A 71,582-nucleotide genomic window follows, 5' to 3' on the forward strand; every position below is an offset into this window, starting at 1 on the left:
GGCAGACAGCCCTGACCTCCCACCTAGCGAAGAAAGAAGAACAGAAGAAGATGAGGAACCTGTCCCCTATCTTTATCCTGGGGACTATCTCGATAGCCCTACTGGCCCTCATTCACCTCACAATATGTGAAGTCGACATCACACAAACAGATGGGGTCCCCACCTTGTGGTACAATTCCTCCAATACACACGTAGCCACATACATCCTTGATTATTTCATGTTCCCTAAACTTGCTGACAACAAACATTTCATACAGCAGAAAAGGAAATCAGGAATGTCTGAGACAGTATATATTTGTGTTACTGACGAATGGTACTATAGTGCAAGACAAATGTTTTATTTGTGGGACATGTACAAAAACCCAAAATACCAGCCTAAAATTGCTCCCCAAAACAAACCTTTAAAGCCCCATATTGCCACTTTTAAAGATATGGTGGCTATTACTAACCCTACCTTTGAAGACACCCTAGCTATTGAAACTGGTTTCTCTGACATTAATTTTGGTTGGAATGGATGAAGTATAGTGCTAACAAACACAATAAAAGCAACTGTTATGTCTGTGGCAAATCTAGGCCCCACCTAGGTACAGTGCCCCTTAATATACCCCTAGAACAAGAAAATTGTTTTTTTTTCAGCCTTTTTAATGACACCAAAACAAATGACAGTCAGTGCGAAATGTGGAAAAGGGAATATACCATATTGTCAAAAAATCCCAACCCAGGAAGCACCATAACTATATATCCTGGAAACTACACTTGTTATACATCTAACACCACCACAGGGAGAAATTTAAAAACCTTCCCACCAGGGTATTGTGCAAATAAGCATATTCATACTTGTAACTTTAATTCTTGTAGGCATTATAGTTTATTGTATAATTCCCTGTGGAAAGAAACTTACCTCCAAAGGCATTGATAAGGCCCTGATGTACTATGATATAACCACCAGTCCTGTCACCTCCTCTGATAGTAAGGGACCCGACGATTATGTCCAATAGCTCAAGAACTGGAGGAACAAGAAAGGAGCCTCACTCAAGAATCATGTCATATATTAATCATGATTCTAAGAGGGGATTGAAGGGTTAGCTCCTCTGTGCTTTGTAGATATTACTTTTTATATGATCAATTTCCTTATAATAGTTACAGTGTAAAAGTGAATATTTCTATTTCCCTAGTGAAGGGTTAAAACATGCTTTATGAACTCTTATGTGTTTGCATTGGATGCATGCTGCCCTGTGTTAGATGCCTTTGTCTCTCATACAGATACCAGGCTTGTGTGGGTCTGGCATCCAAGGTCAGCTCTATACTAGATGAAACCTGCTTTTTCTACTTCTGTGTGTTACTAAAAGATCCTTTGTTAAGTTCCGTCTGATGCAACGTATATAACATCTGCCTAGCAACTGCTATATCCAATTATGTTATGTCAAGTATTAACCACCCCTACGTACCCCACTAGGGCACCACCCCTAAGCCAATGAGCCCTGTTACACTTATCAGTTACACCCTTATGTGTTCTCTTTTTATACCAATGTTAAACATTCAATAAAACAGTGTGAACTTTTACTGCTTGTGTTTGTGCATGTAACTGATAGCGTAAGGGTTTACACTCCAGACGTCTGTTAGGCCATCACATCGAGGGTTAAAGAAAATAAGGTAAAATCCTTTCAGGCAGCAAGATGTATCCTCATTTCAATGTCTACTGAAATAATACAGGTTGACACCAGGAAACATTAACGCCACTGCATCCTTGCTGCTTTCTCATGTGGAAGTCTGTTTAATGTGAAAACAAGGTGATATCTAATTAGCACACAGGTAAGGAATTAAGAAAATCTTTATTTAAGGGTGAAGATGTTTCTCACAAAATTGTTGACCCAATGCATCATTGAAATTCAAGCTGGAAAGATGATTTTAATATATCACTTGTACATTTTGTATTGCTCTTCTGGTGACAATGTAGTTTGTTTTTGTCAATTACCATTTTAATAATAGGGTAAAGAAAATGAAGTGGATTTTTGAAAGAAAACAATACTGTCAATATACTATTAAAACAAATTAAAATGGTAAAAGTTATTGTACTTTAAGTAAAAATAAAAGAGACAAAATATCAATCCCAGTTTTGGATTACTTTAATTAACAAAAAAAAATGCATATAGCAGAGGATAGTTTCAATCTGCCTACCTCTGGGTTATGGGCCCAGCATGCTTCCATTGCAGTACTCTGCTGCACATGTAAGTTCAAGAGATCCTGAAGCACTCACTCATCATGGGAAAGTACCAATGTGTTTCTTCGTTGGTTGATGGAAGAAACATCTTACAAAAACTCTCCAGATTATTGACTTTTTAAAGTTTTTCTAGGAAACGTTTTAGATGAATGCTTATTAGCCTTTGTCAGTATGGACTTTTGCAAAGTGTCTCTGTGGTGCAATCAGTTAGTAAGTACAGCTATTAACCAAAAGGTTGGTGGTTCAATCCCACCCAGGGACTTAATTGACCTTGTTATCAGACTTTGGTGATCTTTAAGTAGACAAGTCAAAATTTCAAACCCCCTGTTATGGTGTAGGGTACCTGGCCTTCTCTGATGTAATCAGAGTTAGATTTGATTCAGTGATTTTATAAAAACAGCTAGGAAGCACAATTTAGCAGTGGGTTGCAGAGAAAAAAAATATGCTGGCAGAAAAATCCAATTGAGTGATTAAATAGCTCTTTATTTTCTGGCTTTATTTTTATGCTAACACATTTGTTCTCTGAAAAGTGTCCACAAAGCCAAGTCTCTGATTAACACCTTTGTAAGGATGGTTTTTCACCTATTACTAAATTAAACTTGCTTCATTGGAAAGGCAGCAAGATGCATCCTCATTTCAATGTCTACTGAAATAATACAGGTTGACACCAGGAAACATTAACGCCACTGCATCCTTGCTGCTTTCTCATGTGGAAGTCTGTTTAATGTGAAAACAAGGTGATATCTAATTAGCACACAGGTAAGGAATTAAGAAAATCTTTATTTAAGGGTGAAGATGTTTCTCACAAAATCGTTGCCCCAATGCATCATTGAAATTCAAGCTGGAAAGATGATTTTAATATATCACTTGTACATTTTGTATTGCTCTTCTGGTGACAATGTAGTTTGTTTTTGTCAATTACCATTTTAATAATAGGGTAAAGAAAATGAAGTGGATTTTTGAAAGAAAACAATACTGTCAATATACTATTAAAACAAATTAAAATGGTAAAAGTTATTGTACTTTAAGTAAAAATAAAAGAGCCAAAATATCAATCCCAGTTTTGGATTACTTTAATTAACAAACAAAAAAATGCATATAGCAGAGGATAGTTTCAATCTGCCTACCTCTGGGTTATGGGCCCAGCATGCTTCCATTGCTGTACTCTGCTGCACATGTAAGTGCAAGAGATCCTGAAGCACTCACTCATCATGGGAAAGTACCAATGTGTTTCTTCGTTGGTTGATAGAAGAAACATCTTACAAAAACTCTCCAGATTATTGACTTTTTAAAGTTTTTCTAGGAAACGTTTTAGATGAATGCTTATTAGCATTTGTCAGTATGTACGTTTGCAAAGTGTCTCTGTGGCGCAATCAGTTAGTGTGTACGGCTATTAACCAAAAGGTTGGTGGTTCAATCCCACCCAGGGACGTAATTGACCTTGTTATCAGATTTTGGTGATCTTTAAGAAGACAAGTCAAATTTCATACCCCCTGTTATGGTGTAGGGTACCTGGCCTTCTCTGATGTAATCAGAGTTAGATTTGATTCAGTGATTTTATAAAAACATCTAGGAAGCACAATTTAGCAGTGGGTTGCAGAGAAAAAGAAATATGCTGGCAAAAAAATCAAATTGCGTGATTAAACAGCTCTTCATTTTCTGGCTTTATTTTTATGCTAACAAATTTGTTCTCTGAAAAGTGTCCACAAAGCCAAGTCTCTGATTAACACCTTTGTAGGGATGGTTTTTCACCTATTACTAAATTAAACTTGCTTCATTGGAAAGGCAGCAAGATGTATCCTCATTTCAATGTCTACTGAAATAATACAGGTTGACACCAGGAAACATTAACGCCACTGCATCCTTGCTGCTTTCTCATGTGGAAGTCTGTTTAATGTGAAAACAAGGTGATATCTAATTAGCACACAGGTAAGGAATTAAGAAAATCTTTATTTAAGGGTGAAGATGTTTCTCACAAAATTGTTGACCCAATGCATCATTGAAATTGAAGCTGGAAAGATGATTTTAATATATCACTTGTACATTTTGTATTGCTCTTCTGGTGACAATGTAGTTTGTTTTTGTCAATTACCATTTTAATAATAGGGTAAAGAAAATGAAGTTGATTTTTGAAAGAAAACAATACTGTCAATATACTATTAAAACAAATTAAAATGGTAAAAGTTATTGTACTTTAAGTAAAAATAAAAGAGACAAAATATCAATCCCAGTTTTGGATTACTTTAATTAACAAAAAAAAATGCATATAGCAGAGGATAGTTTCAATCTGCCTACCTCTGGGTTATGGGCCCAGCATGCTTCCATTGCAGTACTCTGCTGCACATGTAAGTTCAAGAGATCCTGAAGCACTCACTCATCATGGGAAAGTACCAATGTGTTTCTTTGTTGGTTGATGGAAGAAACATCTTACAAAAACTCTCCAGATTATTGACTTTTTAAAGTTTTTCTAGGAAACGTTTTAGATGAATGCTTATTAGCCTTTGTCAGTATGGACTTTTGCAAAGTGTCTCTGTGGTGCAATCAGTTAGTAAGTACGGCTATTAACCAAAAGGTTGGTGGTTCAATCCCACCCAGGGACTTAATTGACCTTGTTATCAGATTTTGGTGATCTTTAAGTAGACAAGTCAAAATTTCAAACCCCCTGTTATGGTGTAGGGTACCTGGCCTTCTCTGATGTAATCAGAGTTAGATTTGATTCAGTGATTTTATAAAAACAGCTAGGAAGCACAATTTAGCAGTGGGTTGCAGAGAAAAAAAATATGCTGGCAGAAAAATCCAATTGAGTGATTAAACAGCTCTTTATTTTCTGGCTTTATTTTTATGCTAACAAATTTGTTCTCTGAAAAGTGTCCACAAAGCCAAGTCTCTGATTAACACCTTTGTAAGGATGGTTTTTCACCTATTACTAAATTAAACTTGCTTCATTGGAAAGGCAGCAAGATGCATCCTCATTTCAATGTCTACTGAAATAATACAGGTTGACACCAGGAAACATTAACGCCACTGCATCCTTGCTGCTTTCTCATGTGGAAGTCTGTTTAATGTGAAAACAAGGTGATATCTAATTAGCACACAGGTAAGGAATTAAGAAAATCTTTATTTAAGGGTGAAGATGTTTCTCACAAAATCGTTGCCCCAATGCATCATTGAAATTCAAGCTGGAAAGATGATTTTAATATATCACTTGTACATTTTGTATTGCTCTTCTGGTGACAATGTAGTTTGTTTTTGTCAATTACCATTTTAATAATAGGGTAAAGAAAATGAAGTGGATTTTTGAAAGAAAACAATACTGTCAATATACTATTAAAACAAATTAAAATGGTAAAAGTTATTGTACTTTAAGTAAAAATAAAAGAGCCAAAATATCAATCCCAGTTTTGGATTACTTTAATTAACAAACAAAAAAATGCATATAGCAGAGGATAGTTTCAATCTGCCTACCTCTGGGTTATGGGCCCAGCATGCTTCCATTGCTGTACTCTGCTGCACATGTAAGTGCAAGAGATCCTGAAGCACTCACTCATCATGGGAAAGTACCAATGTGTTTCTTCGTTGGTTGATAGAAGAAACATCTTACAAAAACTCTCCAGATTATTGACTTTTTAAAGTTTTTCTAGGAAACGTTTTAGATGAATGCTTATTAGCATTTGTCAGTATGTACTTTTGCAAAGTGTCTCTGTGGCGCAATCAGTTAGTGTGTACGGCTATTAACCAAAAGGTTGGTGGTTCAATCCCACCCAGGGACGTAATTGACCTTGTTATCAGATTTTGGTGATCTTTAAGTAGACAAGTCAAATTTCATACCCCCTGTTATGGTGTAGGGTACCTGGCCTTCTCTGATGTAATCAGAGTTAGATTTGATTCAGTGATTTTATAAAAACATCTAGGAAGCACAATTTAGCAGTGGGTTGCAGAGAAAAAGAAATATGCTGGCAAAAAAATCAAATTGCGTGATGAAACAGCTCTTCATTTTCTGGCTTTATTTTTATGCTAACAAATTTGTTCTCTGAAAAGTGTCCACAAAGCCAAGTCTCTGATTAACACCTTTGTAAGGATGGTTTTTCACCTATTACTAAATTAAACTTGCTTCATTGGAAAGGCAGCAAGATGCATCCTCATTTCAATGTCTACTGAAATAATACAAGTTGACACCAGGAAACATTAACGCCACTGCATCATTGCTGCTTTCTCATGTGGAAGTCTGTTTAATATGAAAACAAGGTGATATCTAATTAGCACACAGGTAAGGAATTAAGAAAATCTTTATTTAAGGGTGAAGATGTTTCTCACAAAATCGTAGCCCCAATGCATCATTGAAATTCAAGCTGGAAAGATGATTTTAATATATCACTTGTACATTTTGTATTGCTCTTCTGGTGACAATGTAGTTTGTTTTTGTCAATTACCATTTTAATAATACGGTAAAGAAAATGAAGTGGATTTTTGAAAGAAAACAATACTGTCAATATACTATTAAAACAAATTAAAATGGTAAAAGTTATTGTACTTTAAGTAAAAATAAAAGAGACAAAATATCAATCCCAGTTTTGGATTACTTTAATTAACAAAAAAAAATGCATATAGCAGAGGATAGTTTCAATCTGCCTACCTCTGGGTTATGGGCCCAGCATGCTTCCATTGCAGTACTCTGCTGCACATGTAAGTGCAAGAGATCCTGAAGCACTCACTCATCATGGGAAAGTACCAATGTGTTTCTTCGTTGGTTGATGGAAGAAACATCTTACAAAAACTCTCCAGATTATTGACTTTTTAAAGTTTTTCTAGGAAACGTTTTAGATGAATGCTTATTAGCCTTTGTCAGTAAAGACTTTTGCAAAGTGTCTCTGTGGCGCAATCAGTTAGTATGTACGGCTATTAACCATAAGGTTGGTGGTTCAATCCCACCCAGGGACCTAATTGACCTTGTTATCAGATTTTGGTGATCTTTAAGTAGACAAGTCAAAATTTCAAACCCCCTGTTATGGTGTAGGGTACCTGGCCTTCTCTGATGCAATCAGAGTTAGATTTGATTCAGTGATTTTATAAAAACAGCTAGGAAGCACAATTTAGCAGTGGGTTGCAGAGAAAAAAAATATGCTGGCAGAAAAATCCAATTGAGTGATTAAACAGCTCGTCATTTTCTGGCTTTATTTTTATGCTAACAAATTTGTTCTCTGAAAAGTGTCCACAAAGCCAAGTCTCTGATTAACACCTTTGTAAGGATGGTTTTTCACCTATTACTAAATTAAACTTGCTTCATTGGAAAGGCAGCAAGATGCATCCTCATTTCAATGTCTACTAAAATAATACAAGTTGACACCAGGAAACATTAACGCCACTGCATCCTTGCTGCTTTCTCATGTGGAAGTCTGTTTAATATGAAAACAAGGTGATATCTAATTAGCACACAGGTAAGGAATTAAGAAAATCTTTATTTAAGGGTGAAGATGTTTCTCACAAAATCGTTGCCCCAATGCATCATTGAAATTCAAGCTGGAAATATGATTTTAATATATCACTTGTACATTTTGTATTGCTCTTCTGGTGACAATGTAGTTTGTTTTTGTCAATTACCATTTTAATAATAGGGTAAAGAAAATGAAGTGGATTTTTGAAAGAAAACAATACTGTCAATATACTATTAAAACAAATTAAAATGGTAAAAGTTATGTACTTTAAGTAAAAATAAAAGAGACAAAATATCAATCCCAGTTTTGGATTACTTTAATTAACAAACAAAAAAATGCATATAGCAGAGGATAGTTTCAATCTGCCTACCTCTGGGTTATGGGCCCAGCATGCTTCCATTGCTGTACTCTGCTGCACATGTAAGTGCAAGAGATCCTGAAGCACTCACTCATCATGGGAAAGTACCAATGTGTTTCTTCGTTGGTTGATAGAAGAAACATCTTACAAAAACTCTCCAGATTATTGACTTTTTTAAGTTTTTCTAAGAAACGTTTTAGATGAATGCTTATTAGCATTTGTCAGTATGTACTTTTGCAAAGTGTCTCTGTGGCGCAATCAGTTAGTGTGTATGGCTATTAACCAAAAGGTTGGTGGTTCAATCCCACCCAGGGATGTAATTGACCTTGTTATCAGATTTTGGTGATCTTTAAGTAGACAAGTCAAATTTCATACCCCCTGTTATGGTGTAGGGTACCTGGCCTTCTCTGATGTAATCAGAGTTAGATTTGATTCAGTGATTTTATAAAAACATCTAGGAAGCACAATTTAGCAGTGGGTTGTAGAGAAAAAGAAATATGCTGGCAAAAAAATCAAATTGCGTGATTAAACAGCTCTTCATTTTCTGGCTTTATTTTTATGCTAACAAATTTGTTCTCTGAAAAGTGTCCACAAAGCCAAGTCTCTGATTAACACCTTTGTAAGGATGGTTATTCACCTATTACTAAATTAAACTTGCTTCATTGGAAAGGCAGCAAGATGCATCCTCATTTCAATGTCTACTGAAATAATACAGGTTGACACCAGGAAACATTAACGCCACTGCATCCTTGCTGCTTTCTCATGTGGAAGTCTGTTTAATGTGAAAACAAGGTGATATCTAATTAGCACACAGGTAAGGAATTAAGAAAATCTTTATTTAAGGGTGAAGATGTTTCTCACAAAATCGTTGCCCCAATGCATCATTGAAATTCAAGCTGGAAAGATGATTTTAATATATCACTTGTACATTTTGTATTGCTCTTCTGGTGACAATGTAGTTTGTTTTTGTCAATTACCATTTTAATAATAGGGTAAAGAAAATTAAGTGGATTTTTGAAAGAAAACAATACTGTCAATATACTATTAAAACAAATTAAAATGGTAAAAGTTATTGTACTTTAAGTAAAAATAAAAGAGACAAAATATCAATCCCAGTTTTGGATTACTTTAATTAACAAACAAAAAAATGCATATAGCAGAGGATAGTTTCAATCTGCCTACCTCTGGGTTATGGGCCCAGCATGCTTCCATTGCTGTACTCTGCTGCACATGTAAGTGCAAGAGATCCTGAAGCACTCACTCATCATGGGAAAGTACCAATGTGTTTCTTCGTTGGTTGATAGAAGAAACATCTTACAAAAACTCTCCAGATTATTGACTTTTTTAAGTTTTTCTAAGAAACGTTTTAGATGAATGCTTATTAGCATTTGTCAGTATGTACTTTTGCAAAGTGTCTCTGTGGCGCAATCAGTTAGTGTGTATGGCTATTAACCAAAAGGTTGGTGGTTCAATTCCACCCAGGGACGTAATTGACCTTGTTATCAGATTTTGGTGATCTTTAAGTAGACAAGTCAAATTTCATACCCCCTGTTATGGTGTAGGGTACCTGGCCTTCTCTGATGTAATCAGAGTTAGATTTGATTCAGTGATTTTATAAAAACATCTAGGAAGCACAATTTAGCAGTGGGTTGCAGAGAAAAAGAAATATGCTGGCAAAAAAATCAAATTGCGTGATTAAACAGCTCTTCATTTTCTCGCTTTATTTTTATGCTAACAAATTTGTTCTCTGAAAAGTGTCCACAAAGCCAAGTCTCTGATTAACACCTTTGTAGGGATGGTTTTTTACCTATTACTAAATTAAACTTGCTTCATTGGAAAGGCAGCAAGATGTATCCTCATTTCAATGTCTACTGAAATAATACAGGTTGACACCAGGAAACATTAACGCCACTGCATCCTTGCTGCTTTCTCATGTGGAAGTCTGTTTAATGTGAAAACAATGTGATATCTAATTAGCACACAGGTAAGGAATTAAGAAAATCTTTATTTAAGGGTGAAGATGTTTCTCACAAAATTGTTGACCCAATGCATCATTGAAATTCAAGCTGGAAAGATGATTTTAATATATCACTTGTACATTTTGTATTGCTCTTCTGGTGACAATGTAGTTTGTTTTTGTCAATTACCATTTTAATAATAGGGTAAAGAAAATGAAGTGGATTTTTGAAAGAAAACAATACTGTCAATATACTATTAAAACAAATTAAAATGGTAAAAGTTATTGTACTTTAAGTAAAAATAAAAGAGACAAAATATCAATCCCAGTTTTGGATTACTTTAATTAACAAAAAAAAATGCATATAGCAGAGGATAGTTTCAATCTGCCTACCTCTGGGTTATGGGCCCAGCATGCTTCCATTGCAGTACTCTGCTGCACATGTAAGTTCAAGAGATCCTGAAGCACTCACTCATCATGGGAAAGTACCAATGTGTTTCTTCGTTGGTTGATGGAAGAAACATCTTACAAAAACTCTCCAGATTATTGACTTTTTAAAGTTTTTCTAGGAAACGTTTTAGATGAATGCTTATTAGCCTTTGTCAGTATGGACTTTTGCAAAGTGTCTCTGTGGCGCAATCAGTTAGTATGTACGGCTATTAACCAAAAGGTTGGTGGTTCAATCCCACCCAGGGACATAATTGACCTTGTTATCAGATTTTGGTGATCTTTAAGTAAACAAGTCAAAATTTCAAACCCCCTGTTATGGTGTAGGGTACCTGGCCTTCTCTGATGTAATCAGAGTTAGATTTGATTCAGTGATTTTATAAAAACAGCTAGGAAGCACAATTTAGCAGTGGGTTGCAGAGAAAAAAAATATGCTGGCAGAAAAATCCAATTGAGTGATTAAACAGCTCTTTATTTTCTGGCTTTATTTTTATGCTAACAAATTTGTCCTCTGAAAAGTGTCCACAAAGCCAAGTCTCTGATTAACACCTTTGTAGGGATGGTTTTTCACATATTACTAAATTAAACTTGCTTCATTGGAAAGGCAGCAAGATGTATCCTCATTTCAATGTCTCATCTTCACCCTTAAACCCTTAAATAAAGATTTTCTTAATTCCTTACCTGTGTGCTAATTAGATATCACCTTGTTTTCATATTAAACAGACTTCCACATGAGAAAGCAGCAAGGATGCAGTGGCGTTAATGTTTCCTGGTGTCAACTTGTATTATTTTAGTAGACATTGAAATGAGGATGCATCTTGCTGCCTTTCCAATGAAGCAAGTTTAATTTAGTAATAGGTGAAAAACCATCCTTACAAAGGTGTTAATCAGAGACTTGGCTTTGTGGACACTTTTCAGAGAACAAATTTGTTAGCATAAAAATAAAGCCAGAAAATGACGAGCTGTTTAATCACTCAATTGGATTTTTCTGCCAGCATATTTTTTTTCTCTGCAACCCACTGCTAAATTGTGCTTCCTAGCTGTTTTTATAAAATCACTGAATCAAATCTAACTCTGATTACATCAGAGAAGGCCAGGTACCCTACACCATTACAGGGGGTTTGAAATTTTGACTTGTCTACTTAAAGATCACCAAAATCTGATAACAAGGTCAATTAGGTCCCTGGGTGGGATTGAACCACCAACCTTATGGTTAATAGCCGTACATTCTAACTGATTGCGCCACAGAGACACTTTGCAAAAGTCCATACTGACAAAGGCTAATAAGCATTCATCTAAAACGTTTCCTAGAAAAACTTTAAAAAGTCAATAATCTGGAGAGTTTTTGTAAGATGTTTCTTCCATCAACCAACGAAGAAACACATTGGTACTTTCCCAGGATGAGTGAGTGCTTCAGGATCTCTTGCACTTACATGTGCAGCAGAGTACTGCAATGGAAGCATGCTGGGCCCATAACCCAGAGGTAGGCAGATTGAAACTATCCTCTGCTATATGCATTTTTTTTGTTAAAGTAATCCAAAACTGGGATTGATATTTTGTCTCTTTTATTTTTACTTAAAGTACAATAACTTTTACCATTTTAATTTGTTTTAATAGTATATTGACAGTATTGTTTTCTTTCAAAAATCCACTTCATTTTCTTTACCCTATTATTAAAATGGTAATTGACAAAAACAAACTACATTGTCACCAGAAGAGCAATACAAAATGTACAAGTGATATATTAAAATCATCTTTCCAGCTTCAATTTCAATGATGCATTGGGTCAACAATTTTGTGAGAAACATCTTCACCCTTAAATAAAGATTTTCTTAATTCCTTACCTGTGTGCTAATTAGATATCACCTTGTTTTCACATTAAACAGACTTCCACATGAGAAAGCAGCAAGGATGCAGTGGCGTTAATGTTTCCTGGTGTCAACCTGTATTATTTCAGTAGACATTGAAATGAGGATACATCTTGCTGCCTTTCCAATGAAGCAAGTTTAATTTAGTAATAGGTGAAAAACCATCCTTACAAAGGTGTTAATCAGAGACTTGGCTTTGTGGACACTTTTCAGAGAACAAATTTGTTAGCATAAAAATAAAGCCAGAAAATGAAGAGCTGTTTAATCACTCAATTGGATTTTTCTGCCAGCATATTTTTTTTCTCTGCAACCCACTGCTAAATTGTGCTTCCTAGCTGTTTTTATAAAATCACTGAATCAAATCTAACTCTGATTACATCAGAGAAGGCCAGGTACCCTACACCATAACAGGGGGTTTGAAATTTTGACTTGTCTACTTAAAGATCACCAAAATCTGATAACAAGGTCAATTAGGTCCCTGGGTGGGATTGAACCACCAACCTTATGGTTAATAGCCATACATACTAACTGATTGCGCCACAGAGACACTTTGCAAAAGTCCATACTGACAAAGGCTAATAAGCATTCATCTAAAACGTTTCCTAGAAAAACTTTAAAAAGTCAATAATCTGGAGAGTTTTTGTAAGATGTTTCTTCCATCAACCAACGAAGAAACACATTGGTACTTTCCCATGATGAGTGAGTGCTTCAGGATCTCTTGCACTTACATGTGCAGCAGAGTACTGCAATGGAAGCATGCTGGGCCCATAACCCAGAGGTAGGCAGATTGAAACTATCCTCTGCTATATGCATTTTTTTTGTTAATTAAAGTAATCCAAAACTGGGATTGATATTTTGTCTCTTTTATTTTTACTTAAAGTACAATAACTTTTACCATTTTAATTTGTTTTAATAGTATATTGACAGTATTGTTTTCTTTCAAAAATCCACTTCATTTTCTTTACCCTATTATTAAAATGGTAATTGACAAATACAAACTACATTGTCACCAGAAGAGCAATACAAAATGTACAAGTGATATATTAAAATCATCTTTCCAGCTTGAATTTCAATGATGCATTGGGCAACGATTTTGTGAGAAACATCTTCACCCTTAAATAAAGATTTTCTTAATTCCTTACCTGTGTGCTAATTAGATATCACCTTGTTTTCACATTAAACAGACTTCCACATGAGAAAGCAGCAAGGATGCATTGGCGTTAATGTTTCCTGGTGTCAACCCGTATTATTTCAGTAGACATTGAAATGAGGATGCATCTTGCTGCCTTTCCAATGAAGCAAGTTTAATTTAGTAATAGGTGAAAAACCATCCCTACAAAGGTGTTAATCAGAGACTTGGCTTTGTGGACACTTTTCAGAGAACAAATTTGTTAGCATAAAAATAAAGCCAGAAAATGAAGGGCTGTTTAATCACTCAATTGGATTTTTCTGCCAGCATATTTTTTTTTCTCTGCAACCCACTGCTAAATTGTGCTTCCTAGCTGTTTTTTTTATAAAATCACTTAATCAAATCTAACTCTGATTACATCACAGAAGGCCAGGTAACCTACATCATAAGAGAGAGGTTGAAATTTTGACTTGTCTACTTAAAGATCACCAAAACCTGATCACAAGGTCAATTACGTCCCTGGGTGGGATTAAACCACCAACCTTTTGGTCAGTAGCCAAACACACTAACTGATTGCGCCACAGAGACACTTTGCAAAAGTGCATACTGACAAAGGCTAATAAGCATTCATCTAGAACGTTTCCTAGAAAAACTTTAAAAAGTCAATAATCTGGAGAGTTTTTGTAAGATGTTTCTTAGATCAACCAACGAAGAAACACCTTGGTACTTTCCCATGATGAGTGAGTGCTTCAGGATCTCTTGCACTTACATGTGCAGCAGAGTACTGCAATGGAAGCATGCTGGGCCCATAACCCAGAGGTAGGCAGATTGCAACTATCCTCTGCTATATGCATTTTTTTTAATTAAAGTAATCCAAAACTGGGATTGATATTTTAGCTCTTTTATTTTTACTTAAAGTACAATAACTTTTACCATTTTAATTTGTTTTAATAGTATATTGACAGTATTGTTTTCTTTCAAAAATCCACTTCATTTTCTTTACCCTATTATTAAAATGGTAATTGACAAAAACAAACTACATTGTCACCAGAAGAGCAATACAAAATGTACAAGTGATATATTAAAATCATCTTTCCAGCTTGAATTTCAATGATGCATTGGGGCAACGATTTTGTGAGAAACATCTTCACCCTTAAATATTTTCTTAATTCCTTACCTGTGTGCTAATTAGATATCACCTTGTTTTCACATTAAACAGACTTCCACTTGAGAAAGCAGCAAGGATGCAGTGGCGTTAATGTTTCCTGGTGTCAACCTGTATTATTTCAGTAGACATTGAAATGAGGATGCATCTTGCTGCCTTTCCAATGAAGCAAGTTTAATTTAGTAATAGGTGAAAACCATCCCTACAAAGGTGTTAATCAGAGACTTGGCTTTGTGGACCCTTTTCAGAGAACAAATTTGTTAGCATAAAAATAAAGCCAGAAAATGAAGAGCTGTTTAATCACTCAATTGGATTTTTCTGCCAGCATTTTTCTTTTTCTCTGCAACCCACTGCTAAATTGTACTTCCTATCTGTTTTTTTATAAAATCACTTAATCAAATCTAACTCTGATTACATCAGAGAAGGCCAGGTACCCTACACCATAAGAGGGGGTTTGAAATTTTGACTTGTCTACTTAAAGATCACCAAAATTTGATAACAAGGTCAATTACGTCCCTGCTTGGGATTGAACCACCAACCTTTTGGCTAAGAGCCGAACACACTAACCGATTGCGCCACAGAGACACTTTGCAAAATGTACATACTGACAAAGCCTAATAAGCATTCATCTAGAACGTTTCCTAGAAAAACTTTAAAAAATCAATAATCTGGAGAGTTTTTGTAAGAATTTTCTTAAATCAACCAATGAAGAAACACATTGGTACTTTCCCATGATGAGTGAGTGCTTCAGGATCTCTTGCACTTACATGTGCAGCAGAGTACTGCAATGGAAGCATGCTGGGCCTATAACCCAGAGGTAGGCAGATTGAAACTATCCTCTGCTATATGCATTTTTTTTGTTAATTAAAGTAATCCAAAACAGGGATTGATATTTTAGCTCTTTTATTTTTACTTAAAGTACAATAACTTTTACCAATTTAATTTGTTTTAATAGTATATTGACAGTATTGTTTTCTTTCAAAAATCCACTTAATAGTATCTCACCTGGCAGGTAAGTAGGAGTTGGGCTAGAGCTGGGGAGGGTCGCTGCTCGGGCACCCCCCTGTCAAGTGAAGGAGATCCAACTGAGGCAGCACAAAGGAACTCTTGAAAGAAGAACAAGGCTAGAGGAAGATCTGAGACAAAGAAATCTGACTTTTACCAGAGCTGACCAGAGGAAAGCACAAACACAGTCCCCCACTACCACAAATAATGCAGTCGAGTTTCCCACATTTGGGGAAATCACAGGGGTCAGCATACCCAGAATGCAATGAATGAACCTCACCCTGGGAGAACAATCTTCATGACCATGGTATCTCCTGTGCAAAATAAGTATGATTTGGGATAGGGCTGGGGAGGGCCGCTGCTCAGGCACATCTCTGTCAAGTAAAGGAGATTCAACTGAGGCAGCACAAGGGAACTCTCATCTGGGGACAACAACTGCAGGGAGAACACATATTTTCAGATGAACATGGGAGGGCAGAAGGCTGCCTAATACTGAAGCACCCCCAAACAACAAACCAAATGCAACAACTAGTGCAAGCATTCCTGGGGGAAGGCCTGCAGCAGATGGATTTGCATACGGTGATGTCATCCAAGCAGTGGGTCAAAGTTGGCTTCAACCCTCGTCTGCATATGAAAAGAGAAAAGGGGCGTGCAGGGCATGGCGGCCTTTTGCGGCGCGTGGATGACCCCTAGTTCGCATTAAACACCTCCACCCTCCTTCGGTGTGGGGCTCATGTTGGCTATGCCCCAGCCCCTGAAGCATTCAAGCTGATTTCTTGCAGCAGTTGGGCACTGTAACAGCTCCAGAGCTGCTCTGAAAGGCAAGTAAAAAGGTGTGGGCCCTGCAGCACTACCTGTAGTTTGCATTGTGCATTGGAAGGCACAAAGTAAGCAGACGGGAGAAGTCAGGATAGTGCGCAAGGGCATAGAAGGGAGCGGCTCAAGAAAAGAGAAGTGGAAACAGACAGCAAACTAGGCTGGAGATAGACCTGAGACAAAGAGATCTGAATTATACGAGAGCCGACCAGGGGAAACACAAATTATGCAGTCAAGTTTCCCACATTTGGGGAAATCGCAGGATCAGCACACCCAGAGTGCAATGGTTGAGCCTTGCCCTGGGAGAAGCACCTTCCTGATCATAGTATATCACCTGGCAGGTAAGCAGGAGTTGGGCTAGAGCTGGGGAGGGTCGCTGCTCGGGCACCCGCCTGTCAAGTGAAGGAGATCCAACTGAGGCAGCACAAGGGAACTCTCGAAAGAAGAACAAGGCTAGAGGAAGATCTGAGACAAAGAAATCTGACTTTTACCAGAGCTGACCAGAGGAAAGCACAAACACAGTCCCCCACTACCACAAATAATGCAGTCGAGTTTACTACATTTGGGGAAATCACAGGGGTCAGCATACCCAGAATGCAATGAATGAACCTCACCCTGGGAGAACAATCTTCATGACCATTGTATCTCCTATGCAAAATAAGTATGATTTGGGATAGGGCTGGGGAGGGCCGCTGCTCAGGCACATCTCTGTCAAGTAAAGGAGATTCAACTGAGGCAGCACAAGGGAACTCTCATCTGGGGACAACAACTGCAGGGAGAACACATATTTTCAGATGAACATGGGAGGGCAGAAGGCTGCCTAATACTGAAGCACCCCCAAACAACAAACCAAATGCAACAACTAGTGCAAGCATTCCTGGGGGAAGGTCTGCAGAAGACGGATTTGCATACGGTGATGTCATCCAAGCAGTGGGTCAAAGTTGGCTTCAACCCTCGTCTGCATATGAAAAGAGAAAAGGGGCGTGCAGGGCATGGTGGCCTTTTGCGGCGCTTGGATGACCCCTAGTTCGCATTAAACACCTCCACCCTCCTTCGGTGTGGGGCTCATGTTGGCTATGCCCCAGCCCCTGAAGCATTCAAGCTGATTTCTTGCAGCAGCTGGGCACTGTAACAGCTCCAGAGCTGCTCTGTAAGGCGAGTAAAAGGGTGTGGGCCCTGCAGCACTACCTGTAGTTCGCATTGTGCGTTGGAAGGCACAAATTAAGCAGACGGGAGAAGTCAGGATAGTGCGCAAGGGCATAGAAGGGAGCGGCTCAAGAAAAGAGAAGTGGAAACAGACAGCAAACTAGTCTGGAGAGAGACCTGAGACAAAGAGATCTGAATTATACGAGAGCCGACCAGGGCAAACACAAATTATGCAGTCAAGTTTCCCACATTTGGGGAAATCGCAGGAGCAGCACACCCAGAGTGAAATTGGTGAGCCTTGCCCTGGGAGAAGCACCTTCATGATCATAGTATCTCACCTAGCAGGTAAGTAGGAGTTGGGCTAGAGCTGGGGAGGGTCGCTGCTCGGGCACCCCCCTGTCAAGTGAAGGAGATACAACTGAGGCAGCACAAGGAAACTCTCGAAAGAAGAACAAGGCTAGAGGAAGATCTGAGACAAATAAATCTGACTTTTACCAGAGCTGACCAGAGGAAAGAACAAACACAGTCCCCCACTACCACAAATAATGCAGTCGAGTTTCCCACATTTGGGGAAATCATAGGGGTCAGCATACCCAGAATGCAATGAATGAACCTCACCCTGGGAGAACAATCTTCATGACCATGGTATCTCCTATGCAAAATAAGTATGATTTGGGATAGGGCTGGGGAGGGCCGCTGCTCAGGCACATCTCTGTCAAGTAAAGGAGATTCAACTGAGGCAGCACAAGGGAACTCTCATCTGGGGACAACAACTGCAGGGAGAACACATATTTTCAGATGAACATGGGAGGGCAGAAGGCTGCCTAATACTGAAGCACCCCCAAACAACAAACCAAATGCAACAACTAGTGCAAGCATTCCTGGGGGAAGGCCTGCAGCAGATGGATTTGCATATGGTGATGTCATCCAAGCAGTGGGTCAAAGTTGGCTTAAACCCTCGTCTGCATATGAAAAGAGAAAAGGGGCGTGCAGGGCATGGCGGCCTTTTGCGGCGCTTGGATGACCCCTAGTTCACATTAAACACCTCCACCCTCCTTCGGTGTGGGGCTCATGTTGGCTATGCCCCAGCCCCTGAAGCATTCAAGCTGATTTCTTGCAGAAGCTGGGCTCTGTAACAGCTCCAGAGCTGCTCTGTAAGGCAAATAAAAGGTTGTGGGACCTGCAGCACTACCTGTAGTTAGCATTGTGCGTTGGAAGGCACAAAGTAAGCAGACGGGAGAAGTCAGGATAGTGCGCAAGGGCATAAAAGGGAACGGCTCAAGAAAAGAGAAGTGGAAACAGACAGCAAACTAGGCTGGAGAGAGACCTGATGCAAAGAGATCTGAATTATACGAGAGCCGACCAGAGGAAACACAAATTATGCAGTCAAGTGTCTCACATTTTGGGAAATCACAGGAGCAGCACACCCAGAGAGCAATGGGTGAGCCTTGCCCTGGGAGAAGCACCTTCCTGATCATAGTATCTCACCTGGCAGGTAAGTAGGAGTTGGGCTAGAGCTGGGGAGGGTCGCTGCTCGGGCACCCCCCTGTCAAGTGAAGGAGATCCAACTGAGGCAGCACAAGGGAACTCTCGAAAGAAGAACAAGGCTAGAGGAAGATCTGAGACAAAGAAATCTGACTTTTACCAGAGCTGACCAGAGGAAAGCACAAACACAGTCCCCCACTACCACAAATAATGCAGTCGAGTTTCCCACAATTGGGGAAATCACAGGGGTCAGCATACCCAGAATGCAATGAATGAAACTCACCCAGGGAGAACAATCTTCATGACCATGGCATTCCTATGCAAAATAAGTATGATTTGGGATAGGGCTGGGGAGGGCCGCTGCTCAGGCACATCTCTGTCAAGTAAAGGAGATTCAACTGAGGCAGCACAAGGGAACTCTCATCTGGGGACAACAACTGCAGGGAGAACACATATTTTCAGATGAACATGGGAGGGCAGAAGGCTGCCTAATACTGAAGCACCCCCAAACAACAAACCAAATGCAACAACTAGTGCAAGCATTCCTGGGGGAAGGTCTGCAGAAGACGGATTTGCATACGGTGATGTCATCCAAGCAGTGGGCCAAAGTTGTCTGGAACCCTCATCTGCATATGAAAAGAGAAAAGGGGTATGCAGGGCATGGCGGCCTTTTGCGGCGCTTGGATGACCCCTAGTTCGCATTAAACACCCCCACCCTCCTTCGGTGTGGGGCTCATGTTGGCTATGCCCCAGCCCCTGAAGCATTCAAGCTGATTTCTTGCAGCAGCTGGGCACTGTAACAGCTCCAGAGCTGCTCTGTAAGGCAAGTAAAAGGGTGTGGGCCCTGCAGCACTACCTGTAGTTCGCATTGTGCATTGTAAGGCACAAAGTAAGCAGACGGGAGGAGAAGTCAGGATAGTTCACAAGGGTATAGAAGGGAGGGGCTCAAGAAAAAAGAAGTGGAAACAGACAGCAAACTAGGCTGGAGATAGACCTGAGACAAAGAGATCTGAATTATACGAGAGCTGACCAGAGGAAACACAAATTATGCAGTCAAGTGTCCCACATTTGGGGAAATCACAGGAGCAGCACACCCAGAGTGCAATGGGTGACCTTGCCCTGGGAGAAGCACCTTCCTGATCATAGTATCTCACCTGGCAGGTAAGTATGAGATGGGCTAGAGCTGGGGAGGGTCGCTGCTCGGGCACCCCCCTGTCAAGTGAAGGAGATCCAACTGAGGCAGCACAAGGGAACTCTCGAAAGAAGAACAAGGCTAGAGGAAGATCTGAGACAAAGAAATCTGACTTTTACCAGAGCTGACCAGAGGAAAGCACAAACACAGTCCTCCACTGCCACAAATAATGCAGTCGAGTTTCCCACATTTGGGGAAATCATAGGGGTCAGCATACCCAGAATGCAATGAATGAACCTCACCCTGGGAGATCAATCTTCATGACCATGGTATCTCCTATGCAAAATAAGTATGATTTGGGATCAGTGGCGTAACTAGAAATTTTTCTCCCCCAAGCCAAAAAATTCTTTGACGCTCCCCACAATTGGCACTATTAAAGGGATAAATGTGCGCGCGCCGCAAAATAGGGTGTGTGGCTTCGTTGGGATGGGCGTGGCTTTACTGTTCCAGTGGGACCTGTTGGACAAGTGGTCCGGATCCCACATACACACGCACCGGAGGATAATCCTGTCTTCCAAGACCAGAATCTCACTCCATTGGTGGCTGCACAGTTCTCACCTCCTAGAGGGGCGAAGGTTCGGGATCCAGGACTGGATCCTAGGGACCATGGATGCAACCCTCCGAGGCTGGGGAGCAGTCACACAGGGGGAAAACGTCCAAGGAAGATGGTCAAGTCGGGAAAGTTGTCTCCACATAAATGTTCTGGAGTTAAGGGCCATTTAATAACTGCAGACACAGTACGCACTGGGACGGGTGCCCAGCATCCTCTACGGACTAAGAGAAAAGGATTTACCGGTAGGTATTAAAATCCTATTTTCTCTAACGTCCTAGAGGATGCTGGGGACTCCGTAAGGACCATGGGGATAGACGGGCTCCGCAGGAGACATGGGCACTTTAAGAAAGACTTTAGTTCTGGGTGTGCACTGGCTCCTCCCTCTATGCCCCTCCTCCATACCTCAGTTTGATACTGTGCCCAGTGGAGACTGGGTGCTTTTCAGGAGCTCTCCTGAGCTTTCTGACAGAAAGTATTTTGTTAGGTTTTTAATTTTCAGGGAGCACTGCTGGCAACAGACTCCCTGCATCGAGGGACTGAGGGGGGAGAAGCAGCCCTACTCTCCGAGTTGCAAGGTCCTGCTTCTTAAGCTACTGGACACCATTAGCTCCAAAGGGATTAGCTCCAAAGGGATTGGTACGCAGGATCTCACCCTCGCCGTCCGTCCCCCTCGCAGAGCCGGAAGATAGAAGCCGGGTGAGTATGAGAAGAAAAGAAGACTTCAGAGGCGGCAGAGGACTTCATGATCTTCATTGAGGTAACGCACAGCACTGCAGCTGTGCGCCATTGCTCCCATACACCTCACATACTCCGGTCACTGTAAGGGTGCAGGGTGCAGGGGGGGCGCCCTGGGCTGCAATATAAACCTCTTTTTGGCAAAAATATAACATATATACAGCTGGGCACTGTATATATGTGTGATCCCCCGCCAATTGTACAGTTTAAACGGGACAGAAGCCCGCCGCCGAGGGGGCGGGGCTTCTCCCTCAGCACTCACCAGCGCCATTTTTACTCCAAAGCACCGCTGAGAGGAAGCTCCCCGGACTCTCCCCTGCTTATACCACGGTAGACAAGAGGGTTGAAAAGAGAGGGGGGGGCACATAATTCGGCGCAAATTACATACAGCAGCGCTACTGTGCAAACATTAAGTTACTGTGCTATTCCTGGGTTATATAGCGCTGGGGTATGTGCTGGCATACTCTCTCTCTGTCTCTCCAAAGGGCCTTGTGGGGGAAATGTCTTCAGTAAAAGTATTCCCTGTGTGTGTGGTGTGTCGGTACGCGTGTGTCGACATGTCTGAGGAAGAAGGCTATATTAGAGAGGAGCGGGAGCAAATGAACGTGGTGTCTCCGCCGACACCTGATTGGATGGATATGTGGAATGTTTTAAATGCTAGTGTAAACTCATTGCACAAAAGATTAGACAAGGCTGAAGCTTTGCGACAGTCAGGGTCTCAACCCATGCCTGATCCTATGTCGCAGGGACTGTCAGGGTCTCATAAGCGCCCACTATCCAGATTGTTGACACAGATACCGACACGGATTCTGACTCCAGTGTCGATTACGATGATGCAAAGTTACAGCCAAAATTGGCAAAATACATTTGATATATGATTATGACAATAAAAAATGTTTTGCACTTCACAGAGGAGCCCCCTATCCCTGACAAGAGGGTACATATGTACAAGGTAAAGAAGCCTGAGGTAACCTTTCCCCCCTCACACGAGCTGAACGAGTTATGTGAAAAAGCTTGGGAATCCCCTGCAGATTTCCAAAAGGATTCTTATGGCGTATCCTTTCCCATCAACGGATAGGTTACGATGGGAATCCTCCCCTTGGGTGGACAAAGCATTAACACGCTTATCCAAGAAGGTAGCCCTCCCGTCCCAGGATACGGCTTCCCTCAAAGAGTCTGCTGACCGCAAACAGGAGATTACCCTGAAGTCCATTTATACACATTCAGGTACCTTACTCAGACCGGCAATTGCGTCGGCATGGGTGTGTAGTGCTGTAGCGGCATGGACGGATACCCTAGATAAGGCTACTATTTTATTGCCCCTGGGGCATATAAGAGATGCTGTCCTATATATGTGTGTATGCAAACTACAGGTGGAGCTGCAGGGCTCACACCCTTTTACTGGTCTTGTAGAGCAACTCTGGAGCTGTTACTGGGTCCAGCTGCTGCAAGAAATCAGCTTGAATGCTTCAGGGGCTTGGGCATGGCCAACATGAGCCCCACACTGATGGGGGTGTATAAAGCGATCTAGGGGTCATCCAAGCGCAACCCCACAAAGGCCGCCATGCCCTGCGTGACCATTTTCTCTTTTCATATGCAGACGAGGGTTGCAGCCAACTATGCCCATTGCTTGGATGACATCACCATATGCGAATCCATCTGCTGCAGGCCTTCCCCCAGGAATGCTTGCACTAGTTGTTGCATTTGGTTTGTTGTTTGGGGGGTGCTTCAGTATTAGGCAGCCTTCTGCCCTCCCACATTTGTCTGAAAATGTGTTCTCCCTGCAGTTGTTGTCCCCAGATGAGAGTTCCCTTGTGCTGCCTCAGTTGAATCTCCTTTACTTGACGGAGGTGTGCCTGAGCAGCGGCCCTCCCCAGCCCTATCTCAAATCATACTTATTTTGCATAGGTGATACCATGGTCATGAAGATTGTTTTCCCAGGGTGAGGTTCATTCATTGCATTCTGGGTATGCTGACCTCTGTGATTTCCCCAAATGTGGGAAACTCGACTGCATAATTTGTGGTAGGGGGGGGACTGCATTTGTGCTTTCCCCTGGTTGGCTCTGGTATAATTCAGATCTCTTTGTCTCAGGTCTCTCTCCAGCCTGGTTTGCTGTCTTTTTCCACTTCTCTTTTCTTGAGCCCCTCCCTTCTATGCCCTTGCGCACTATCCTGACTTCTCCCGTCTGCTTACTTTGTGCCTTCCAACGCACAATGCGAACTACAGGTAGTGCTGCAGGGCCCACGCCCTTTTACTTGCCTTACAGAGCAGCTCTGGAGCTGTTACAGTGCCCAGCTGCTGCAAGAAATCAGCTTGAATGCTTCAGGGGCAGGGGCATGGCCAACATGAGCCCCACACCGAAGGAGGGTGGGGGTGTTCAATGCGAACTAGGGGTCATCCAAGCGCCCCTTTTCTCTTTTCATATGCAGATGAGGGTTCCAGCCAACTTTGGCCCACTGCTTGGATGACATCACCGTATGCAAATCCGTCTGCTGCAGACCTTTCCCCAGGAATGCTTGCACTAGTTGTTGCATATGGTTTGATGTTTGTGGGTGCTTCAGTATTAGGCAGCCTTCCGCCCTCTCATGTTTATCTGAAAATATGTGGTCTCCCTGCAGTTGTTGTCCCCAGACAAGAGTTTTCTTGTGCTTCCTCAGTTGAATCTCCTTAACTTGACGGGGGTGTGCCCGAGCAGCCGCCCTCCACAGCCCTATCTCAACACATGCTTTTCTTGCGTATGAGATCTCTTGATCATGAAGATAGTTCTCACAGGGTGAGGTTCATCCATTACATTTTAAAGTAGGAAGATACAAATTACATATTCAAATTACATATATGTGCTGGATTCAAATGTTTTCCCCCCTTCCTTTCTCAATTGTGCCCATCAGCAGCTATTCTAATGTTGCTGCCAATGGGTGTGACACATTCATTTCTTCTGTGGGGTACACTGGACTCCACAAGGATTCACATTGGGGTGTAGAGTAGGATCTTGATCTGAGGCACCAACAGGCTCAAAGCTTTTGACTGTTCCCAAGATGCTCAGCGCCCCCTCCTCTATAACCTCGCTTCCATGAACAGGAAGCTCAGTTTGTAGTTGGTGCCTTCAGTAGCAGGCCACTTAACAGGGGGCTGCCTCAGGCAGCCTATTCTTAGCTATTAATTTTGACAAGAAAAGAAGAACTTTTTTTTATAAGAATCTACAAGGGCTGCAGCAGGCTAGGTCTAATAGACATCTTTACTGCAGCTCCATCACTCCCAGCGGCGCAGTATACTCCCGTGCCCTGGTTGCTGGGTCACTGCAGCGGAGGCTCCAGTTTCTTCCTAAGGTCAGTCACACACACACCGCCCTCCGGGATCACGAGGCCGCTGATGAAAGGGAGGTAAGGTACTTCTGTGCCCGCACTATACCGTGATCCAGCGTGGCTGTAGGGGGCGGGCCATGTGCGCACTGGCGTGGACACTGATTACTGGGCAGCCGCTACACTAGCCACCAGGGACAGTTAAGGAGCACAGCTCTGGGGAGTTTTCTCTTATATTAACCCCATTTTGTACTACCCGCAGTGCATTGTGATAGGTAATAGAGCCTGATTCAGGTTGGATTGCAATCGCAATAAGCAATCCAACTGCAAAAATTGCTAAGAGCATACGCATGCGCCTGAATTTTCTGCGGCACCCCGCAGATAATGCGATCGCCTCTGACTGTCAATCGGTGCAGGGGGGGGGGGGGTCAGCAACACTCCATTTCTAAGTCAGAGATGGAGCGGTGCGTGGGCAGGGCTTCAAAATGGGGTCGGCAACGGAGAAACAGGAGGCGTGGTCAGAGCGGCTGCATGACATCACATGCAGCAGCTGCGATCACAAAAATGGTGGCGGCTTCCTGCGCACACATACAGTCTGCACCAACTGGAGGCTAACCCATTTTTTATGATCACGCTGAACTGCACTGCGACTGCAATTTCAGCGTGGTCAAGAAGGGAGGCGGCATGCTGGGTGGCCCCAGCATGTGAACCAAAGGATTGCAAATTCTGTTACTTAGCGGAATTTGCAATCCTTACTGAATTAGGCCCATTGATTACAAAATTTATTTGTAAATATTTGAAGTTTTTCTTCAGGGACTAACACAAAAGATGCTTGGGGCTGCTAACACATGGGTAAGCCACGTAAAGCTTTCCATGGGTCAGTGGCATCACAATGGGGTTGCGGCCCACACCCGAGTGTCACCCGCCAAGGGGGGTGACACCAAAGTGCCGGCTCCTCTTCAGTGACAGAATATGGGTGTTTCACTGTGACATTACGTGCAACACCCAGTTTCTGTCACTGTGCAGGAGCCAGCACCACTCACACACTAGTCCCCGGGTGCAGCCCCCAACCCCCGGGATACCCGGAGCAACAAAATGGAGATTCAGGCCAACAGGCCACACCCCTACCTATGAGACCATGCCTCCTTTTTACCATTGCGCTGCTTATCTGCGCGCACTGCATTACAATCTCCCTCGCTGCCTCTCTGGGTGTCACCAATGATAGTGACACCTTTGCCATGCTTGTAGCAGCTGGTCCTAAGATCTACGCCTCCAGCCCTGAGTGTTTGCCCTTGTGACTTGTTGATCATCATAGCGAAGCAGATTCTTACAGAAAACTGCAGGGGCTTAGATTGAAAAGAAAAACATTGACGAACCCATCATTTCAGCAACAGGGTCTGCCACACGGCTGACTGAAATGACTGGGTGGTTTGGGCCCCCACCAAAAAAGAAGCAATCAATCTCTCCTTGCACCAACTGGCTCTACAGAGGCAAGATGTCCACCTCATCATCCTCCGATTCCTCACCCCTTTCACTGTGTACATCGCCCTCCTCACAGATTATTAATTCGTCCCCACTGGAATCCACCATCTCAGATCCCTGTGTACTTTCTGGAGGCAATTGCTGGTGAATGTCTCCACGGAGGAATTGATTATAAATCATTTTGATGATCATCATCTTCTCCACATTTTCTGGAAGTAACCTCGTACACCGATTGCTGACAAGGTGAGCGGCTGCACTAAACACTCTTTTGGAGTACACACTGGAGGGAGGGCAACTTAGGTAGAATAAAGCCAGTTTGTGCAAGGGCCTCCAAATTGCCTCTTTTTCCTGCCAGTATACATACGGACTGTCTGACGTGCCTACCTGGATGCGGTCACTCATATAATCCTCCACCATTCTTTCAAAGGTGACAGAATCATATGCAGTGACAGTAGACGACATGTCAGTAATCGTTGCCAGGTCCTTCAGTCCGGACCAGATGTCAGCACTCACTCCAGACTGCCCTGCATCACCGCCAGCGGGTGGGCTCGGAATTCTTAGCCTTTTCCTCGCACCCCCAGTTGCGGGAGAATGTGAAGGAGGAGCTGTTGACGGGTCACGTTCCGCTTGACTTGACAATTTTCTCACCAGCAGGTCTTTGAACCTCTGCAGACTTGTGTCTGCCGGAAAGAGAGATACAATGTAGGTTTTAAATCTAGGATCGAGTACGGTGGCCAAAATGTATTGCTCTGATTTCAACAGATTGAATCCTGGTTAAGCGAATTAAGGGCTCCATCCACAAGTCCCACATGCCTAGCGGAATCGCTCTGTTTTAGCTCCTCCTTCAATGTCTCCAGCTTCTTCTGCAAAAGCCTGATGAGGGGAATGACCTGACTCAGGCTGGCAGTGTCTGAACTGACTTCACGTGTGGCAAGTTCAAAGGGTTGCAGAACCTTGCACAACGTTGAAATCATTCTCCACTGCGCTTGAGTCAGGTGCATTCCCCCTACTTTGCCTATATCGTGAGTAGATGTATAGGCTTGAATGGCCTTTTGCTGCTCCTCCATCCTCTGAAGCATATAGAGGGTTGAATTCCACCTCGTTACCACCTCTTGCTTCAGAGGATGGCAGGGCAGGTTCAGGAATGTTTGGTGGTGCTCCAGTCTTCGGCACGCGGTGGCTGAATGCAGAAAGTGGCCCGCAATTCTTTGGGCCACCGACAGCATCTCTTGCACGCCCCTGTCATTTTTTAAATAATTCTGCACCACCAAATTCAATGTATGTGCAAAACATGGGACGTGCTGGAATTTGCCCAGATGTAATGTACGCACAATATTGGTGGCGTTGTCCGATGTCACAAATCTCAGGAGAGTTCAATTGGGGTAAGCCATTCTGCGATGATGTTCCTCAGTTTCCGTAAGAGGTTGTCAGCTGTGTGCCTCTTATGGAAAGCGGTGATACAAAGCGTAGCCTGCCTAGGAACGAGTTGGCATTTGCGAGATGCTGCTACTGGTGCCGCCGCTGCTGTTCTTGCTGCGGGAGGCAATACATCTACCCAGTGGGCTGTCACAGTCATATAGCCCTGAGTCTGCCCTGCTCCACTTAACCACGGACATGTGGACTAGTGGACATTGGGTACAACTGCTTTTTTTAGGACACTGGTGACTCTTTTTTGAGGTCTGTGTACATTTTCGGTATCGCCTGCCTAGAGAAATGGAACCTAGATGGCATTTGGTACCGGGGACACAGTACCTCAATCAAGTCTCTAGTTGCCTCTGAATTAACGATGGATACCGGAACCACATTTCTCACCACCCAGGCTGACAAGACCTGAGTTATCCGCTTTGCAGCAGGATGACTGCTGTGATATTTCATCTTCCTCGCAAAGGACTGTTGGACAGTCAATTGTCTACTGGAAGTAGTACAAGTGGTCTTCCGACTTCCCCTCTGGGATGACGATCGACTCCCAGCAGCAACAACAGCAGCGCCAGCAGCAGTAGGCGTTACACTCAAGGATGCATCGGAGGAATCCCAGGCAGGAGAGGACTCGTCAGACGTGCCAGTGACATGGCCTGCAGGACTATTGGCTTTCCTGTCTAAGGAGGAAATTGACACTGAGGGAGTTGGTGGTGTGGTTTGCAGGAGCTTGGTTACAAGAGGAAGGGATTTAGAGGTCAGTGGACTGCTTCCGCTGTCATCCAAAGTTTTTGAACTTGTCACTGACTTATGATTAATGCGCTGCAGGTGACGTATAAGGGAGGATGTTCTGAGGTGGTTAACGTCCTTACCCCTACTTATTACAGCTTGACAAAGGCAACATACGGCTTGACACCTGTTGTCCGCATTTGTGTACAGGATGCATACCTTCATGTTCCCATTTATCCATCTCATCAGGCGTACCTCAGATTTGCGGTACAGGACTGTCATTGCCAATTTCAGACGTTGCTGTTTGGTCTCTCCACGGCCCAGAGAATTTTCACCAAGGTAATGGCGGAAATGATGGTTCTCCTGCGCAAGCAAGGTGTCACAATTATCCCGTACTTGAGCGATCTCATAAAAGCGAGATCAAGAGAGCAGTTGCTGAACAGCGTATCACTTTCACTGGATTTTCGGCTGGATTTTCAATATCCCAAAGTCGCAGTTGGTTCCTACGACTCGTCTGTCTTTCTTGGGCATGATTCTGGACACAGACCAGAAGAGGGTTTATCTCCCGATAGAAAAGGCCCAGGAACTCATGACTCTTGTCAGGAACCTATTGAAACCAAAACTTGTGTCAGTGCATCACTGCACTCGAGTCCTGGGAAAGATGGTGGCATCATACGAAGCCATTCCATTCGGCAGGTTCCATGCGAGGACTTTCCAATGGGACCTACTGGACAAGTGGTCTGGGTCACATTTACAGATGCATTGGTTGATCACCCTGTCCCCCAGGGTCAGGGTATCACTCCTGTGGTGGCTGCAGAGTGCTCACCGTCTCGAGTGACGCAGATTCGGCATTCAGGACTGGATCCTGGTGACCACAGATGCAAGCCTCCAAGGTTGGGGAGCAGTCACACAGGGAAGAAATTTCCAAGGTCTTTGGTCAAGTCAAGAGACTTGTCTTCACATCAACATCCTGAAACTAGGGGCCATATACAATGCCCTACGTCAAGCGGAAACCTTACTTTGCGACCAACCGGTTCTGATCCAGTCAGACAACATCACCGCAGTGGCTCATGTAAACCGCCAAGGCGGCACAAGGAGCAGAGTGGCGATGGCACAAGCCACCAGAATTCTTCGTTGGGTGGAGAATCACGCAAGCGCACTGTCAGCAGTGTTCATTCCGGGAGTGGACAACTGGGAAGCAGACTTCCTCAGCAGACACAACCTACATCCGGGAGAGTGGGGACTTCATCAGGAAGTCTTTGCACAGATTACAAGTTGGTGGGAACTGCCACAGATAGACATGATGGCGTCCCGGCTCAACAAAAAGCTACAGAGGTATTGCGCAAGGTCAAGAGACCCTCAGGCAGTAGCTGTAGATGCCCTAGTGACACCGTGGGTGTTCCGGCCGGTCTATGTATTTCCTCCTCTTCCTCTCATACCCAAGGTGTTGAGGATAATAAGACAAAGAGGAGTGAGAACAATCCTCATTGTTCCAGATTGGCCACGGAGGACCTGGTTTCCGGATCTGCAGGAAATGCTCACAGAAGATCCGTGGCCTCTTCCTCTAAGACAGGACCTGTTGCATCAGGGGCCCTGTCTGTTCCAAGACTTACCGCGGCTGTGTTTGACGGCATGGCGGTTGAAAGCCGGATCCTAGCAGTGAAAGGCATTCCGGTTGAGGTCATCCCTACGCTGATAAAGGTTAGGAAGGATGTAACGTCAAAACATTACACCGTATATGACGAAATTATGTTTCTTGGTGTGAGGCCAGGAATGCTCCTATGGAAGAATTCCATCTGGGCCGTTTCCTTCACTTCCTACAAACTGGAGTGAATTTGGGCCTAAAATTAGGCTCTATTAAGGTCCAGATTTCGGCCTTATCCATTTTCTTTCAAAAAGAATTGGTTTCTCTTCCAGAAGTTCAGACTTTTGTAAAAGGAGTGCTGCATATTCAGCCTCCTTTTGTGCCTCCGGTGGCACCTTGGGACCTTAACGTGGTGTTAAGTTTTCTAAAATCACACTGGTTTGAACCACTTAAAACGGTGGAGTTAAAATATCTCACGTGGAAGGTGGTCATGTTATTAGCCTTGGCTTCGGCTAGGCGAGTGTCGGAATTAGCAGCTTTGTCACATAAAAGCCCATATTTGGTGTTCCATGTGGATAGAGCGGAATTGCGGACCCGTCCTCAATTCCTACCAAAAGTGGTCTCATCTTTTCATATGAACCAACCTATTGTGGTGCCTTTGGCTACGCGTGACTTGGAGGATTCCGAGTTACTTGATGTGGTCAGGGCTTTGAAAATTTACGTGGCCAGGACGGCTAGAGTCAGGAAAACTGAAGCGCTGTTTGTCCTGTATGCAACCAACAAGATTGGTGCCCCTGCTTCAAAGCAGGCTATTGCTCGCCGGATTTGTAACACGATTCAGCAAGCGCATTCTATGGCTGGATTGCAGTTACCGAAATCGGTCAAGGCCCATTCCACGAGGAAAGTGGGCTCTTCTTGGGCGGCTGCCCGAGGGGTCTCGGCACTACAGCTGTGTCGAGCTGCTACTTGGTCAGGTTCAAACACCTTTTCAAAATACTATAAGTTTGATACCCTGGCTGAGGAGGAACTCATGTTTGCTCAATCGGTGCTGCAGAGTCATCCGCACTTTCCTGCCCGTTTTGGAGCTTTGGTATAATCCCCATGGTCCTTACGGAGTCCCCAGCATCCTCTAGGACGTTAGAGAAAATAAGATTTTAAACCTACCGGTAAATCTTTTTCTCGTAGTCCGTAGAGGATGCTGGGCGCCCGTCCCAAGTGCGGACTACTTCTGCAATACTTGTATATAGTTATTGCTTCAATAAGGGTTATGTTATAGTTGCATCGGTCCTGCACTGATGCTACAGTATGTTGTTTTTTCGTACTCATTTCTGGGTAGTTTATCACAAGTTATACGGTGTGATTGGTGTGGCTGGTATGAATCTTGCCCTGGATTAACAAAATCCTTTTCTCATACTGTCAGTCTCCTCTGGGCACAGTTTCTCTAACTGTGGCATAGAGGGGCATAGAGGGAGGAGCCACTGCACACCCAGAACTAAAGTCTTTCTTAAAGTGCCCATGTCTCCTGCGGAGCCCGTTTATCCCCATGGTCCTTACGGAGTCCCCAGCATCCTCTACGGACTACGAGAAAAAGATTTACCTGTAGGTTTAAAATCTTATTTTCTACTTTATTCTTTTCTATCCTAGTTTATTACGACCAACTCTCATCCAAGGAGTTTGACATTCTACTACCTGCATGCAATTTAAATTGCTTAAATTGTTTATATGGTTGATTTGTACTTCACAATCCATAATCTGCAACTTGGATGTACTTGTGTCATTGAAAATCTTATAATAAAAATGTTTATATATTGAATTAAAAAGTTATAAGACATATGCATTCAATATTTGAAGAAACAAAATAAAATAAAGCTATGTATTGGGTTTCACTAACAAGCACATTGGAAGACTTGACTACTGTTAAAAGACATGCATTACATGGTATAGAGCCACAAACCACAATGTAGTAAAATAAAAACAAACTTACATGTGTATCAAACCTATGTGAGGCTTACATTGATAGTGCAAGATCAACACTCTATCAACTGTGCAAACTAGACTGCACATAAGTGCCATAAAAAGTATCTGAGATTTTAGTAAATAAGGCCTGTTGCTGTCCGGGTCACACAGCCGTCACGGCCCGCCCCCATACGGTCCGGTCATGTCTGCGTTGTCCTGACTGTGCCCCCAAAATGGTGGCACAACGCCGCTGGCCCGACTCCTCCTGCCCAGTGACCGCCTCTGCCTGTCAATCAGGCAGAGGCGCTCACTGGGCAGAGATGCTGATCGCATCTCTGGCATGTGCCGGTGCACTGTGGCACCAGCACACACGCACTTCAGACCTGATCTCCTGTTGTGTGAATATGCACAGCAGGGATCAGGTCTTAATTAGGCCCTATATACAGCTGTCAGTAAAGCAGGGATGTGCTGCTGCCAGTGAGGCAGGGATGTGCTGCTGTCAGTGAAGCAGTGATGTGCTGCTGTCAGTGAAGCAGTGATGTGCTGCTGTCAGCGAGGCAGTGATGTGCTGCTGTCAGCGAGGCAGGGATGTGCTGCTATAAGTGAGGCAGGGATGTGCTGCCGTCAATGAGGCAGGGATGTACTGCCGTCAATGTTGCAGGGATGTGCTACTGTCAACGTTGCAGGGATGTGCTGCTGTCAGTGAAGCAGGAATGTGCTGCTGCAGTGAGGCAGAGATATGCTGCCCACTATCTCCCTATCACCCCTGCCTGAGTCACACACTTTCCGTTTCACCCCTGCCTCAGTTACCCACTATCTCCCAGTCACCGCTGCCTCAGTCAACCACTATACCTGCGACCCCTGCCGCAGTCACCCACTATCCCTTGCTAAACATAGCCCTGAATTTTCCAATGCGTAGCTCTTTGCAAAAGAGAGATATTGGCAAGGAAAAGCTGTCTTGTACCTTTGCATTTTTCTCCCAAACGAAGGTCACTAGAAAGAAAATTTTAAAGCCTCCTGTTAGGCCATCATCTACACGACATAGCCCTGAATTTTCCAATGCGTAGCTCTTTGCAAAAGAGAGATATTGGCAAGGAAAAGCTGTCTTGTACCTTTGCATTTTTCTCCCAAACGAAGGACACTAGAAAGAAAATTTTAAAGCCTCCTGTTAGGCCATCATCTACACGACATAGCCCTGAATTTTCCAATGCGCAGCTCTTTGCAAAAGAGAGAAATTGGCAAGGTAAAGCTGTCTTGTACCATTGCATTTTTCTCCCAAACGAAGGACACTAGAAAGAAAATTTTAAAGCCTCCTGTTAGACCATCATCTACACGGCATAGCCATGAATTTTCCAATGCGCAGCTCTTTGCAAAAGAGAGATATTGGCAAGGAAAAGCTGTCTTGTACCTTTGCATTTTTCTCCCAAACGAAGGACACTAGAATTAAAATTTTAAAGCCTCCTGTTAGGCCATCATCTACACGACATAGCCCTGAATTTTCCAATGCGCAGCTCTTTGCAAAAGAGAGATATTGGCAAGGAAAAGCTGTCTTGTACCTTTGCATTTTTCTCCCAAACGAAGGACACTAGAATTAAAATTTTAAAGCCTCCTGTTAGGCCATCATCTACACGACATAGCCCTGAATTTTCCAATGCGCAGCTCTTTGCAAAAGAGAGATATTGGCAAGGAAAAGCTGTCTTGTACCTTTGCATTTTTCTCCCAAACGAAGGTCACTAGAAAGAAAATTTTAAAGCCTCCTGTTAGGCCATCATCAACACGACATAGCCCTGAATTTTCCAATGCGTAGCTCTTTGCAAAAGAGAGATATTGGCAAGGAAAAGCTGTCTTGTACCTTTGCATTTTTCTCCCAAACGAAGGACTCTAGAAAGAAAATTTTAAAGCCTCCTGTTAGGCCATCATCTACACGACATAGCCCTGAATTTTCCAATGCGCAGCTCTTTGCAAAAGAGAGATATTGGCAAGGAAAAGCTGTCTTGTACCATTGCATTTTTCTCCCAAACGAAGGACACTAGAAAGAAAATTTTAAAGCCTCCTGTTAGACCATCATCTACACGGCATAGCCATGAATTTTCCAATGCGTAGCTCTTTGCAAAAGAGAGATATTGGCAAGGAAAAGCTGTCTTGTACCTTTGCATTTTTCTCCCAAACGAAGGACACTAGAATGAAAATTTTAAAGCCTCCTGTTAGGCCATCATCTACAAGACATAGCCCTGAATTTTCCAATGCGCAGCTCTTTGCAAAAGAGAGATATTGGCAAGGAAAAGCTGTCTTGTACCATTGCATTTTTCTCCCAAACGAAGGACACTAGAAAGAAAATTTTAAAGCCTCCTGTTAGACCATCATCTACACGGCATAGCCCTGAATTTTCCAATGCGCAGCTCTTTGCAAAAGAGAGATATTGGCAAGGAAAAGCTGTCTTGTACCTTTGCATTTTTCTCCCAAACGAAGGACACTAGAATGAAAATTTTAAAGCCTCCTGTTAGACCATCATCTACACGGCATAGCCATGAATTTTTCAATGCGCAGTCTCTTTGCAAAAGAGAGATATTGGCAAGGAAAAGCTGTCTTGTACCTTTGCATTTTTCTCCCAAACGAAGGACACTAGAAAGAAAATTTTAAAGCCTCCTGTTAGGTCATCATCTACACGACATAGCCCTGAATTTTCCAATGCGCAGCTCTTTGCAAAAGAGAGATATTGGCAAAGAAAAGCTGTCTTGTACCTTTGCATTTTTCTCCCAAACGAAGGACACTAGAATGAAAATTTTAAAGCCTCCTGTTAGTGCTTCATCTACACGGCATAGCCCTGAATTTTCCAATGCGTAGCTCTTTGCAAAAGAGAGATATTGGCAAGGAAAAGCTGTCTTGTACCATTGCATTTTTCTCCCAAACGAAGGACACTAGAATGAAAATTTTAAAGCTTCCTGTTAGACCATCATCTACACGGCATAGCCATGAATTTTCCAATGCGTAGCTCTTTGCAAAAGAGAGATATTGGCAAGGAAAAGCTGTCTTGTACCTTTGCATTTTTCTCCCAAACGAAGGACACTAGAATGAAAATTTTAAAGCCTCCTGTTAGGCCATCATCTACAAGACAAAGCCCTGAATTTTCCAATGCGCAGCTCTTTGCAAAAGAGAGATATTGGCAAGGAAAAGCTGTCTTGTACCATTGCATTTTTCTCCCAAACGAAGGACACTAGAAAGAAAATTTTAAAGCCTCCTGTTAGACCATCATCTACACGGCATAGCCATGAATTTTCCAATGCGCAGCTCTTTGCAAAAGAGAGATATTGGCAAGGAAAAGCTGTCTTGTACCTTTGCATTTTTCTCCCAAACGAAGGACACTAGAATGAAAATTTTAAAGCCTCCTGTTAGGCCATCATCTACACGGCATAGCCCTGAATTTTCCAATGCGCAGCTCTTTGCAAAAGAGAGATATTGGCAAGGAAAAGCTGTCTTGTACCTTTGCATTTTTCTCCCAAACGAAGGACACTAGAATGAAAATTTTAAAGCCTCCTGTTAGTGCTTCATCTACACGGTATAGCCCTGAATTTTTCAATGCGCAGTCTCTTTGCAAAAGAGAGATATTGGCAAGGAAAAGCTGTCTTGTACCTTTGCATTTTTCTCCCAAACGAAGGACACTAGAAAGAAAATTTTAAAGCCTCCTGTTAGGCCATCATCTACACGACATAGCCCTGAATTTTCCAATGCGCAGCTCTTTGCAAAAGAGAGATATTGGCAAAGAAAAGCTGTCTTGTACCTTTGCATTTTTCTCCCAAACGAAGGACACTAGAATGAAAATTTTAAAGCCTCCTGTTAGTGCTTCATCTACACGGCATAGCCCTGAATTTTCCAATGCGTAGCTCTTTGCAAAAGAGAGATATTGGCAAGGAAAAGCTGTCTTGTACCTTTGCATTTTTCTCCCAAACGAAGGACACTAGAATTAAAATTTTAAAGCCTCCTGTTAGTGCTTCATCTACACGGCATAGCCCTAAATTTTCCAATGCGTAGCTCTTTGCAAAAGAGAGATATTGGCAAGGAAAAGCTGTCTTGTACCTTTGCATTTTTCTCCCAAACGAAGGACACTAGAAAGAAAATTTTAAAGCCTCCTGTTAGGCCATCATCTACACGACATAGCCCTGAATTTTCCAATGCGCAGCTCTTTGCAAAAGAGAGATATTGGCAAGGAAAAGCTGTCTTGTACCTTTGCATTTTTCTCCCAAACGAAGGACACTAGAAAGAAAATTTTAAAGCCTCCTGTTAGGCCATCATCTACACGACATAGCCCTGAATTTTCCAATGCGTAGCTTTTTGCAAAAGAGAGATATTGGCAAGTTAAAGCTGTCTTGTACCTTTGCATTTTTCTCCCAAACGAAGGACACTAGAAAGAAAATTTTAAAGCCTCCTGTTAGGCCATCATCTACACGACATAGCCCTGAATTTTCCAATGCGCAGCTCTTTGCAAAAGAGAGATATTGGCAAGGAAAAGCTGTCTTGTACCTTTGCATTTTTCTCCCAAACGAAGGACACTAGAAAGAAAATTTTAAAGCCTCCTGTTAGGCCATCATCTACACGACATAGCCCTGAATTTTCCAATGCGCAGCTTTTTGCAAAAGAGAGATATTGGCAAGGAAAAGCTGTCTTGTACCTTTGCATTTTTCTCCCAAACGAAGGTCACTAGAAAGAAAATTTTAAAGCCTCCTGTTAGGCCATCATCTACACGACATAGCCCTGAATTTTCCAATGCGTAGCTCTTTGCAAAAGAGAGATATTGGCAAGGAAAAGCTGTCTTGTACCTTTGCATTTTTCTCCCAAACGAAGGACACTAGAAAGAAAATTTTAAAGCCTCCTGTTTAGACCATCATCTACACGGCATAGCCATGAATTTTCCAATGCGCAGCTCTTTGCAAAAGAGAGATATTGGCAAGGAAAAGCTGTCTTGTACCTTTGCATTTTTCTCCCAAACGAAGGACACTAGAATTAAAATTTTAAAGCCTCCTGTTAGGCCATCATCTACACGACATAGCCCTGAATTTTCCAATGCGCAGCTCTTTGCAAAAGAGAGATATTGGCAAGGAAAAGCTGTCTTGTACCTTTGCATTTTTCTCCCAAACGAAGGACACTAGAAAGAAAATTTTAAAGCCTCCTGTTTAGACCACCATCTACACGGCATAGCCATGAATTTTCCAATGCGCAGCTCTTTGCAAAAGAGAGATATTGGCAAGGAAAAGCTGTCTTGTACCTTTGCATTTTTCTCCCAAACGAAGGACACTAGAATTAAAATTTTAAAGCCTCCTGTTAGGCCATCATCTACACGACATAGCCCTGAATTTTCCAATGCGCAGCTCTTTGCAAAAGAGAGATATTGGCAAGGAAAAGCTGTCTTGTACCTTTGCATTTTTCTCCCAAACGAAGGTCACTAGAAAGAAAATTTTAAAGCCTCCTGTTAGGCCATCATCTACACGACATAGCCCTGAATTTTCCAATGCGTAGCTCTTTGCAAAAGAGAGATATTGGCAAGGAAAAGCTGTCTTGTACCTTTGCATTTTTCTCCCAAACGAAGGACACTAGAAAGAAAATTTTAAAGCCTCCTGTTAGGCCATCATCTACACGACATAGCCCTGAATTTTCCAATGCGCAGCTCTTTGCAAAAGAGAGATATTGGCAAGGAAAAGCTGTCTTGTACCTTTGCATTTTTCTCCCAAACGAAGGACACTAGAATGAAAATTTTAAAGCCTCCTGTTAGGCCATCATCTACAAGACATAGCCCTGAATTTTCCAATGCGCAGCTCTTTGCAAAAGAGAGATATTGGCAAGGAAAAGCTGTCTTGTACCATTGCATTTTTCTCCCAAACGAAGGACACTAGAAAGAAAATTTTAAAGCCTCCTGTTAGACCATCATCTACACGGCATAGCCATGAATTTTCCAATGCGCAGCTCTTTGCAAAAGAGAGATATTGGCAAGGAAAAGCTGTCTTGTACCTTTGCATTTTTCTCCCAAACGAAGGACACTAGAATGAAAATTTTAAAGCCTCCTGTTAGGCCATCATCTACACGGCATAGCCCTGAATTTTCCAATGTGCAGCTCTTTGCAAAAGAGAGATATTGGCAAGGAAAAGCTGTCTTGTACCTTTGCATTTTTCTCCCAAACGAAGGACACTAGAATGAAAATTTTAAAGCCTCCTGTTAGTGCTTCATCTACACGGTATAGCCCTGAATTTTTCAATGCGCAGTCTCTTTGCAAAAGAGAGATATTGGCAAGGAAAAGCTGTCTTGTACCTTTGCATTTTTCTCCCAAACGAAGGACACTAGAAAGAAAATTTTAAAGCCTCCTGTTAGGCCATCATCTACACGACACAGCCCTGAATTTTCCAATGCGCAGCTCTTTGCAAAAGAGAGATATTGGCAAAGAAAAGCTGTCTTGTACCTTTGCATTTTTCTCCCAAACGAAGGACACTAGAATGAAAATTTTAAAGCCTCCTGTTAGGCCATCATCTACAAGACATAGCCCTGAATTTTCCAATGCGCAGCTCTTTGCAAAAGAGAGATATTGGCAAGGAAAAGCTGTCTTGTACCATTGCATTTTTCTCCCAAACGAAGGACACTAGAAAGAAAATTTTAAAGCCACCTGTTAGACCATCATCTACACGGCATAGCCATGAATTTTCCAATGCGCAGCTCTTTGCAAAAGAGAGATATTGGCAAGGAAAAGCTGTCTTGTACCTTTGCATTTTTCTCCCAAACGAAGGACACTAGAATGAAAATTTTAAAGCCTCATGTTAGGCCATCATCTACACGGCATAGCCCTGAATTTTCCAATGCGCAGCTCTTTGCAAAAGAGAGATATTGGCAAGGAAAAGCTGTCTTGTACCTTTGCATTTTTCTCCCAAACGAAGGACACTAGAATGAAAATTTTAAAGCCTCCTGTTAGTGCTTCATCTACACGGCATAGCCCTGAATTTTCCAATGCGCAGCTCTTTGCAAAAGAGAGATATTGGCAAGGAAAAGCTGTCTTGTACCTTTGCATTTTTCTCCCAAACGAAGGACACTAGAAAGAAAATTTTAAAGCCTCCTGTTAGGCCATCATCTACACGACATAGCCCTGAATTTTCCAATGCGCAGCTCTTTGCAAAAGAGAGATATTGGCAAGGAAAATCTGTCTTGTACCTTTGCATTTTTCTCCCAAACGAAGGACACTAGAAAGAAAATTTTAAAGCCTCCTGTTAGGCCATCATCTACACGACATAGCCCTGAATTTTCCAATGCGCAGCTCTTTGCAAAAGAGAGATATTGGCAAAGATAAGCTGTCTTGTACCTTTGCATTTTTCTCCCAAACGAAGGACACTAGAATGAAAATTTTAAAGCCTCCTGTTAGTGCTTCATCTACACGGCATAGCCCTGAATTTTCCAATGCGTAGCTCTTTGCAAAAGAGAGATATTGGCAAGGAAAAGCTGTCTTGTACCTTTGCATTTTTCTCCCAAACGAAGGACACTAGAATTAAAATTTTAAAGCCTCCTGTTAGTGCTTCATCTACACAGCATAGCCCTAAATTTTCCAATGCGTAGCTCTTTGCAAAAGAGAGATATTGGCAAGGAAAAGCTGTCTTGTACCTTTGCATTTTTCTCCCAAACGAAGGACACTAGAAAGAAAATTTTAAAGCCTCCTGTTAGGCCATCATCTACACGACATAGCCCTGAATTTTCCAATGCGCAGCTCTTTGCAAAAGAGAGATATTGGCAAGGAAAAGCTGTCTTGTACCTTTGCATTTTTCTCCCAAACGAAGGACACTAGAAAGAAAATTTTAAAGCCTCCTGTTAGGCCATCATCTACACGACATAGCCCTGAATTTTCCAATGCGTAGCTTTTTGCAAAAGAGAGATATTGGCAAGTTAAAGCTGTCTTGTACCTTTGCATTTTTCTCCCAAACGAAGGACACTAGAAAGAAAATTTTAAAGCCTCCTGTTAGGCCATCATCTACACGACATAGCCCTGAATTTTCCAATGCGCAGCTCTTTGCAAAAGAGAGATATTGGCAAGGAAAAGCTGTCTTGTACCTTTGCATTTTTCTCCCAAACGAAGGACACTAGAAAGAAAATTTTAAAGCCTCCTGTTAGGCCATCATCTACACGACATAGCCCTGAATTTTCCAATGCGCAGCTCTTTGCAAAAGAGAGATATTGGCAAGGAAAAGCTGTCTTGTACCTTTGCATTTTTCTCCCAAACGAAGGTCACTAGAAAGAAAATTTTAAAGCCTCCTGTTAGGCCATCATCTACACGACATAGCCCTGAATTTTCCAATGCGTAGCTCTTTGCAAAAGAGAGATATTGGCAAGGAAAAGCTGTCTTGTACCTTTGCATTTTTCTCCCAAACGAAGGACACTAGAAAGAAAATTTTAAAGCCTCCTGTTTAGACCATCATCTACACGGCATAGCCATGAATTTTCCAATGCGCAGCTCTTTGCAAAAGAGAGATATTGGCAAGGAAAAGCTGTCTTGTACCTTTGCATTTTTCTCCCAAACGAAGGACACTAGAATTAAAATTTTAAAGCCTCCTGGTTAGGCCATCATCTACACAACATAGCCCTGAATTTTCCAATGCGCAGCTCTTTGCAAAAGAGAGATATTGGCAAGGAAAAGCTGTCTTGTACCTTTGCATTTTTCTCCCAAACGAAGGACACTAGAAAGAAAATTTTAAAGCCTCCTGTTAGGCCATCATCTACACGACATAGCCCTGAATTTTCCAATGCGTAGCTTTTTGCAAAAGAGAGATATTGGCAAGTTAAAGCTGTCTTGTACCTTTGCATTTTTCTCCCAAACGAAGGACACTAGAAAGAAAATTGTAAAGCCTCCTGTTAGGCCATCATCTACACGACATAGCCCTGAATTTTCCAATGCGCAGCTCTTTGCAAAAGAGAGATATTGGCAAGGAAAAGCTGTCTTGTACCTTTGCATTTTTCTCCCAAACGAAGGACACTAGAATTAAAATTTTAAAGCCTCCTGTTAGGCCATCATCTACTAGAGATGAGCGGGTTCGGTTTCTCTGAAACCGAACCCGCACGAACTTCATGTTTTTTTCACGGGTCCGAGCAGACTCGGATCCTCCCGCCTTGCTCGGTTAACCCGAGCGCGCCCGAACGTCATCATGACGCTGTCGGATTCTCGCGAGACTCGGATTCTATATAAGGAGCCGCGCGTCGCCGCCATTTTCACACGTGCATTGAGATTGATAGGGAGAGGACGTGGCTGGCGTCCTCTCCATTAGAAATTAGATTAGAAGAGAGAGAGAGATTGTGCAGAGTCAGACAGAGTTTACCACAGTGACCAGTGCAGTTGTTGTTAGTTAACTTTTATTTATTTTAATATATATCCGTTCTCTGCTATATCCGTTCTCTGCCTGAAAAAAAACGATACACAGCAGCAGCCAGTCACACAGTGTGACTCAGTCTGTGTGCACTCAGCTCAGCCCAGTGTGCTGCACATCAATGTATAAAAGGCAAAGCTTATAATAATTGTGGGGGAGACTGGGGAGCACTGCAGGTTGTTATAGCAGGAGCCCCCAGGAGTACATAATATTATATTAATTTAAAATTAAACAGTGCACACTTTTGCTGCAGGAGTGCCACTGCCAGTGTGACTAGTGGTGACCAGTGCCTGACCACCAGTATAGTAGTATATTGTTGTATGTATTGTATACTATCTCTTTATCAACCAGTCTATATTAGCAGCAGACACAGTACAGTGCGGTAGTTCACGGCTGTGGCTACCTCTGTGTCGGCAGTCGGAACTCGGCAGGCAGTCCGTCCATCCATAATTGTATTACAATATATACCACCTAACCGTGGTATTTTTTTTTCTTTCTTTATACCGTCGTCATAGTGTCATACTAGTTGTTACGAGTATACTACTATCTCTTTATCAACCAGTGTACAGTGCGGTAGTTCACGGCTGTGGCTACCTCTGTGTCGGCAGTCGGCAGGCAGTCCGTCCATCCATAATTGTATTATTATTATAATATATACCACCTAACCGTGGTTTTTTTTTCATTCTTTATACCGTCATAGTGTCATACTAGTTGTTACGAGTATACTACTATCTCTTTATCAACCAGTGTACAGTGCGGTAGTTCACGGCTGTGGCTACCTCTGTGTCGGCAGTCGGCAGGCAGTCCGTCCATCCATAATTGTATTATTATTATAATATATACCACCTAACCGTGTTTTTTTTTTCATTCTTTATACCGTCGTCATAGTGTCATACTAGTTGTTACGAGTATACTACTATCTCTTTATCAACCAGTGTACAGTGCGGTAGTTCACGGCTGTGGCTACCTCTGTGTCGGCAGTCGGCAGGCAGTCCGTCCATCCATAATTGTATTATTATTATAATATATACCACCTAACCGTGGTTTTTTTTTCATTCTTTATACCGTCGTCATAGTGTCATACTAGTTGTTACGAGTATACTACTATCTCTTTATCAACCAGTGTACAGTGCGGTAGTTCATGGCTGTGGCTACCTCTGTGTCGGCAGTCGGCAGGCAGTCCGTCCATCCATAATTGTATTATTATTATAATATATACCACCTAACCGTGGTTTTTTTTCCATTCTTTATACCGTCGTCATAGTGTCATACTAGTTGTTACGAGTATACTACTATCTCTTTATCAACCAGTGTACAGTGCGGTAGTTCACGGCTGTGGCTACCTCTGTGTCGGCAGTCGGCAGGCAGTCCGTCCATCCATAATTGTATTATTATTATAATATATACCACCTAACCGTGGTTTTTTTTCCATTCTTTATACCGTCGTCATAGTGTCATACTAGTTGTTACGAGTATACTACTATCTCTTTATCAACCAGTGTACAGTGCGGTAGTTCACGGCTGTGGCTACCTCTGTGTCGGCAGTCGGCAGGCAGTCCGTCCATCCATAATTGTATTATTATTATAATATATACCACCTAACCGTGGTTTTTTTTTCATTCTTTATACCGTCGTCATAGTGTCATACTAGTTGTTACGAGTATACTACTATCTCTTTATCAACCAGTGTACAGTGCGGTAGTTCACGGCTGTGGCTACCTCTGTGTCGGCAGTCGGCAGGCAGTCCGTCCATCCATAATTGTATTATTATTATAATATATACCACCTAACCGTGGTTTTTTTTTCATTCTTTATACCGTCGTCATAGTGTCATACTAGTTGTTACGAGTATACTACTATCTCTTTATCAACCAGTGTACAGTGCGGTAGTTCACGGCTGTGGCTACCTCTGTGTCGGCAGTCGGCAGGCAGTCCATCCATCCATAATTGTATTATTATTATAATATATACCACCTAACCGTGGTTTTTTTATACCACCTAACCGTGGCAGTCCGTCCATAATTGTATACTAGTAAACTATCCAATCCATCCATCTCCATTGTTTACCTGAGGTGCCTTTTAGTTCTGCCTATAAAATATGGAGAACAAAAAAGTTGAGGTTCCAAAATTAGGGAAAGATCAAGATCCACTTCCACCTCGTGCTGAAGCTGCTGCCACTAGTCATGGCCGAGACGATGAAATGCCAGCAACGTCGTCTGCCAAGGCCGATGCCCAATGTCATAGTACAGAGCATGTCAAATCCAAAACACCAAATATCAGAAAAAAAAGGACTCCAAAACCTAAAATAAAATTGTCGGAGGAGAAGCGTAAACTTGCCAATATGCCATTTACCACACGGAGTGGCAAGGAACGGCTGAGGCCCTGGCCTATGTTCATGGCTAGTGGTTCAGCTTCACATGAGGATGGAAGCACTCAGCCTCTCGCTAGAAAACTGAAAAGACTCAAGCTGGCAAAAGCACCGCAAAGAACTGTGCGTTCTTTGAAATCCTAAATCCACAAGGAGAGTCCAATTGTGTCGTTTGCGATGCCTGACCTTCCCAACACTGGACGTGAAGAGCATGCGCCTTCCACTATTTGCATGCCCCCTGCAAGTGCTGGAAGGAGCACCCGCAGTCCAGTTCCTGATAGTCAGATTGAAGATGTCAGTGTTGAAGTACACCAGGATGAGGAGGATATGGGTGTTGCTGGCGCTGGGGAGGAAATTGACCAGGAGGATTCTGATGGTGAGGTGGTTTGTTTAAGTCAGGCACCCGGGGAGACACCTGTTGTCCGTGGGAGGAATATGGCCGTTGACATGCCAGGTGAAAATACCAAAAAAATCAGCTCTTCGGTGTGGAGGTATTTCACCAGAAATGCGGACAACAGGTGTCAAGCCGTGTGTTCCCTTTGTCAAGCTGTAATAAGTAGGGGTAAGGACGTTAACCACCTCGGAACATCCTCCCTTATACGTCACCTGCAGCGCATTCATAATAAGTCAGTGACAAGTTCAAAAACTTTGGGTGACAGCGGAAGCAGTCCACTGACCAGTAAATCCCTTCCTCTTGTAACCAAGCTCACGCAAACCACCCCACCAACTCCCTCAGTGTCAATTTCCTCCTTCCCCAGGAATGCCAATAGTCCTGCAGGCCATGTCACTGGCAAGTCTGACGAGTCCTTTCCTGCCTGGGATTCCTCCGATGCATCCTTGCGTGTAACGCCTACTGCTGCTGGCGCTGCTGTTGTTGCCGCTGGGAGTCGATGGTCATCCCAGAGGGGAAGTCGTAAGCCCACTTGTACTACTTCCAGTAAGCAATTGACTGTTCAACAGTCCTTTGCGAGGAAGATGAAATATCACAGCAGTCATCCTACTGCAAAGCGGATAACTGAGTCCTTGACAACTATGTTGGTGTTAGACGTGCGTCCGGTATCCGCCGTTAGTTCACAGGGAACTAGACAATTTATTGAGGCAGTGTGCCCCCGTTACCAAATACCATCTAGGTTCCACTTCTCTAGGCAGGCGATACCGAGAATGTACACGGACGTCAGAGAAAGACTCACCAGTGTCCTAAAAAATGCAGTTGTACCCAATGTCCACTTAACCACGGACATGTGGACAAGTGGAGCAGGGCAGGGTCAGGACTATATGACTGTGACAGCCCACTGGGTAAATGTATGGACTCCCGCCGCAAGAACAGCAGCGGCGGCACCAGTAGCAGCATCTCGCAAACGCCAACTCTTTCCTAGGCAGGCTACGCTTTGTATCACCGCTTTCCAGAATACGCACACAGCTGAAAACCTCTTACGGCAACTGAGGAAGATCATCGCGGAATGGCTTACCCCAATTGGACTCTCCTGTGGATTTGTGGCATCGGACAACGCCAGCAATATTGTGTGTGCATTAAATATGGGCAAATTCCAGCACGTCCCATGTTTTGCACATACCTTGAATTTGGTGGTGCAGAATTTTTTAAAAAACGACAGGGGCGTGCAAGAGATGCTGTCGGTGGCCAGAAAAATTGCGGGACACTTTCGGCGTACAGGCACCACGTACAGAAGACTGGAGCACCACCAAAAACTACTGAACCTGCCCTGCCATCATCTGAAGCAAGAAGTGGTAACGAGGTGGAATTCAACCCTCTATATGCTTCAGAGGTTGGAGGAGCAGCAAAAGGCCATTCAAGCCTATACAATTGAGCACGATATAGGAGATGGAATGCACCTGTCTCAAGTGCAGTGGAGAATGATTTCAACGTTGTGCAAGGTTCTGATGCCCTTTGAACTTGCCACACGTGAAGTCAGTTCAGACACTGCCAGCCTGAGTCAGGTCATTCCCCTCATCAGGCTTTTGCAGAAGAAGCTGGAGGCATTGAAGAAGGAGCTAACACGGAGCGATTCCGCTAGGCATGTGGGACTTGTGGATGCAGCCCTTAATTCGCTTAACAAGGATTCACGGGTGGTCAATCTGTTGAAATCAGAGCACTACATTTTGGCCACCGTGCTCGATCCTAGATTTAAAGCCTACCTTGGATCTCTCTTTCCGGCAGACACAGGTCTGCTGGGGTTGAAAGACCTGCTGGTGACAAAATTGTCAAGTCAAGCGGAACGCGACCTGTCAACATCTCCTCCTTCACATTCTCCCGCAACTGGGGGTGCGAGGAAAAGGCTCAGAATTCCGAGCCCACCCGCTGGCGGTGATGCAGGGCAGTCTGGAGCGACTGCTGATGCTGACATCTGGTCCGGACTGAAGGACCTGACAACGATTACGGACATGTCGTCTACTGTCACTGCATATGATTCTCTCAACATTGATAGAATGGTGGAGGATTATATGAGTGACCGCATCCAAGTAGGCACGTCACACAGTCCGTACTTATACTGGCAGGAAAAAGAGGCAATTTGGAGGCCCTTGCACAAACTGGCTTTATTCTACCTAAGTTGCCCTCCCACAAGTGTTTACTCCGAAAGAGTGTTTAGTGCCGCCGCTCACCTTGTCAGCAATCGGCGTACGAGGTTACATCCAGAAAATGTGGAGAAGATGATGTTCATTAAAATGAATTATAATCAATTCCTCCGCGGAGACATTGACCAGCAGCAATTGCCTCCACAAAGTACACAGGGAGCTGAGATGGTGGATTCCAGTGGGGACGAATTGATAATCTGTGAGGAGGGGGATGTACACGGTGATATATCGGAGGGTGAAGATGAGGTGGACATCTTGCCTCTGTAGAGCCAGTTTGTGCAAGGAGAGATTAATTGCTTCTTTTTTGGGGGGGTCCAAACCAACCCGTCATATCAGTCACAGTCGTGTGGCAGACCCTGTCACTGAAATGATGGGTTGGTTAAAGTGTGCATGTCCTGTTTTGTTTATACAACATAAGGGTGGGTGGGAGGGCCCAAGGATAATTCCATCTTGCACCTCTTTTTTCTTTTCTTTTTCGTTGCATCATGTGCTGATTGGGGAGGGTTTTTTGGAAGGGACATCCTGCGTGACACTGCAGTGCCACTCCTAGATGGGCCCGGTGTTTGTGTCGGCCACTAGGGTCGCTAATCTTACTCACACAGCTACCTCATTGCGCCTCTTTTTTTCTTTGCGTCATGTGCTGTTTGGGGAGGGTTTTTTGGAAGGGACATCCTGCGTGACACTGCAGTGCCACTCCTAGATGTGCCCGGTGTTTGTGTCGGCCACTAGGGTCGCTAATCTTACTCACACAGTCAGCTACCTCATTGCGCCTCTTTTTTTCTTTGCGTCATGTGCTGTTTGGGGAGGGTTTTTTGGAAGGGCCATCCTGCGTGACACTGCAGTGCCACTCCTAGATGGGCCCGGTGTTTGTGTCGGCCACTAGGGTCGCTAATCTTACTCACACAGCTACCTCATTGCGCCTCTTTTTTTCTTTGCGTCATGTGCTGTTTGGGGAGGGTTTTTTGGAAGGGCCATCCTGCGTGACACTGCAGTGCCACTCCTAGATGGGCCCGGTGTTTGTGTCGGCCACTAGGGTCGCTAATCTTACTCACACAGCTACCTCATTGCGCCTCTTTTTTTCTTTGCGTCATGTGCTGTTTGGGGAGGGTTTTTTGGAAGGGACATCCTGCGTGACACTGCAGTGCCACTCCTAGATGGGCCCGGTGTTTGTGTCGGCCACTAGGGTCGCTTATCTTACTCACACAGCGACCTCGGTGCAAATTTTAGGACTAAAAATAATATTGTGAGGTGTGATGTGTTCAGAATAGGCTGAAAATGAGTGTAAATTATGTTTTTTGAGGTTAATAATACTTTGGGATCAAAGTTACCCCCAAATTCTATGATTTAAGCTGTTTTTTAGGGTTTTTTGAAAAAAACACCCGAATCCAAAACACACCCGAATCCGACAAAAAAAATTCGGTGAGGTTTTGCCAAAACGCGTTCGAACCCAAAACACGGCCGCGGAACCGAACCCAAAACCAAAACACAAAACCCGAAAAATTTCAGGCGCTCATCTCTATCATCTACACGACATAGCCCTGAATTTTCCAATGCGCAGCTCTTTGCAAAAGAGAGATATTGGCAAGGAAAAGCTGTCTTGTACCTTTGCATTTTTCTCCCAAACGAAGGACACTAGAAAGAAAATTTTAAAGCCTCCTGTTTAGACCATCATCTACACGGCATAGCCATGAATTTTCCAATGCGCAGCTCTTTGCAAAAGAGAGATATTGGCAAGGAAAAGCTGTCTTGTACCTTTGCATTTTTCTCCCAAACGAAGGACACTAGAATTAAAATTTTAAAGCCTCCTGTTAGGCCATCATCTACACGACATAGCCCTGAATTTTCCAATGCGCAGCTCTTTGCAAAAGAGAGATATTGGCAAGGAAAAGCTGTCTTGTACCTTTGCATTTTTCTCCCAAACGAAGGTCACTAGAAAGAAAATTTTAAAGCCTCCTGTTAGGCCATCATCTACACGACATAGCCCTGAATTTTCCAATGCGTAGCTCTTTGCAAAAGAGAGATATTGGCAGGGAAAAGCTGTCTTGTACCTTTGCATTTTTCTCCCAAACGAAGGACACTAGAAAGAAAATTTTAAAGCCTCCTGTTAGGCCATCATCTACACGACATAGCCCTGAATTTTCCAATGCGCAGCTCTTTGCAAAAGAGAGATATTGGCAAGGAAAAGCTGTCTTGTACCTTTGCATTTTTCTCCCAAACGAAGGACACTAGAATGAAAATTTTAAAGCCTCCTGTTAGGCCATCATCTACAAGACATAGCCCTGAATTTTCCAATGCGCAGCTCTTTGCAAAAGAGAGATATTGGCAAGGAAAAGCTGTCTTGTACCATTGCATTTTTCTCCCAAACGAAGGACACTGGAAAGAAAATTTTAAAGCCTCCTGTTAGACCATCATCTACACGGCATAGCCATGAATTTTCCAATGCGCAGCTCTTTGCAAAAGAGAGATATTGGCAAGGAAAAGCTGTCTTGTACCTTTGCATTTTTCTCCCAAACGAAGGACACTAGAATGAAAATTTTAAAGCCTCCTGTTAGGCCATCATCTACACGGCATAGCCCTGAATTTTCCAATGCGCAGCTCTTTGCAAAAGAGAGATATTGGCAAGGAAAAGCTGTCTTGTACCTTTGCATTTTTCTCCCAAACGAAGGACACTAGAATGAAAATTTTAAAGCCTCCTGTTAGTGCTTCATCTACACGGTATAGCCCTGAATTTTTCAATGCGCAGTCTCTTTGCAAAAGAGAGATATTGGCAAGGAAAAGCTGTCTTGTACCTTTGCATTTTTCTCCCAAACGAAGGACACTAGAAAGAAAATTTTAAAGCCTCCTGTTAGGCCATCATCTACACGACATAGCCCTGAATTTTCCAATGCGCAGCTCTTTGCAAAAGAGAGATATTGGCAAAGAAAAGCTGTCTTGTACCTTTGCATTTTTCTCCCAAACGAAGGACACTAGAATGAAAATTTTAAAGCCTCCTGTTAGTGCTTCATCTACACGGCATAGCCCTGAATTTTCCAATGCGTAGCTCTTTGCAAAAGAGAGATATTGGCAAGGAAAAGCTGTCTTGTACCTTTGCATTTTTCTCCCAAACGAAGGACACTAGAATGAAAATTTTAAAGCCTCCTGTTAGTGCTTCATCTACACGGTATAGCCCTGAATTTTTCAATGCGCAGTCTCTTTGCAAAAGAGAGATATTGGCAAGGAAAAGCTGTATTGTACCTTTGCATTTTTCTCCCAAACGAAGGACACTAGAAAGAAAATTTTAAAGCCTCCTGTTAGGCCATCATCTACACGACATAGCCCTGAATTTTCCAATGCGCAGCTCTTTGCAAAAGAGAGATATTGGCAAAGAAAAGCTGTCTTGTACCTTTGCATTTTTCTCCCAAACGAAGGACACTAGAATGAAAATTTTAAAGCCTCCTGTTAGTGCTTCATCTACACGGCATAGCCCTGAATTTTCCAATGCGTAGCTCTTTGCAAAAGAGAGATATTGGCAAGGAAAAGCTGTCTTGTACCTTTGCATTTTTCTCCCAAACGAAGGACACTAGAAAGAAAATTTTAAAGCCTCCTGTTAGGCCATCATCTACACGACATAGCCCTGAATTTTCCAATGCGTAGCTTTTTGCAAAAGAGAGATATTGGCAAGTTAAAGCTGTCTTGTACCTTTGCATTTTTCTCCCAAACGAAGGACACTAGAAAGAAAATTTTAAAGCCTCCTGTTAGGCCATCATCTACACGACATAGCCCTGAATTTTCCAATGCGCAGCTCTTTGCAAAAGAGAGATATTGGCAAGGAAAAGCTGTCTTGTACCTTTGCATTTTTCTCCCAAACGAAGGACACTAGAAAGAAAATTTTAAAGCCTCCTGTTAGGCCATCATCTACACGACATAGCCCTGAATTTTCCAATGCGCAGCTCTTTGCAAAAGAGAGATATTGGCAAGGAAAAGCTGTCTTGTACCTTTGCATTTTTCTCCCAAACGAAGGTCACTAGAAAGAAAATTTTAAAGCCTCCTGTTAGGCCATCATCTACACGACATAGCCCTGAATTTTCCAATGCGTAGCTCTTTGCAAAAGAGAGATATTGGCAAGGAAAAGCTGTCTTGTACCTTTGCATTTTTCTCCCAAACGAAGGACACTAGAAAGAAAATTTTAAAGCCTCCTGTTTAGACCATCATCTACACGGCATAGCCATGAATTTTCCAATGCGCAGCTCTTTGCAAAAGAGAGATATTGGCAAGGAAAAGCTGTCTTGTACCTTTGCATTTTTCTCCCAAACGAAGGACACTAGAATTAAAATTTTAAAGCCTCCTGTTAGGCCATCATCTACACGACATAGCCCTGAATTTTCCAATGCGCAGCTCTTTGCAAAAGAGAGATATTGGCAAGGAAAAGCTGTCTTGTACCTTTGCATTTTTCTCCCAAACGAAGGTCACTAGAAAGAAAATTTTAAAGCCTCCTGTTAGGCCATCATCTACACGACATAGCCCTGAATTTTCCAATGCGTAGCTCTTTGCAAAAGAGAGATATTGGCAAGGAAAAGCTGTCTTGTACCTTTGCATTTTTCTCCCAAACGAAGGACACTAGAAAGAAAATTTTAAAGCCTCCTGTTAGGCCATCATCTACACGACATAGCCCTGAATTTTCCAATGCGCAGCTCTTTGCAAAAGAGAGATATTGGCAAGGAAAAGCTGTCTTGTACCATTGCATTTTTCTCCCAAACGAAGGACACTAGAAAGAAAATTTTAAAGCCTCCTGTTAGACCATCATCTACACGGCATAGCCATGAATTTTCCAATGCGCAGCTCTTTGCAAAAGAGAGATATTGGCAAGGAAAAGCTGTCTTGTATCTTTGCATTTTTCTCCCAAACGAAGGACACTAGAAAGATAATTTTAAAGCCTCCTGTTAGGCCATCATCTACACGACATAGCCCTGAATTAATTTTCCAATGCGCAGCTCTTTGCAAAAGAGAAATATTGGCAAGGAAAAGCTGTCTTGTACATTTGCATTTTTCTCCCAAACGAAGGTCACTAGAAAGAAAATTTTAAAGCCTCCTGTTAGGCCATCATCTACACGACATAGCCCTGAATTTTCCAATGCGTTGCTCTTTGCAAAAGAGAGATATTGGCAAGGAAAAGCTGTCTTGTACCTTTGCATTTTTCTCCCAAACGAAGGACACTAGAATGAAAATTTTAAAGCCTCCTGTTAGTGCTTCATCTACACGGTATAGCCCTGATATTTCCAATGCGCAGCTCTTTGCAAAAGAGAGATATTGGCAAGGAAAAGCTGTCTTGTACCTTTGCATTTTTCTCCCAAACGAAGGACACTAGAAAGATAATTTTAAAGCCTCCTGTTAGGCCATCATCTACACGACATAGCCCTGAATTTTCCAATGCGCAGCTCTTTGCAAAAGAGAGATATTGGCAAGGAAAAGCTGTCTTGTACCTTTGCATTTTTCTCCCAAACGAAGGTCACTAGAAAGAAAATTTTAAAGCCTCCTGTTAGGCCATCATCTACACGACATAGCCCTGAATTTTCCAATGCGCAGCTCTTTGCAAAAGAGAGATATTGGCAAGGAAAAGCTGTCTTGTACCTTTGCATTTTTCTCCCAAACGAAGGACACTAGAAAGAAAATTTTAAAGCCTCCTGTTAGGCCATCATCTACACGACATAGCCCTAAATTTTCCAATGCGTAGCTTTTTGCAAAAGAGAGATATTGGCAAGTTAAAGCTGTCTTGTACCTTTGCATTTTTCTCCCAAACGAAGGACACTAGAAAGAAATTTTTAAAGCCTCCTGTTAGGCCATCATCTACACGACATAGCCCTGAATTTTCCAATGCGCAGCTCTTTGCAAAAGAGAGATATTTGCAAGGAAAAGCTGTCTTGTACCTTTGCATTTTTCTCCCAAACGAAGGATACTAGAAAGATAATTTTAAAGCCTCCTGTTAGGCCATCATCTACACGACATAGCCCTGAATTTTCCAATGCGCAGCTCTTTGCAAAAGAGAGATATTGGAAAGGAAAAGCTGTCTTGTACCTTTGCATTTTTCTCCCAAACGAAGGTCACTAGAAAGAAAATTTTAAAGCCTCCTGTTAGGCCATCATCTACACGACATAGCCCTGAATTTTCCAATGCGCAGCTCTTTGCAAAAGAGAGATATTGGCAAGGAAAAGCTGTCTTGTACCTTTGCATTTTTCTCCCAAACGAAGGTCACTAGAAAGAAAATTTTAAAGCCTCCTATTAGGCCATCATCTACACGACATAGCCCTGAATTTTCCAATGCGTAGCTCTTTGCAAAAGAGAGATATTGGCAAGGAAAAGCTGTCTTGTACCTTTGCATTTTTCTCCCAAACGAAGGACACTAGAAAGAAAATTTTAAAGCCTCCTGTTTAGACCATCATCCCATGAATTTTCCAATGCGCAGCTCTTTGCAAAAGAGAGATATTGGCAAGGAAAAGCTGTCTTGTACCTTTGCATTTTTCTCCCAAACGAAGGACACTAGAATTAAAATTTTAAAGCCTCCTGTTAGGCCATCATCTACACGACATAGCCCTGAATTTTCCAATGCGCAGCTCTTTGCAAAAGAGAGATATTGGCAAGGAAAAGCTGTCTTGTACCTTTGCATTTTTCTCCCAAACGAAGGTCACTAGAAAGAAAATTTTAAAGCCTCCTGTTAGGCCATCATCTACACGACATAGCCCTGAATTTTCCAATGCGTAGCTCTTTGCAAAAGAGAGATATTGGCAAGGAAAAGCTGTCTTGTACCTTTGCATTTTTCTCCCAAACGAAGGACACTAGAAAGAAAATTTTAAAGCCTCCTGTTAGGCCATCATCTACACGACATAGCCCTGAATTTTCCAATGCGCAGCTCTTTGCAAAAGAGAGATATTGGCAAGGAAAAGCTGTCTTGTACCATTGCATTTTTCTCCCAAACGAAGGACACTAGAAAGAAAATTTTAAAGCCTCCTGTTAGACCATCATCTACACGGCATAGCCATGAATTTTCCAATGCGCAGCTCTTTGCAAAAGAGAGATATTGGCAAGGAAAAGCTGTCTTGTATCTTTGCATTTTTCTCCCAAACGAAGGACACTAGAAAGATAATTTTAAAGCCTCCTGTTAGGCCATCATCTACACGACATAGCCCTGAATTAATTTTCCAATGCGCAGCTCTTTGCAAAAGAGAAATATTGGCAAGGAAAAGCTGTCTTGTACATTTGCATTTTTCTCCCAAACGAAGGTCACTAGAAAGAAAATTTTAAAGCCTCCTGTTAGGCCATCATCTACACGACATAGCCCTGAATTTTCCAATGCGTTGCTCTTTGCAAAAGAGAGATATTGGCAAGGAAAAGCTGTCTTGTACCTTTGCATTTTTCTCCCAAACGAAGGACACTAGAATGAAAATTTTAAAGCCTCCTGTTAGTGCTTCATCTACACGGTATAGCCCTGATATTTCCAATGCGCAGCTCTTTGCAAAAGAGAGATATTGGCAAGGAAAAGCTGTCTTGTACCTTTGCATTTTTCTCCCAAACGAAGGACACTAGAAAGATAATTTTAAAGCCTCCTGTTAGGCCATCATCTACACGACATAGCCCTGAATTTTCCAATGCGCAGCTCTTTGCAAAAGAGAGATATTGGCAAGGAAAAGCTGTCTTGTACCTTTGCATTTTTCTCCCAAACGAAGGTCACTAGAAAGAAAATTTTAAAGCCTCCTGTTAGGCCATCATCTACACGACATAGCCCTGAATTTTCCAATGCGCAGCTCTTTGCAAAAGAGAGATATTGGCAAGGAAAAGCTGTCTTGTACCTTTGCATTTTTCTCCCAAACGAAGGACACTAGAAAGAAAATTTTAAAGCCTCCTGTTAGGCCATCATCTACACGACATAGCCCTAAATTTTCCAATGCGTAGCTTTTTGCAAAAGAGAGATATTGGCAAGTTAAAGCTGTCTTGTACCTTTGCATTTTTCTCCCAAACGAAGGACACTAGAAAGAAATTTTTAAAGCCTCCTGTTAGGCCATCATCTACACGACATAGCCCTGAATTTTCCAATGCGCAGCTCTTTGCAAAAGAGAGATATTTGCAAGGAAAAGCTGTCTTGTACCTTTGCATTTTTCTCCCAAACGAAGGATACTAGAAAGATAATTTTAAAGCCTCCTGTTAGGCCATCATCTACACGACATAGCCCTGAATTTTCCAATGCGCAGCTCTTTGCAAAAGAGAGATATTGGAAAGGAAAAGCTGTCTTGTACCTTTGCATTTTTCTCCCAAACGAAGGTCACTAGAAAGAAAATTTTAAAGCCTCCTGTTAGGCCATCATCTACACGACATAGCCCTGAATTTTCCAATGCGCAGCTCTTTGCAAAAGAGAGATATTGGCAAGGAAAAGCTGTCTTGTACCTTTGCATTTTTCTCCCAAACGAAGGTCACTAGAAAGAAAATTTTAAAGCCTCCTATTAGGCCATCATCTACACGACATAGCCCTGAATTTTCCAATGCGTAGCTCTTTGCAAAAGAGAGATATTGGCAAGGAAAAGCTGTCTTGTACCTTTGCATTTTTCTCCCAAACGAAGGACACTAGAAAGAAAATTTTAAAGCCTCCTGTTTAGACCATCATCCCATGAATTTTCCAATGCGCAGCTCTTTGCAAAAGAGAGATATTGGCAAGGAAAAGCTGTCTTGTACCTTTGCATTTTTCTCCCAAACGAAGGACACTAGAATTAAAATTTTAAAGCCTCCTGTTAGGCCATCATCTACACGACATAGCCCTGAATTTTCCAATGCGCAGCTCTTTGCAAAAGAGAGATATTGGCAAGGAAAAGCTGTCTTGTACCTTTGCATTTTTCTCCCAAACGAAGGTCACTAGAAAGAAAATTTTAAAGCCTCCTGTTAGGCCATCATCTACACGACATAGCCCTGAATTTTCCAATGCGTAGCTCTTTGCAAAAGAGAGATATTGGCAAGGAAAAGCTGTCTTGTACCTTTGCATTTTTCTCCCAAACGAAGGACACTAGAAAGAAAATTTTAAAGCCTCCTGTTAGGCCATCATCTACACGACATAGCCCTGAATTTTCCAATGCGCAGCTCTTTGCAAAAGAGAGATATTGGCAAGGAAAAGTTGTCTTGTACCATTGCATTTTTCTCCCAAACGAAGGACACTAGAAAGAAAATTTTAAAGCCTCCTGTTAGACCATCATCTACACGGCATAGCCATGAATTTTCCAATGCGTAGCTCTTTGCAAAAGAGAGATATTGGCAAGGAAAAGCTGTCTTGTACCTTTGCATTTTTCTCCCAAACGAAGGACACTAGAATTAAAATTTTAAAGCCTCCTGTTAGGCCATCATCTACAAGACATAGCCCTGAATTTTCCAATGCGCAGCTCTTTGCAAAAGAGAGATATTGGCAAGGAAAAGCTGTCTTGTACCATTGCATTTTTCTCCCAAACGAATGACACTAGAAAGAAAATTTTAAAGCCTCCTGTTAGGCCATCATCTACACGACATAGCCCTGAATTAATTTTCCAATGCGCAGCTCTTTGCAAAAGAGAAATATTGGCAAGGAAAAGCTGTCTTGTACCTTTGCATTTTTCTCCCAAACGAAGGTCACTAGAAAGAAAATTTTAAAGCCTCCTGTTAGGCCATCATCTACACGACATAGCCCTGAATTTTCCAATGCGTAGCTCTTTGCAAAAGAGAGATATTGGCAAGGAAAAGCTGTCTTGTACCTTTGCATTTTTCTCCCAAACGAAGGACACTAGAATGAAAATTTTAAAGCCTCCTGTTAGTGCTTCATCTACACGGTATAGCCCTGATATTTCCAATGCGCAGCTCTTTGCAAAAGAGAGATATTGGCAAGGAAAAGCTGTCTTGTACCTTTGCATTTTTCTCCCAAACGAAGGACACTAGAAAGATAATTTTAAAGCCTCCTGTTAGGCCATCATCTACACGACATAGACCTGAATTTTCCAATGCGCAGCTCTTTGCAAAAGAGAGATATTGGCAAGGAAAAGCTGTCTTGTACCTTTGCATTTTTCTCCCAAACGAAGGTCACTAGAAAGAAAATTTTAAAGCCTCCTGTTAGGCCATCACCTACACGACATAGCCCTGAATTTTCCAATGTGTAGCTCTTTGCAAAAGAGAGATATTGGCAAGGAAAAGCTGTCTTGTACCTTTGCATTTTTCTCCCAAACGAAGGACACTAGAAAGAAAATGTTAAAGCCTCCTGTTAGGCCATCATCTACACGACATAGCCCTGAATTTTCCAATGCGCAGCTCTTTGCAAAATAGAGATATTGGCAAGGAAAAGCTGTCTTGTACCTTTGCATTTTTCTCCCAAACGAAGGACACTAGAATGAAAATTTTAAAGCCTCCTGTTAGTGCTTCATCTACACGGCATAGACCTGAATTTTCCAATGCGTAGCTCTTTGCAAAAGAGAGATATTGGCAAGGAAAAGCTGTCTTGTACCTTTGCATTTTTCTCCCAAACGAAGGACACTAGAATTAAAATTTTAAAGCCTCCTGTTAGTGCTTCATCTACACGGCATATCCCTAAATTTTCCAATGCGTAGCTCTTTGCAAAAGAGAGATATTGGCAAGGAAAAGCTGTCTTGTACCTTTGCATTTTTCTCCCAAACGAAGGACACTAGATAATTTTAAAGCCTCCTGTTAGGCCATCATCTACAGGACATAGCCCTGAATTTTCCAATGCGCAGCTCTTTGCAAAAGAGAGATATTGGCAAGGAAAAGCTGTCTTGTACCTTTGCATTTTTCTCCCAAACGAAGGACACTAGAAAGAAAATTTTAAAGCCTCCTGTTTAGACCATCATCTGCATGGCATAGCCATGAATTTTCCAATGCGCAGCTCTTTGCAAAAGAGAGATATTGGCAAGGAAAAGCTGTATTGTACCTTTGCATTTTTCTCCCAAACGAAGGACACTAGAATTAAAATTTTAAAGCCTCCTGTTAGGCCATCATCTACACGACATAGCCCTGAATTTTCCAATGCGCAGCTCTTTGCAAAAGAGAGATGTTGGCAAGGACAAGCTGTCTTGTACCTTTGCATTTTTCTCCCAAACGAAGGTCACTAGAAAGAAAATTTTAAAGCCTCCTGTTAGGCCATCATCTACACGACATAGTCCTGAATTTTCCAATGCGTAGCTCTTTGCAAAAGAGAGATATTGGCAAGGAAAAGCTGTCTTGTACCTTTGCATTTTTCTCCCAAACGAAGGTCACTAGAAAGAAAATTTTAAAGCCTCCTGTTAGGCCATCATCTACACGACATAGCCCTGAATTTTCCAATGCGTAGCTCTTTGCAAAAGAGAGATATTGGCAAGGAAAAGCTGTCTTGTACCTTTGCATTTTTGTCCCAAACGAAGGTCACTAGAAAGAAAATTTTAAAGCCTCCTGTTAGGCCATCATCTACACGACATAGCCCTGAATTTTCCAATGCGTAGCTCTTTGCAAAAGAGAGATATTGGCAAGGAAAAGCTGTCTTGTACCTTTGCATTTTTCTCCCAAACGAAGGACACTAGAAAGAAAATTTTAAAGCCTCCTGTTAGGCCATCATCTACACGACATAGCCCTGAATTTTCCAATGCGCAGCTCTTTGCAAAAGAGAGATATTGGCAAGGAAAAGCTGTCTTGTACCTTTGCATTTTTCTCCCAAACGAAGGACACTAGAATGGAAATTTTAAAGCCTCCTGTTAGTGCTTCATCTACACGGCATAGCCCTGAATTTTCCAAAGCGTAGCTCTTTGCAAAAGAGAGATATTGGCAAGGAAAAGCTGTCTTGTACCTTTGCATTTTTCTCCCAAACGAAGGACACTCGAATTAAAATTTTAAAGCCTCCTGTTAGTGCTTCATCTACACGGCATAGCCCTAAATTTTCCAATGCGCAGCTCTTTGCAAAAGAGAGATATTGGCAAGGAAAAGCTGTCTTGTACCTTTGCATTTTTCTCCCAAACGAAGGACACTAGAAAGAAAATTTTAAAGCCTCCTGTTTAGACCATCATCTTCACGGCATAGCCATGAATTTTCCAATGCGCAGCTCTTTGCAAAAGAGAGATATTGGCAAGGAAAAGCTGTCTTGTACCTTTGCATTTTTCTCCCAAACGAAGGACACTAGAAAATTTTAAAGCCTCCTGTTAGGCCATCATCTACACGACATAGCCCTGAATTTTCCAATGCGCAGCTCTTTGCAAAAGAGAGATATTGGCAAGGAAAAGCTGTCTTGTACCTTTGCATTTTTCTCCCAAACGAAGGACACTAGAATGAAAATTTTAAAGCCTCCAGTTAGTGCTTCATCTACACGGTATAGCCCTGATATTTCCAATGCGCAGCTCTTTGCAAAAGAGAGATATTGGCAAGGAAAAGCTGTCTTGTACCTTTGCATTTTTCTCCCAAACGAAGGTCACTAGAAAGAAAATTTTAAAGCCTCCTGTTAGGCCATCATCTACACGACATAGCCCTGAATTTTCCAATGCGTAGCTCTTTGCAAAAGAGAGATATTGGCAAGGAAAAGCTGTCTTGTACCTTTGCATTTTTCTCCCAAACGAAGGACACTAGAATGAAAATTTTAAAGCCTCCTGTTAGTGCTTCATCTACACGGTATAGCCCTGATATTTCCAATGCGCAGCTCTTTGCAAAAGAGAGATATTGGCAAGGAAAAGCTGTCTTGTACCTTTGCATTTTTCTCCCAAACGAAGGACACTAGAAAGAAAATTTTAAAGCCTCCTGTTAGGCCATCATCTACACGACATAGCCCTGAATTTTCCAATGCGCAGCTCTTTGCAAAAGAGAGATATTGGCAAGGAAAAGCTGTCTTGTACCTTTGCATTTTTCTCCCAAACGAAGGACACTAGAATGAAAATTTGAAAGCCTCCTGTTAGTGCTTCAGCTACACGGCATAGCCCTGAATTTTCCTATGCGTAGCTCTTTGCAAAAGAGAGATATTGGCAAGGAAAAGCTGTCTTGTACCTTTGCATTTTTCTCCCAAACGAAGGACACTAGAATTAAAATTTTAAAGCCTCCTGTTAGTGCTTCATCTACACGGCATAGCCCTAAATTTTCCAATGCGTAGCTCTTTGCAAAAGAGAGATATTGGCAAGGAAAAGCTGTCTTGTACCTTTGCATTTTTCTCCCAACGAAGGTCACTAGAAAGAAAATTTTAAAGTCTCCTGTTAAGCCATCATCTACACGACATAGCACTGAATTTTCCAATGCGTAGCTCTTTGCAAAAGAGAGATATTGGCAAGGAAAAGCTGTCTTGTACCTTTGCATTTTTCTCCCAAACGAAGGACACTAGAAAGAAAATTTTAAAGCCTCCTGTTAGGCCATCATCTACACGACATAGCGCTGAATTTTCCAATGCGCAGCTCTTTGCAAAAGAGAGATATTGGCAAGGAAAAGCTGTCTTGTACCTTTGCATTTTTCTCCCAAACGAAGGACACTAGAAAGAAAATTTTAAAGCCTCCTGTTAGGCCATCATCTACACGACATAGCCCTGAATTTTCCAATGCGCAGCTCTTTGCAAAAGAGAGATATTGGCAAGGAAAAGCTGTCTTGTACCTTTGCATTTTTCTCCCAAACGAAGGACACTAGAAAGAAAATTTTAAAGCCTGTTTAGACCATCATCTGCACGGCATAGCCATAAATTTTCCAATGCGCAGCTCTTTGCAAAAGAGAGATATTGGCAAGGAAAAGCTGTATTGTACCTTTGCATTTTTCTCCCAAACGAAGGACACTAGAATTAAAATTTTAAAGCCTCCTGTTAGGCCATCATCTACACGACATAGTCCTGAATTTTCCAATGCGTAGCTCTTTGCAAAAGAGAGATATTGGCAAGGAAAAGCTGTCTTGTATCTGCATTTTTCTCCCAAACGAAGGTCACTAGAAAGAAAATTTTAAAGCCTCCTGTTAGGCCATCATCTACACGACATAGCCCTGAATTTTCCAATGCGTAGCTCTTTGCAAAAGAGAGATATTGGCAAGGAAAAGCTGTCTTGTACCTTTGCATTTTTCTCCCACATGAAGGACACTAGAAAGAAAATTTTACAGCCTCCTGTTAGGCCATCATCTACACGACATAGCCCTGAATTTTCCAATGCGCAGCTCTTTGCAAAAGAGAGATATTGGCAAGGAAAAGCTGTCTTGTACCATTGCATTTTTCTCCCAAACGAAGGACACTAGAAAGAAAATTTTAAAGCCTCCTGTTAGACCATCATCTACACGGCATAGCCATGAATTTTCCAATGCGCAGCTCTTTGCAAAAGAGAGATATTGGCAAGGAAAAGCTGTCTTGTACCTTTGCATTTTTCTCCCAAACGAAGGACACTAGAATTAAAATTTTAAAGCCTCCTGTTAGGCCATCATCTACACAACATAGCCCTGAATTTTCCAATGCGCAGCTCTTTGCAAAAGAGAGATATTGGCAAGGAAAAGCTGTCTTGTACCTTTGCATTTTTCTCCCAAACGAAGGTTACTAGAAAGAAAATTTTAAAGCCTCCTGTTAGGCCATCATCTACACGACATAGCCCTGAATTTTCCAATGCGTAGCTCTTTGCAAAAGAGAGATATTGGCAAGGAAAAGCTGTCTTGTACCTTTGCATTTTTCTCCCAAACGAAGGACACTAGAATGAAAATTTTAAAGCCTCCTGTTAGTGCTTCATCTACACGGCAAAGCCCTGAATTTTCCAATACGTAGCTCTTTGCAAAAGAGAGATATTGGCAAGGAAAAGCTGTCTTGTACCTTTGCATTTTTCTCCCAAACGAAGGACACTAGAATTAAAATTTTAAAGCCTCCTGTTAGGCCATCATCTACACGACATAGCCCTGAATTTTCCAATGCGCAGCTCTTTGCAAAAGAGAGATGTTGGCAAGGACAAGCTGTCTTGTACCTTTGCATTTTTCTCCCAAACGAAGGTCACTAGAAAGAAAATTTTAAAGCCTCCTGTTAGGCCATCATCTACACGACATAGTCCTGAATTTTTTCAATGCGTAGCTCTTTGCAAAAGAGAGATATTGGCAAGGAAAAGCTGTCTTGTACCTTTGCATTTTTCTCCCAAACGAAGGTCACTAGAAAGAAAATTTTAAAGCCTCCTGTTAGGCCATCATCTACACGACATAGCCCTGAATTTTCCAATGCGCAGCTCTTTGCAAAAGAGAGATATTGGCAAGGAAAAGCTGTCTTGTACCTTTGCATTTTTCTCCCAAACGAAGGACACTAGAAATAAAATTTTAAAGTCTCCTGTTTAGACCATCTTCTGCACGGCATAGCCATGAATTTTCCAATGCGCAGCTCTTTGCAAAAGAGAGATATTGGCAAGGAAAAGCTGTATTGTACCTTTGCATTTTTCTCCCAAACGAAGGACACTAGAATTAAAATTTTAAAGCCTCCTGTTAGGCCATCATCTACACGACATAGCCCTGAATTTTCCAATGCGCAGCTCTTTGCAAAAGAGAGATGTTGGCAAGGACAAGCTGTCTTGTACCTTTGCATTTTCTCCCATACGAAGGTCACTAGAAAGAAAATTTTAAAGCCTCCTGTTAGGCCATCATCTACACGACATAGTCCTGAATTTTCCAATGCGTAGCTCTTTGCAAAAGAGATATATTGGCAAGGAAAAGCTGTCTTGTACCTTTGCATTTTTCTCCCAAACGAAGGTCACTAGAAAGAAAATGTTAAAGCCTCCTGTTAGGCCATCATCTACACGACATAGCCCTGAATTTTACAATGCGTAGCTCTTTGCAAAAGAGAGATATTGGCAAGGAAAAGCTGTCTTGTACCTTTGCATTTTTCTCCCAAACGAAGGACACTAGAATGAAAATTTTAAAGCCTCCTGTTAGTGCTTCATCTACACGGTATAGCCCTGATATTTCCAATGCGCAGCTCTTTGCAAAAGAGAGATATAGGCAAGGAAAAGCTGTCTTGTACCTTTGCATTTTTCTCCCAAACGAAGGACACTAGAATGAAAATTTTAAAGCCTCCTGTTAGTGCTTCATCTACACGGTATAGCCCTGATATTTCCAATGCGCAGCTCTTTGCAAAAGAGAGATATTGGCAAGGAAAAGCTGTCTTGTACCTTTGCATTTTTCTCCCAAACGAAGGTCACTAGAAAGAAAATTTTAAAGCCTCCTGTTAGGCCATCATCTACACGACATAGCCCTGAATTTTCCATTGCATAGCTCTTTGCAAAAGAGAGATATTGGCAAGGAAAAGCTGTCTTGTACCTTTTCATTTTTCTCCCAAACGAAGGACACTAGAATGAAAATTTTAAAGCCTCCTGTTAGTGCTTCATCTACACGGCATAGACCTGAATTTTCCAATGCGTAGCTCTTTGCAAAAGAGAGATATTGGCAAGGAAAAGCTGTCTTGTACCTTTGCATTTTTCTCCCAAACGAAGGACACTAGAATTAAAATTTTAAAGCCTCCTGTTAGTGCTTCATCTACACGGCATATCCCTAAATTTTCCAATGCGTAGCTCTTTGCAAAAGAGAGATATTGGCAAGGAAAAGCTGTCTTGTACCTTTGCATTTTTCTCCCAAACGAAGGACACTAGAAAATTTTAAAGCCTCCTGTTAGGCCATCATCTACAGGACATAGCCCTGAATTTTCCAATGCGCAGCTCTTTGCAAAAGAGAGATATTGGCAAGGAAAAGCTGTCTTGTACCTTTGCATTTTTCTCCCAAACGAAGGACACTAGAAAGAAAATTTTAAAGCCTCCTGTTTAGACCATCATCTGCATGGCATAGCCATGAATTTTCCAATGCGCAGCTCTTTGCAAAAGAGAGATATTGGCAAGGAAAAGCTGTATTGTACCTTTGCATTTTTCTCCCAAACGAAGGACACTAGAATTAAAATTTTAAAGCCTCCTGTTAGGCCATCATCTACACGACATAGCCCTGAATTTTCCAATGCGCAGCTCTTTGCAAAAGAGAGATGTTGGCAAGGACAAGCTGTCTTGTACCTTTGCATTTTTCTCCCAAACGAAGGTCACTAGAAAGAAAATTTTAAAGCCTCCTGTTAGGCCATCATCTACACGACATAGTCCTGAATTTTCCAATGCGTAGCTCTTTGCAAAAGAGAGATATTGGCAAGGAAAAGCTGTCTTGTACCTTTGCATTTTTCTCCCAAACGAAGGTCACTAGAAAGAAAATTTTAAAGCCTCCTGTTAGGCCATCATCTACACGACATAGCCCTGAATTTTCCAATGCGTAGCTCTTTGCAAAAGAGAGATATTGGCAAGGAAAAGCTGTCTTGTACCTTTGCATTTTTCTCCCAAACGAAGGTCACTAGAAAGAAAATTTTAAAGCCTCCTGTTAGGCCATCATCTACACGACATAGCCCTGAATTTTCCAATGCGTAGCTCTTTGCAAAAGAGAGATATTGGCAAGGAAAAGCTGTCTTGTACCTTTGCATTTTTCTCCCAAACGAAGGTCACTAGAAAGAAAATGTTAAAGCCTCCTGTTAGGCCATCATCTACACGACATAGCCCTGAATTTTACAATGCGTAGCTCTTTGCAAAAGAGAGATATTGGCAAGGAAAAGCTGTCTTGTACCTTTGCATTTTTCTCCCAAACGAAGGACACTAGAATGAAAATTTTAAAGCCTCCTGTTAGTGCTTCATCTACACGGTATAGCCCTGATATTTCCAATGCGCAGCTCTTTGCAAAAGAGAGATATTGGCAAGGAAAAGCTGTCTTGTACCTTTGCATTTTTCTCCCAAACGAAGGACACTAGAAAGATAATTTTAAAGCCTCCTGTTAGGCCATCATCTACACGACATAGACCTGAATTTTCCAATGCGCAGCTCTTTGCAAAAGAGAGATATTGGCAAGGAAAAGCTGTCTTGTACCTTTGCATTTTTCTCCCAAACGAAGGTCACTAGAAAGAAAATTTTAAAGCCTCCTGTTAGGCCATCATCTACACGACATAGCCCTGAATTTTCCATTGCATAGCTCTTTGCAAAAGAGAGATATTGGCAAGGAAAAGCTGTCTTGTTCCTTTTCATTTTTCTCCCAAACGAAGGACACTAGAATGAAAATTTTAAAGCCTCCTGTTAGTGCTTCATCTACACGGCATAGACCTGAATTTTCCAATGCGTAGCTCTTTGCAAAAGAGAGATATTGGCAAGGAAAAGCTGTCTTGTACCTTTGCATTTTTCTCCCAAACGAAGGACACTAGAATTAAAATTTTAAAGCCTCCTGTTAGTGCTTCATCTACACGGCATATCCCTAAATTTTCCAATGCGTAGCTCTTTGCAAAAGAGAGATATTGGCAAGGAAAAGCTGTCTTGTACCTTTGCATTTTTCTCCCAAACGAAGGACACTAGAAAATTTTAAAGCCTCCTGTTAGGCCATCATCTACAGGACATAGCCCTGAATTTTCCAATGCGCAGCTCTTTGCAAAAGAGAGATATTGGCAAGGAAAAGCTGTCTTGTACCTTTGCATTTTTCTCCCAAACGAAGGACACTAGAAAGAAAATTTTAAAGCCTCCTGTTTAGACCATCATCTGCATGGCATAGCCATGAATTTTCCAATGCGCAGCTCTTTGCAAAAGAGAGATATTGGCAAGGAAAAGCTGTATTGTACCTTTGCATTTTTCTCCCAAACGAAGGACACTAGAATTAAAATTTTAAAGCCTCCTGTTAGGCCATCATCTACACGACATAGCCCTGAATTTTCCAATGCGCAGCTCTTTGCAAAAGAGAGATGTTGGCAAGGACAAGCTGTCTTGTACCTTTGCATTTTTCTCCCAAACGAAGGTCACTAGAAAGAAAATTTTAAAGCCTCCTGTTAGGCCATCATCTACACGACATAGTCCTGAATTTTCCAATGCGTAGCTCTTTGCAAAAGAGAGATATTGGCAAGGAAAAGCTGTCTTGTACCTTTGCATTTTTCTCCCAAACGAAGGTCACTAGAAAGAAAATTTTAAAGCCTCCTGTTAGGCCATCATCTACACGACATAGCCCTGAATTTTCCAATGCGTAGCTCTTTGCAAAAGAGAGATATTGGCAAGGAAAAGCTGTCTTGTACCTTTGCATTTTTCTCCCAAACGAAGGTCACTAGAAAGAAAATTTTAAAGCCTCCTGTTAGGCCATCATCCACACGACATAGCCCTGAATTTTCCAATGCGTAGCTCTTTGCAAAAGAGAGATATTGGCAAGGAAAAGCTGTCTTGTACCTTTGCATTTTTCTCCCAAACGAAGGACACTAGAAAGAAAATTTTAAAGCCTCCTGTTAGGCCATCATCTACATGACATAGCCCTGAATTTTCCAATGCGCAGCTCTTTGCAAAAGAGAGATATTGGCAAGGAAAAGCTGTCTTGTACCTTTGCATTTTTCTCCCAAACGAAGGACACTAGAATGGAAATTTTAAAGCCTCCTGTTAGTGCTTCATCTACACGGCATAGCCCTGAATTTTCCAAAGCGTAGCTCTTTGCAAAAGAGAGATATTGGCAAGGAAAAGCTGTCTTGTACCTTTGCATTTTTCTCCCAAACGAAGGACACTAGAATTAAAATTTTAAAGCCTCCTGTTAGTGCTTCATCTACACAGCATAGCCCTAAATTTTCCAATGCGCAGCTCTTTGCAAAAGAGAGATATTGGCAAGGAAAAGCTGTCTTGTACCTTTGCATTTTTCTCCCAAACGAAGGACACTAGAAAGAAAATTTTAAAGCCTCCTGTTTAGACCATCATCTTCACGGCATAGCCATGAATTTTCCAATGCGCAGCTCTTTGCAAAAGAGAGATATTGGCAAGGAAAAGCAGTCTTGTACCTTTGCATTTTTCTCCCAAACGAAGGACACTAGAAAATTTTAAAGCCTCCTGTTAGGCCATCATCTACACGACATAGCCCTGAATTTTCCAATGCGCAGCTCTTTGCAAAAGAGAGATATTGGCAAGGAAAAGCTGTCTTGTACCTTTGCATTTTTCTCCCAAACGAAGGACACTAGAAAGAAAATTTTAAAGCCTCCTGTTTAGACCATCATCTTCACGGCATAGCCATGAATTTTCCAATGTGCAGCTCTTTGCAAAAGAGAGATATTGGCAAGGAAAAGCTGTATTGTACCTTTGCATTTTTCTCCCAAACGAAGGACACTAGAAAGAAAATTTTAAAGCCTCCTGTTAGGCCATCATCTACACGACATAGTCCTGAATTTTCCAATGCGTAGCTCTTTGCAAAAGAGAGATATTGGCAAGGAAAAGCTGTCTTGTACCTTTGCATTTTTCTCCCAAACGAAGGACACTAGAATGGAAATTTTAAAGCCTCCTGTTAGTGCTTCATCTACACGGCATAGCCCTGAATTTTCCAAAGCGTAGCTCTTTGCAAAAGAGAGATATTGGCAAGGAAAAGCTGTCTTGTACCTTTGCATTTTTCTCCCAAACGAAGGACACTAGAATTAAAATTTTAAAGCCTCCTGTTAGTGCTTCATCTACACGGCATAGCCCTAAATTTTCCAATGCGCAGCTCTTTGCAAAAGAGAGATATTGGCAAGGAAAAGCTGTCTTGTACCTTTGCATTTTTCTCATAAACGAAGGACACTAGAAAATTTTAAAGCCTCCAGTTAGGCCATCATCTACACGACAAAGCCCTGAATTTTCCAATGCGCAGCTCTTTGCAAAAGAGAGATATTGTCAAGGAAAAGCTGTCTTGTACCTTTGCATTTTTCTCCCAAACGAAGGACACTAGAATGAAAATTTTAAAGCCTCCTGTTAGTGCTTCATCTACACGGTATAGCCCTGATATTTCCAATGCGCAGCTCTTTGCAAAAGAGAGATATTGTCAAGGAAAAGCTGTCTTGTACCTTTGCATTTTTCTCCCAAACGAAGGTCACTAGAAAGAAAATTTTAAAGCCTCCTGTTAGGCCATCATCTACACGACATAGCCCTGAATTTTCCAATGCGTAGCTCTTTGCAAAAGAGAGATATTGGCAAGGAAAAGCTGTCTTGTACCTTTGCATTTTTCTCCCAAACGAAGGACACTAGAATGAAAATTTTAAAGCCTCCTGTTAGTGCTTCATCTACACGGTATAGCCCTGATATTTCCAATGCGCAGCTCTTTGCAAAAGAGAGATATTGGCAAGGAAAAGCTGTCTTGTACCTTTGCATTTTTCTCCCAAACGAAGGACACTAGAAAGATAATTTTAAAGCCTCCTGTTAGGCCATCATCTACACTACATAGCCCTGAATTTTCCAATGCGCAGCTCTTTGCAAAAGAGAGATATTGGCAAGGAAAAGCTGTCTTGTACCTTTGCATTTTTCTCCCAAACGAAGGTCACTAGAAAGAAAATTTTAAAGCCTCCTGTTAGGCCATCATCTACACGACATAGCCCTGAATTTTCCAATGCGTAGCTCTTTGCAAAAGAGAGATATTGGCAAGGAAAAGCTGTCTTGTACCTTTGCATTTTTCTCCCAAACGAAGGACACTAGAAAGAAAATTTTAAAGCCTCCTGTTAGGCCATCATCTACACGACATAGCCCTGAATTTTCCAATGCGCAGCTCTTTGCAAAAGAGAGATATTGGCAAGGAAAAGCTGTCTTGTACCTTTGCATTTTTCTCCCAAACGAAGGACAATAGAATGAAAATTTTAAAGCCTCCTGTTAGTGCTTCATCTACACGGCATTGCCCTGAATTTTCCTATGCGTAGCTCTTTGCAAAAGAGAGATATTGGCAAGGAAAAGCTGTCTTGTACCTTTGCATTTTTCTCCCAAACGAAGGACACTAGAATTAAAATTTTAAAGCCTCCTGTTAGTGCTTCATCTACACGGCATAGCCCTAAATTTTCCAATGCGTAGCTCTTTGCAAAAGAGAGATATTGGCAAGGAAAAGCTGTCTTGTACCTTTGCAGTTTTCTCCCAAACGAAGGACACTAGATTTAAAATTTTAAAGCCTCCTGTTAGGCCATCATCTACACGACATAGCCCTGAATTTTCCAATGCGTAGCTCTTTGCAAAAGAGAGATATTGGCAAGGAAAAGCTGTCTTGTACCTTTGCATTTTTCTCCCAACGAAGGTCACTAGAAAGAAAATTTTAAAGTCTCCTGTTAAGCCATCATCTACACGACATAGCACTGAATTTTCCAATGTGTAGCTCTTTGCAAAAGAGAGATATTGGCAAGGAAAAGCTGTCTTGTACCTTTGCATTTTTCTCCCAAACGAAGGACACTAGAAAGAAAATTTTAAAGCCTCCTGTTAGGCCATCATCTACACGACATAGCCCTGAATTTTCCAATGCGCAGCTCTTTGCAAAAGAGAGATATTGGCAAGGAAAAGCTGTCTTGTACCTTTGCATTTTTCTCCCAAACGAAGGACACTAGAAAGAAAATTTTAAAGCCTCCCGTTAGGCCATCATCTACACGACATAGCCCTGAATTTTCCAATGCGCAGCTCTTTGCAAAAGAGAGATATTGGCAAGGAAAAGCTGTCTTGTACCTTTGCATTTTTCTCCCAAACGAAGGACACTAGAAAGAAAATTTTAAAGCCTGTTTAGACCATCATCTGCACGGCATAGCCATAAATTTTCCAATGCGCAGCTCTTTGCAAAAGAGAGATATTGGCAAGGAAAAGCTGTATTGTACCTTTGCATTTTTCTCCCAAACGAAGGACACTAGAATTACAATTTTAAAGCCTCCTGTTAGGCCATCATCTACACGACATAGTCCTGAATTTTCCAATGCGTAGCTCTTTGCAAAAGAGAGATATTGGCAAGGAAAAGCTGTCTTGTATCTTTGCATTTTTCTCCCAAACGAAGGTCACTAGAAAGAAAATTTTAAAGACTCCTGTTAGGCCATCATCTACACGACATAGCCCTGAATTTTCCAATGCGTAGCTCTTTGCAAAAGAGAGATATTGGCAAGGAAAAGCTGTCTTGTACCTTTGCATTTTTCTCCCACACGAAGGACACTAGAAAGAAAATTTTACAGCCTCCTGTTAGGCCATCATCTACACGACATAGCCCTGAATTTTCCAATGCGCAGCTCTTTGCAAAAGAGAGATATTGGCAAGGTAAAACTGTCTTGTACCATTGCATTTTTCTCCCAAACGAAGGACACTAGAAAGAAAATTTTAAAGCCTCCTGTTAGACCATCATCTACACGGCATAGCCATGAATTTTCCAATGCGCAGCTCTTTGCAAAAGAGAGATATTGGCAAGGAAAAGCTGTCTTGTACCTTTGCATTTTTCTCCCAAACGAAGGACACTAGAATTAAAATTTTAAAGCCTCCTGTTAGGCCATCATCTACACAACATAGCCATGAATTTTCCAATGCGCAGCTCTTTGCAAAAGAGAGATATTGGCAAGGTAAAACTGTCTTGTACCATTGCATTTTTCTCCCAAACGAAGGACACTAGAAAGAAAATTTTAAAGCCTCCTGTTAGACCATCATCTACACGGCATAGCCATGAATTTTCCAATGCGCAGCTCTTTGCAAAAGAGAGATATTGGCAAGGAAAAGCTGTCTTGTACCTTTGCATTTTTCTCCCAAACGAAGGACACTAGAATTAAAATTTTAAAGCCTCCTGTTAGACCATCATCTACACGGCATAGCCATGAATTTTCCAATGCGCAGCTCTTTGCAAAAGAGAGATATTGGCAAGGAAAAGCTGTCTTGTACCTTTGCATTTTTCTCCCAAACGAAGGACACTAGAATTAAAATTTTAAAGCCTCCTGTTAGGCCATCATCTACACGACATAGCCCTGAATTTTCCAATGCGTAGCTCTTTGCAAAAGAGAGATATTGGCAAGGAAAAGTTGTCTTGTACCTTTGCATTTTTCTCCCAAACGAAGGACACTAGAAAGAAAATTTTAAAGCCTCCTGTTAGGCCATCATCTACACGACATAGCCCTGAATTTTCCAATGCGCAGCTCTTTGCAAAAGAGAGATATTGGCAAGGAAAAGCTGTCTTGTACCTTTGCATTTTTCTCCCAAACGAAGGACACTAGAATGAAAATTTTAAAGCCTCCTGTTAGTGCTTCATCTACACGGCATAGCCCTGAATTTTCAAATACGTAGCTCTTTGCAAAAGAGAGATATTGGCAAGGAAAAGCTGTCTTGTACCTTTGCATTTTTCTCCCAAACGAAGGACACTAGAATTAAAATTTTAAAGCCTCCTGTTAGGCCATCATCTACACGACATAGCCCAGAATTTTCCAATGCGCAGCTCTTTGCAAAAGAAAGATATTGGCAAAGTAAAGCTGTCTTGTACCATTGCATTTTTCTCCCAAACGAAGGACACTAGAAAGAAAATTTTAAAGCCTCCTGTTAGACCATCATCTACACGGCATAGCCATGAATTTTCCAATGCGCAGCTCTTTGCAAAAGAGAGATATTGGCAAGGAAAAGCTGTCTTGTACCTTTGCATTTTTCTCCCAAACGAAGGACACTAGAATTAAAATTTTAAAGCCTCCTGTTAGGCCATCATCTACACGACATAGCCCTGAATTTTCCAATGTGCAGCTCTTTACAAAAGAGAGATATTGGCAAGGAAAAGCTGTCTTGTACCTTTGCATTTTTCTCCCAAACGAAGGTCACTAGAAAGAAAATTTTAAAGCCTCCTGTTAGGCCATCATCTACACGACATAGCCCTGAATTTTCCAATGCGTAGCTCTTTGCAAAAGAGAGATATTGGCAAGGAAAAGTTGTCTTGTACCTTTGCATTTTTCTCCCAAACGAAGGACACTAGAAAGAAAATTTTATAGCCTCCTGTTAGGCCATCATCTACACGACATAGCCCTGAATTTTCCAATGCGCAGCTCTTTGCAAAAGAGAGATATTGGCAAGGAAAAGCTGTATTGTACCTTTGCATTTTTCTCCCAAACGAAGGACACTAGAATTAAAATTTTAAAGCCTCCTGTTAGTGCTTCATCTACACGGCATAGCCCTGAATTTTCCAATGCGCAGCTCTTTGCAAAAGAGAGTTATTGGCAAGGAAAAGCTGTCTTGTACCTTTGCATTTTTCTCCCAAACGAAGGACACTAGAATTAAAATTTTAAAGCCTCCTGTTAGGCCATCATCTACACGACATAGCCCTGAATTTTCCAATGCGCAGCTCTTTGCAAAAGAGAGATATTGGCAAGGAAAAGCTGTCTTGTACCATTGCATTTTTCTCCCAAACGAAGGACACTAAAAAGAAAATTTTAAAGCCTCCTGTTTAGACCATCATCTGCACGGCATAGCCATGAATTTTCCAATGCGCAGCTCTTTGCAAAAGAGAGATATTGGCAAGTAAAAGCTGTCCTGTACCTTTGCATTTTT

The 71,582-nt window shown here is 42.1% G+C and overlaps 10 non-coding genes across 10 annotated transcripts; 1 reads left to right on the top strand and 9 right to left on the bottom strand.

Annotated features, from left to right (window-relative positions):
- Positions 1-15,749: 15,749 nt before the first annotated feature.
- On the bottom strand, positions 15,750-15,913 carry LOC135036335 (U1 spliceosomal RNA). Its single transcript, XR_010231118.1, has one exon. It is a non-coding gene; the product is annotated as a U1 spliceosomal RNA (small nuclear RNA).
- A 671-nt stretch (positions 15,914-16,584) lies between these two features.
- On the bottom strand, positions 16,585-16,747 carry LOC135036362 (U1 spliceosomal RNA). The gene has a single exon (XR_010231142.1). It is a non-coding gene; the product is annotated as a U1 spliceosomal RNA (small nuclear RNA).
- Positions 16,748-16,899: 152 nt separating this feature from the next.
- On the bottom strand, positions 16,900-17,063 carry LOC135036337 (U1 spliceosomal RNA). The gene has a single exon (XR_010231120.1). It is a non-coding gene; the product is annotated as a U1 spliceosomal RNA (small nuclear RNA).
- A 671-nt stretch (positions 17,064-17,734) lies between these two features.
- Positions 17,735-17,897, bottom strand: LOC135036363 (U1 spliceosomal RNA). The gene has a single exon (XR_010231143.1). It is a non-coding gene; the product is annotated as a U1 spliceosomal RNA (small nuclear RNA).
- Positions 17,898-18,049: 152 nt separating this feature from the next.
- Positions 18,050-18,213, bottom strand: LOC135036339 (U1 spliceosomal RNA). The gene has a single exon (XR_010231122.1). It is a non-coding gene; the product is annotated as a U1 spliceosomal RNA (small nuclear RNA).
- A 671-nt stretch (positions 18,214-18,884) lies between these two features.
- On the bottom strand, positions 18,885-19,047 carry LOC135036364 (U1 spliceosomal RNA). The gene has a single exon (XR_010231144.1). It is a non-coding gene; the product is annotated as a U1 spliceosomal RNA (small nuclear RNA).
- A 152-nt stretch (positions 19,048-19,199) lies between these two features.
- LOC135036349 (U1 spliceosomal RNA) lies at positions 19,200-19,362 on the bottom strand. The gene has a single exon (XR_010231132.1). It is a non-coding gene; the product is annotated as a U1 spliceosomal RNA (small nuclear RNA).
- Positions 19,363-20,036: 674 nt separating this feature from the next.
- On the bottom strand, positions 20,037-20,198 carry LOC135036358 (U1 spliceosomal RNA). The gene has a single exon (XR_010231139.1). It is a non-coding gene; the product is annotated as a U1 spliceosomal RNA (small nuclear RNA).
- Positions 20,199-20,350: 152 nt separating this feature from the next.
- Positions 20,351-20,514, bottom strand: LOC135036342 (U1 spliceosomal RNA). Its single transcript, XR_010231125.1, has one exon. It is a non-coding gene; the product is annotated as a U1 spliceosomal RNA (small nuclear RNA).
- A 2,886-nt stretch (positions 20,515-23,400) lies between these two features.
- LOC135036331 (U1 spliceosomal RNA) lies at positions 23,401-23,565 on the top strand. Its single transcript, XR_010231114.1, has one exon. It is a non-coding gene; the product is annotated as a U1 spliceosomal RNA (small nuclear RNA).
- The last annotated feature ends 48,017 nt before the right edge of the window (positions 23,566-71,582 follow it).

Source organism: Pseudophryne corroboree, unplaced genomic scaffold (assembly GCF_028390025.1).
Source record: "Pseudophryne corroboree isolate aPseCor3 unplaced genomic scaffold, aPseCor3.hap2 scaffold_642, whole genome shotgun sequence".
NCBI lineage: Eukaryota > Metazoa > Chordata > Amphibia > Anura > Myobatrachidae > Pseudophryne > Pseudophryne corroboree.